A 71380-nucleotide genomic window follows, 5' to 3' on the forward strand; every position below is an offset into this window, starting at 1 on the left:
TCACGGGTGGACTGGATTAACTTGAACTTTTATCTCAAGTGAACCAGGATAAAATACTTGTGTGCTCTACTTCATATTCTTTAGCACCTAGTTCTTATCTTTAAGTTTGTCAAAACTTAAAAAGGGGAAAACTTTTGTTTAAAATCTCTATTCAAACCCCCCCCCCCTTTCTAGTGTTTTTCGCACCTTCAATTGGCATCAGAGCTCCAGTTCTGATTTATACACTTAACAGTGATCAGTGATCCAGAACCTAATGTGAAAAACAACGATGACCCAAGCCAATACTTCCGCTGACAATAACAACAACAACCAACTCAGAGCACCAGTCTTTGATGGTGAAAAGTTTGAGTACTGGAAAGATAGAATCGAAAGTTATTTCCTTGGCACTGACCCAGATCTCTGGGATATGGTCATGGAAGGCTATACTGATCCAGTAGATGCTTCAGGAGTGAAGATCCCCTGTATTGAAATGACTGACGCTCAGAAGAAGCGTTTCAAGGATCATCACAAGGCGAAGTCCATGCTGTTTAGTTCAATATCATATATTGAATATGAGAAGATCTCTGACAAAGAAATAGCAAAATCCATCTATGACTCTTTGGTCATGACGCACGAAGGAAATGAAGAAGTCAAGGAGACTAAGGCTCTTGCTCTCATAAAACAATATGAGCAGTTTAAGATGGAATCTGGTGAAACCATTGAGGAGATGTACTCAAGGTTTCAAACTCTGATTGCTGGAATCAGAGTTCTAAACAAGAGCTACTCTACTGGTGATCATGTCAAAAAGATCATCAGAAGTTTGCCTAAGGAGTGGATGGCTTTTGTCACTGCACTGAAACATTCCAGGAATCTGAACTCCTTGAAGCTAGAAGAGCTTGTGAGTCATCTCAGAAGTCATGAGATTGAACTCAAAGAGCACAAGCCTCAAAGGAAAGACAAATCTATTGCTCTTAAGTCAAAATTTGACAAGGCGAAAGCCTATCAGGCAGAAGAGAAATATTCCTCTGAAGAATTATCAGATGCTTCTGGTGATGAAGAGCTATCTCTTCTCACAAAGAGATTGAGCAAGCTCTGGAAGAACAGACAAAGAAATGGCAAAGGACTGAAGAAAAGTAAAGGAAGATTTGAATCTTCATCTGGTCAGAAGAAGTCATCTGGGAAGGAAGTCACCTGCTTCGAGTGCAAGGAATCTGGGCACTACAAGAGTGACTGTCCCAAGCTAAAGAAGGACAAGAGACCAAGAAATGTCTCAAGAAGAAAGCTCTTGTGACCTTTGATGCGACTGACTCTGATGAAGCTGAGTTAGAAGAAGATGAAGCTGTGGAAGCTCTGATGGCTACCACTAGCAGAGATGCTGAAGCACAGGATGATATGATAGCATCAAAAGAAGACTCAGACTCTGAGAATGACGATGAAGTATTCTCTAATTTTTCTCTATCTGAACTAAGAACTGCATTATCTGAAATAATGAAGAAACATGATGTGCTTTTAAATAAACATAAAGAGCTTAAAAGAAAATATGCTGTTAAAACCAGTACATCAGAAGTTCATGAGAAGTCAGTCTCTGGACTCATTGAAGAGAACTCATCTCTTAAAAATGACAACTCTGTTCTTCGTGCTAAAAATGCCATGCTAGAAGATCAACTTGCATCATCTGATGTTAAGCATGAAACCTTATATGAGAAAGCGTTTCAAAGGTTCCTAGCCAAAGGCATAGACAGAAGTGTTATGGCTTCAATGATCTATGGAATAACAGAAATGAGAACAGTGGCCTTGGCTACTCCCAACCTATGAGAGATGAGCCATCTGAGCTCAAACGCGAATCTTTGCATAAGCATTTTGTTCCCGCCGGTACTGTCATTCCAGAAAAGGTTACTGTAAGACCCAGGATTTTAGAATTAAAATTAATTAATTAATTTCCACCTCACGCATAAGATTCTGTTTAAGCGTGAGTGGAACTCGACTTATGTTTGATGTTTGGATTAGCGTTATGAAGAAGAAAGTTCAGGAAATGGTTAAGAATAGTTATATAGTCGCTATAGGTTATAGCACGAGCTTTATTCACTTCCGCCTTAGGGCAAAAACATTAGAAAATGGCTAATCTGCTCTTAAAGCACTGTAGAAACGATATTCAAAAATATTCAGAGGAATATAAGAATTTCTCTTATTCCTTTCCTTGACAAGCGTTTCGATACGAAACCCTGGAATGTACGAACGTCCGATTCTAGTTCTCGGAGGTTTGCCGAAACTGAATCCCTGATAGCTCAAGAACCTTTAAATAAAAGGTCGATGGAGACTTTTTCCATTCGAAGCTTCAAACGAAGATTCCATCCGCGTTTCCTGATTTCTTTCGACGTTTCCAACCTTTCTTCGGAAGGAAGTTTCTTCATCCGACGTCAAACGCAAAAAGTAGTTTTGCGGCATATTTCAACCCATACTACGTTCAAGCTATTTTCTCACTTAAATGAACCAGGAACAAGTATCGACATTTTATAGAGAGATACTTAACTCTGATGCATAATATGACAACTTCATATTTGTTCTGATCGGCTCACAAATATTCTTTAGCTCAGTTTTTACTCATTTCTTTGTCCATGGATCATTTTAATTTGCTCAAAGTGATCCAAACTAATATTTCATTATTTCATAGAGTCTCTCATAATTTTTGGTATAGTAATATATCAACTCTATATTTTTCTCTTAACTTTGTGAGCTAAATTCTTCAGTGTCTAAATCAATTCGTACCGGTTTTATAAATATCTTCCCTATATATCTAATAATCCATCCTCATCCTCTGTGACTCACGTTCACTCCCTCCTTTTCTTTCATTGTCACGTTTCTTTCTTTCTCTTGCAGTAGACCATAATTTTTCTTTCTTATTCTTCTTCTTCTCTATTTCTATATATATATATCTCACCACTTGTTGCAACTCACGTTCTCTCTCTCAGAAGCATCACCACCAGACTTCAATATTTATTCATTTCCTTTCTTTTCATTTCTTTTGCTGCAGCTCACCAATTCTTTCCACTTATTCTTCCTCTCTTTTCTTTCCCCTGGGCAGCATAAAAAAACGCACATCATGGTCCCTTTTCCTCCCTCACGTGATTCCTCTCTTGTGCAGCACCATCATCTTCATCTTCCAATTTTATGGTAAAACTTCTTCTCTTTTCTTTGATCATCTTTTTAGTCAATTAAATTTACCCTTTTAGTTTCCACACCTAGTATCTTCATTAAAGTTATGACTATGGAAAGGATCTAGTGAACCATGGTTTTTATTTCCAAAAAGGTTGAGTTCTTGTCTTTGTAAAATTTTCAATTAGAGCTTTTTCCAAAGTGCTTTTACAAATGTTATTCCCCATCACCGGATCTATGGATTTCCCCGATTAGTTTTCTAAAAAGTTGTTTTTTTGAGTTAAGTGATTTTGAGATTTTAATGATTTTAATTTAAGCCTTGATTATTTATTTTTTAAATGTAAAAGAAATGGCTTTGGAAGTGATTTTAGGAAAAAGGAAAATTTATACATGGTTATGTAGATGTGGCCGAGCCTATGGCATGTGTTTTGGGTTTGGAAAATCAATTCTGAAACTTGTTTTTGTTTAGTGAAAATCATAAGTTAAGTTTATGGACTAAAAGTTTAGTGTGGGAAAACTTTAGGATTAAAGCACAAGAGGCTGAGAAGTTTTGGGTTAAACCGGAGTTTTAAAAGTCTTGGGGTTTGTTTGATAAATTTATAAAAGATTGAGGGTTGAAAAAGAACTTACTTTTATGTGAGGACCTTTTCGTGATTATGTGCTTATCAAGGGACTAGGGTTGACTTATTTAAAAATTGAGGAGTTGTTTGCGAAATGTGTTTTTTTAAGGACCTTTCTTTAAAACTCACAAATATTTTATCTTTGGACTTTAGTCCTTGAAACATAAAGTTTGGGCATTTAGCCTAAGTGAGCTAGAAAGATTGGCTAAGTTTGTTCTGGAACTTTAGATGTGACTTTAGAGGCTAAGGTTTAGTATGTGAACTTGTGAAGGGTACGAAGGACGAAAGCGCCTTGCGACGAAGCTAAAGAATAGAAGGAAGCGAGCCGACGCGGAAAACAAAGATGTGATAGGATTGGAGTTGCAGTTTAAGAAGAAAATTGGCTAAGGTAAGGGTAACTCAGTTTTAGAGTGTCTTTGAGTCTTGCCTGCTTTTATCGGACTGCATGCGTTTGAGATGAAGATGTTTATATTGATTGGCAGATGATTATGATTATTATGCTGAATTTGGATAATGTTTTCTGAAGGCTTCTGCCGAGTGAACTTATTGAGACGTGTGTCTCCGTTTTCTGAGAGGCTTCGGCCGTTTACTGGTTTCTGTCGTTACTGCTTCCTAGTGGATGGAACATGTGGTTACTTTGGATTGGTCCTTGGTTGGGCTTTGTTGTTGTCTGACTTGGCATATAGGGCTTGAGTCAAGTGGCGATGAGGAGGTGTGTCCTATCATTGTCCCATCTTGCGAGATGCTAAGTGGCGATCAGGAGGTGTGTCCTATGATTGTCCCGTCTTGTGTGACGTTAAGTGGCGATTAGGAGGCGTGTCCTATGATTGTCCCGTCATGTATGACGTTATAAGTGGCGATGAGGAGGTGTGTCCTATCATTGTCCCGTCTTGAGAGACGATATTGATCGATCCATTTTGTTAGCGACATATAGTTGAATTATAGGGAACTAACACCCGACCCTATGTTGGATTTTCGTATTGGGTTACTGATATCTGATTTGATGTTACATTGTTGAGGTTATTATTATCTGAGTTCGATATATGTTTAAGTTGTTGATATATGAGTTGAGTTATGTTGCTAGTTATTTACCATGCCAGGTAATTAAATTCGAACAACATGATTTTCTCTTTTATACATGGTAATTGCATGGAGTTAACCCTTTCTATTTGCTACTGAAGGTGTGAAAAACGACTAGAAGGGGGGGTTGAATAGCGTTTTCAATATAAAAACTTTCCCCTTAAGTTTTAAAGTAAATCTTTTCGGTTTCTCTAAGATAGATGGTGCAGCGGATAAAGATAGAGAGAAGAGAGAAGCACACAAGTATTTTATCCTGGTTCACTTGATAAATCCCTCAAGCTAATCCAGTCCACCCGTTAAGGTGATTTCTTCCTTCTTAGAATGAAGGCAATCCACTAATCAGATAATTGTTACAACTGCACTTGAAACCTACAAGTGACTAACAATACACTGACTTAGCTCACACTAAGATTCACTCTCTTAGTCTTCTCTAGGATCCGATCAACCTTGATCTCCTAAAGGAATCACCACTAAGATTCACTCTCTTAGTCTTCTCTAGGATCCGATCAACCTTGATCTCCTAAAGGAATCACCACTAAGATTCACTCTCTTAGTCTTCTTAAGGATACTGACCTACCCGGTCCCTTAAGGAAAATCAAACAACTGTTTGAGGTTGGTGTTTACAAAGGTTTGCTTCTAAATAAGCTGAGTGTAAACTAAATAAGAACAGATGAAGAAAGTAGAGGCTTGAATCTTTTCTTGTATTGCAGCTCTGGGTTTCTCTCACTCTTCTCGCTCTCTTTTTCTTTCTTCTTTTCTTCAGCCTTTTATAGTCCAAGGTGCAAAGGATATTTCTGTTGAGAGAATATGACCGTTGGAGGGCATTTCTGGAACTTCCAGAACCTGCAGTGGCTGAACTTTGGTAGGTAGGCATTTCAGAATAGTACACTGCTCTTGTACTTCTCGATAGAGACATTTGCCTTTAACCATTGACTTCTGATCAGAGTTATGCTTCGTGTTGGAACTTGTGAAGCTTGGTGATCAGAGTCAGAGGGAAGCTTGGATCCTCTGACCTTCGTAACTTCTGCTTCTGGACCTTCAGAGCTTCTGAACCTTCAGAGCCTCTGGTCCCTCAGAGCTTCTGGTCTTCAGATCTTCTGATCCTCTGATCTTCTGATCCTCTGATCTTCAGATCCTCTGATCTTCAGATCCTCTGATCTTCAGAGCTTCTGATCCTCTGATCTTCTGATCTTCAGAACTTCTGTTCTTCAGATCTTCTGATCCTCTGATCTTCTGATCTTCAGAACTTCTGACGAATATATCTTCTGGTGTCAGAATCAGAACCTGTTTGTCAAAACACTCAAGACAAACATTAGAGTATCATAGTTGTTCATCCACAAATAAATACTTGTTATCATCAAAACATAGAGTTGTACCACATGACCAAATCTTGATCTTACAATCTCCCCCTTTTTGATGATGACAAAACCATGTATTTTGATGAACAACTCTAAACAAATAAACTGAATACACTCAGAGTATAAGGTATCAGAGTTAAAACTTATCCTGATGTGTATAGTTTATCTTGCTCCTTCTGAATCCAAGACTCGTGCTTGATTCTGAGCTAAGCTCCCCCTGAATCTAATACTTAATATCAACGTTAGTAATATCTAGATTCTGAGCTTAATAAAATAGGAGTTGTCAAGATACTATAAGTTCTCCCCCTTTTTGTCATAAGCAAAAAGAATGAAGGTGGAGGGAAAAAAAATAGTAAGAGCATAAGACGAAATACTCCCCCTCAGAAGGAATACCAAGGGATTCTTGGCTTCTGATTAGCATATCTTCTGATGAGAGTAGAAGTGTGGTTCTGGTGACATCTCCGTTCTGGACAAAATTTCATCTTCAGATACTTCAGAATGAGAAGCTAGGAACCTACTCTTCTTCTGATGACGCAAGTCAGAAGTTGTAGTAGCATCTTCTGATGTTGTTGCTTCTGGTTCGACAAGTTCTGAGTCTTTGTTTCTTTCTGAAACGGTCATGCTCATCTCTGCAAGCTTTTTCAGCTAGCTTTGACTTGATCAAATCTTACTCCACTGATGCCTCCAAGATTAACTTCACCTTCAGGTTCAAGTTTTGGATCTTGGGACATATGCCTTTCTCCCATCATGTGTTGCTTGCATCCACTGTCCAGGTTCCATGGTTGGAGTTTCGATGGACCTATTGAAGATATCTGCAACATATATAATCTTATCCCTAGGTACCCACTTTCTGGGTCCTTTCTTGTTAGTTAGCCCAGAAGCTCTGACAACTTTGGGTCTTTCAACAGGATAATATAAAGGAATTTGAGCATGATATTTTGACATAGAGAAAGTTCCTTTCTTAAGAGATGATGCAGCAACTTCAGAAGATTTAGAATAGAAAATGCTATATATTCCATTTCTGCTTACGCCATAGATCATTGAAGCCATTAAGCTTCTGTCTACGCTTTTAGCCAGGAATCTTTGAAAAGACTTTTCATACTTAGATTCATTTCTACAATCAGAGGCATCACAAGCAACTATATCTTCTAACTTAGCAATCTGGTTCTTAAGCACAGAGTTAGAATTTACCAAAGCATGATTATCATTTTTCAAAACAGAAATAATTTTCTCATGTTCAGACGAAGTTTCAGAGGCAGCAGAGAAATTCTTTTTCAACCTTTTATGCTTAGTCAAGAGAGAGTTATATTTATCCATAATTTCAGACAAAGCATCTTTAAGTTCAGAAGTTGAGAAAGAATCAAATACCTCATTTTCATCGTCAGAGTCTGGATCTCCTTCTGATTCTGAGTCAGAGTCAACAGCTTCCTTTGACTCTGCTCCTTTGTCTTTGACAATAGCTATGAGTCCTTGACTTTCACCATCAGAGTCAACATCCTCTGACTCTGATTCGTCAAAAGTCACCATCAGACTCTTCTTGGTCTTGAAATGCTTCTTTGACCTTTCGTCCTTTGATGAACCTTTGTATTTGCTCTGCCTGTGCTTCCAGATGCAGTTGAACTTTCTGGATATCAGAGTCAGCTCATCTTCATCAGAATCTTCTTCAGAGGCTTCTTCTGCTTCTGCTTGGATAGCCTTAGCCTTTTCAGATTTGGATTTCAAGGCTATAGACTTCTTCTTCTGATTCTGATGTTCAGCACGCTTTAGTTCATGACACTTCAGTATGCTGATGAGTTCTTCTAAACTCATATGCTCAACATCTCTTGTAAGCTCTATTGAAGTCACTAAAGGCATCCAGCTTTCAGGAAGACTTCTGATGACCCTTATGACATGATCTTTTGTAGTGTAGCTTTTGTTGAGAGGTCTTATTCCAGCTACGAGCAACTGAAATCTGGAAAACATATCTTCAATGGATTCGTCAGTTTCCATTTGGAAGGATTCATACTGCTTGATTAGAGACAACGCCTTTGTCTCTTTCACTTTCTTGTTTCCTTCATGAGACATCTGCAAGGATTCAAAGATGCCCTTGGCGGAATCACGATCAGTAATTTTCTCATATTCTTCATATGAAATGGCACTTTGCAGAATAGATCTTGATCTGTGATGATCTCTGAATTCCTTCTTTTGATCTTCACTCATCTTCTTCCTTGGGATCTTTACACCATGTTCATCGACAGGAGGGGTGTAGCCATCAACAACAAAATCCCAAAGATCAGGATCAAAGCCAAGAAAGAAGCTTTTGATTCTGTCTTTCCAGAAATCAAATCTCTGACCATCAAAGATAGGTGGTCTTGCACTGTATTGATATTTGCTTGTAGTAGTGGTGGAATCCATGAGTTTTTCACACTGGCCCGGATCTACTGAACACTGTTAAGTGTGGTAATCAGAACTTGCGCTCTGATACCAATTGAAGGTGTGAAAAACGACTAGAAGGGGGGGTTGAATAGCGTTTTCAATATAAAAACTTTCCCCTTAAGTTTTAAAGTAAATCTTTTCGGTTTCTCTAAGATAGATGGTGCAGCGGATAAAGATAGAGAGAAGAGAGAAGCACACAAGTATTTTATCCTGGTTCACTTGATAAATCCCTCAAGCTAATCCAGTCCACCCGTTAAGGTGATTTCTTCCTTCTTAGAATGAAGGCAATCCACTAATCAGATAATTGTTACAACTGCACTTGAAACCTACAAGTGACTAACAATACACTGACTTAGCTCACACTAAGATTCACTCTCTTAGTCTTCTCTAGGATCCGATCAACCTTGATCTCCTAAAGGAATCACCACTAAGATTCACTCTCTTAGTCTTCTCTAGGATCCGATCAACCTTGATCTCCTAAAGGAATCACCACTAAGATTCACTCTCTTAGTCTTCTTAAGGATACTGACCTACCCGGTCCCTTAAGGAAAATCAAACAACTGTTTGAGGTTGGTGTTTACAAAGGTTTGCTTCTAAATAAGCTGAGTGTAAACTAAATAAGAACAGATGAAGAAAGTAGAGGCTTGAATCTTTTCTTGTATTGCAGCTCTGGGTTTCTCTCACTCTTCTCGCTCTCTTTTTCTTTCTTCTTTTCTTCAGCCTTTTATAGTCCAAGGTGCAAAGGATATTTCTGTTGAGAGAATATGACCGTTGGAGGGCATTTCTGGAACTTCCAGAACCTGCAGTGGCTGAACTTTGGTAGGTAGGCATTTCAGAATAGTACACTGCTCTTGTACTTCTCGATAGAGACATTTGCCTTTAACCATTGACTTCTGATCAGAGTTATGCTTCGTGTTGGAACTTGTGAAGCTTGGTGATCAGAGTCAGAGGGAAGCTTGGATCCTCTGACCTTCGTAACTTCTGCTTCTGGACCTTCAGAGCTTCTGAACCTTCAGAGCCTCTGGTCCCTCAGAGCTTCTGGTCTTCAGATCTTCTGATCCTCTGATCTTCTGATCCTCTGATCTTCAGATCCTCTGATCTTCAGATCCTCTGATCCTCAGATCCTCTGATCTTCAGAGCTTCTGATCCTCTGATCTTCTGATCTTCAGAACTTCTGTTCTTCAGATCTTCTGATCCTCTGATCTTCTGATCTTCAGAACTTCTGACGAATATATCTTCTGGTGTCAGAATCAGAACCTGTTTGTCAAAACACTCAAGACAAACATTAGAGTATCATAGTTGTTCATCCACAAATAAATACTTGTTATCATCAAAACATAGAGTTGTACCACATGACCAAATCTTGATCTTACAGCTACTTGTTGTTTGGGCGCTTAACGCTATTAGGCGATGGAGAATATTCGAAGGAGCTTAACCTTGGTGCAAGTAGAGATGAGGACTTGAAGGACAGTGGAGTACTCGACGAGTAGAGTCGGGTTTAAGGCTAGAGCCTTGGGTTAGAGAGCTTACCGTTATTGGTTTAAGCTCGCATAAAGATTTTAGGAATTTATACTTGAGGTTTCGGGTAGGTTCCGATGCATTGCTTTCTTGCGGTTCCCCGGTGTGGAGATCGTAGGGAGTAGGTCGGATTAGGATGTCGTGGCATAACAGATTCCTTGTTGAATCTGATTTCTTTCGTTAGATTTGTAGATGTGTTCTTTCGTTCATACATTCGGGAACTTGCCTTGGTAAAGGCTTGATGTAGATTTTATTTGTTGTTGGGTGTAGGATTTACATGTTTTGAAAACAATTCAAAAGGAAAAAAAAATTACTCGCTTTATAAATTCATTCGGAAAATATTGCATTTTTAATTTAATAGGTTACTAAAGTGACACCCGAAATTCGGGGCGTTACAGTTACACTCAAGGTGGTGAAACCAAAGGGAAAATTTAAACTTGACATGTCTAAATATTATAATCAAGTTCCCTTGTACTATCCTCCTGTTGCACCCAAAGTTCCGAGAACTTCTGGGAAAACTAACAAGAAAGGACCCAAGATATGGGTACCTAAGACAAAAATTATTCCTGTTGCAGATATCTTATGCAGCTCAGTTAAGACACCTGTCATGATACCTGGACAGTGGATGCTCGCGACACATGACGGGCATAAAGTCTATATTCCAAAAACTGATGCCGCTTAAGTCAGGAGGAGACGTTGGCTTTGGAGGAAACCAGAAGGAAAAGATCATTGGAAAAGGTTCCATAGGAGATGGAAAAACTCCAGTTATTAATGATGTACTTCTGGTGGAAGGATTATTGCATAACTTGCTCTCCATAAGCCAAATAGCTGACAAAGGTTATGATGTGATCTTCAATCAAACCTGCGGTAAAGCTGTCAGTCAAACAAATGGATCTGTTCTGTTTTCTGGGAAGAAAAGAAATGACATCTACAAAATCAAATCTTCTGAACTGCTATCTCAGAAGGTCAAGTGTCTCATGTCCATTAATAATGAGCAATGGGTTTGGCACAGACGCTGTGAGACCCAAGTTTTTAAGTTTGGAATAAACCGAATAAACTTCCTTTTCACGATTAATTTGATGTAACGTGAAGGAAAACCTGAACAAGTGTTTATTGAATGGAATAAATTTGTAAAGGAGAAAGTTCAGGAAAAGATAAGGATTGTAACAAAGTCGATAAAAGTTATAGCACGATTAGTATTCGCTTAAACCTAGGTCAAAAACGCTAGTAAATAGCTAATTTACTCTTTAAGGCACGATGGAAACTAATTCCAAAAATCTTCAGAGAAATGTTAGAACTTCTCTTATTCGTCTATAAACGAGCGTTTCGATATGAAACCCTGGAATGTACGAACGACAAATTCCAATACTCGGAAGTTTGCCGAAACCGAAACCCTGATAGTTCAGAAACCCTAAAATCAACGGACGATGAAGACTTTTTCCATTCAGAACTTCAAACGAAGATTCCACACGCGTACGCCTATTTCCCCCGACATTTCTAATCTTTCTTCAGAACGAAGTTTTCTCATCCGACATCAACTGCAAAAAGTAGTTTTTCGGGTAAAATCGATTTACACCGACTTTTGATCGTTTGATTTAATTCCAAGAAATCTGCTTTGAGTTCTGGAATTCTGTCGCCAGAACCTATCTTAGAATTCTCCGAGGAATACGTAGGAAAAATCGGAATCGCGAAATTTTCATTTTTCCGCATTTTCCAAAACCTATAAATAGCCAAGAAATGAAAATTTTTCAAAAACTTGCCATTTTCTTTCCTTGAACCCGCGAACATAGGAGAAGGAGGGGGAGAAAGTGATTTTCGCCGATTCTTGCCCGTTTGCTGCACCGTTCGTCGCTAATCGAAGACTTCGAGGTATAGATACCATATCTCTCTTCTGATCGTCAATTCTGTCGACTTTCTCTATGTCTTTCTGTGCTCAAAGTTTTGAGCTTTTTGTAAAACTGTCCAAATAGCTTGATTTTAGTGTCTAAACATCTTCCCTACGTACCCAAGAGTACTTCTAGCAGATTACATTTTGCCGTATGTCGCCGAAATGCTGCCGGAAACAATTTCTATGAGAAATACCCATTTTTAAGCAAAGTTGCAACCTTTAAGCTGAAAATTCACGACTTAGCTTAGCGCTAGTAGGATTAGTCGTCATAAACGTCGTTGTTGACGTCCCCATCCAATTTGTTTTTCGAAAATCCAGTTTTGAAATTCTGAGCTGAAAATAATGACCAAAATACACCTGCGACAGTTTTCGATCCGAAAATTTTTCTGAGCTTAGAATCGCCTTAGTTACGGCTAATGATAACCTAGGAACCAAGTTTGATCGAAGAAAAATCGGCCCACCTAATTGTGCATAGTGGCCGAGAGCTCCTCATCAAGGGGAGGAAAATTTCGTTTTTCGAAAACTTGTCTTAACGCGTTAGATTGACGTACTTCGGAGTTTGTAATGTTTCGTGTAACCCTAGTACGTATTGTTTGCTGAGTTTCTGACTCATTGTGATTGAATTCTGTGATTTTGCTCTAAGGTTTGTTTGTTGAAACCTTGGGCTTCACTGAGCAAGCTTGTGAGCGAGACCTGCACTGCGAGACTAGAACAACTCGAGGTTAGGGCAACTTACTTACTAGCTATTTGTATTGTAGGCGTCGATAACTTCGACTTGAATATTGCTTGATATTGAATATTGCTTGGATATTGTTTATCACTTGAAATTGGAAAATGTTTTCTGGAGGCTTCGGTCGAGTGAACTTATATGAGACGTGTGTCTCCGTTTTCTGAGAGGCTTCGGCCGTTTACTGGTTTCTGTCTTATCGCTTTCTAGTGGATATGACAAGGTTATGTTTACAGCACTGCCATATTGATTCATCGCTCGATGGAGCTTGATGTATTTGCGTTATGATTAGATTGTGCTAATTATATTCGTGCATTTTGATGCCACTTTTGGAGTGTAGAATACACTTACTTTCGTCATGACAAGGACGGGTTTGTTTTGGGAACGGTTGTTAGGTCGGACCAAGGTTCGAACCTTCATTGTTTTAGGGGAGCTAGTGTTCTCGGGGAGTTGTTTGGGTTTGATGGGAACTTTGAACTTATAGAGTTTTGGACCGAAAATAATCATAATCTGTTTTATGTAAATAAATCCATAATATATTTATTAACATGGTAATGCTTTTAATTAATGACGATGATTCAACGGGAAAGACTTAGGGATGAAAGTGAGTTTGGAAAACGGGAATGGGTCGGTGATCCTAGCTTTGGGAACCTTGTTTTGAAAGGTGTTGGAAATGAAAACTGAACTTTGGAATTAACGACATAATTGACTAATTCACGATGGAACATTTTACCTAATAAGGGAACTATTTTTTTAAGGGGACTCATTTTATGGAAAAGAATTTGAAGACGGGCTTTAGCCAAGGGTCTGGGCGTTAGTAAGGTACCTAGTAGAGTACTCTTGGCACAACAGGAAGTGACGGTCAGCCGTGTAGAGTTGTATCGTTCTTGTTGATGTCTGGCGTAGCAAGCAGGATGGTTAAACTCGTAGGGTCACAACCGACTTGACTATAGCCTAGGTTTCTCATTGTAGAAGCCTTTGGTCAATGAACCAATTTTTACCCGTGAGGACGAATCGTTGTTTTGCAAATCATATTGCACTCATGTATACACGCGATGAAGTGCCAAGTGGAGTACTTCGGTATAGCAGGAAGCAACGATCAGCCGTGTAGAGTTGAATCGGTCCTGACTATACCTGGCACAGCAGGAAGTAACGATCATCCGTGTAGAGTTGTATCGCTCCTGTTGATGTCCGGCATAGCAAGCAGAAATGGTCGAACCGTGCAGAGTTGGATCGTCTTGACTATAGCCAAAGGTGATAAGCGACGCCCGAGCAGAAATGGTTAAACACGAGGCCAGTGTTACGACCGTCTCGAGGTGTCCAGCCTTTAAGTGGCAATACCGTTGGTTTGTTCCGTCGCCAAGCAGAGTGACATTATTCGGATTTGTGTCAGCATATTCGGCATTGGCACACTATGCATCTTATTATGATTTACGTTGTATGACATATCATGCACTCTAACTATAGTTGTTGAGATCTGAAGATTTGATGTTGATAAACATCGTTATGTGTTTTGATGATTGAATTGTGTAAGAGATTCGATAACATGCTATGTATATACCTTAGGGTAGGCAATACATAACTTATATGTATATATACAACATATATATATACCCCTTTATCGCATGTTGATTGTATATCTATTGTATTCTGTAAGTTGACCCTAGCGCCTTGGCTTTGTTTGTATGTTTGTGTTTGGCCGGTCGGCCTGCTGCCAGGCGTCCGTCAGCCGGTTCGTGGTGATTCGTTGTTCGGGAAAGACCCGGAGCGAAACGACTATTACTGAAGCTTTCGACGAGGACCCGGACTTCATGCCTGATCGAGGGAGGGTCGATGATAGTAGTGTGGGATATGGGTGGTTAGAGTCTTTTGAGTTGGTTGTTACTGTAATAGCTCTGATTCGTCATTCATATTTTGGGGCAGGGTAGGTCTCCAACATGTTACTTTCGTGTGGTTCTCCGTAGTTGGGAATCACATGGAGTAGTCGGTTGTAGAGGTCTGGAGGGGGCCATCTGGGGCTGACTATTCCCTTCTGTCACTTGTATAATATTTCGAACTAATTATGCTTTCTGAAAACTTGTAAACCTTGTCGTCACTTGAGGATACTCGTGACGATGCTTTTAGTTACAGCAGGACTGTAATCGTATTGTATATTAGTTTATGTTTATCGCATTTTGGGGTTGAGTCTCTAGTTTAAAATGTTCTTTATTCTAAAAGAAAACGGAAAAAAAAAATATACCTGCATTTTCCGCTTTATTTTATTTTCAAGTTACTAAGTGACACCCGGAAATCGGGGTGTTACATTGTGGTATCAGAGCTTGTCGAGTCTTTCGGGAGTCTTTGGGGAATAGGTCTTCTGTGCTAAGTTGTGTGACTCTGCAAAGAGTAAAACCTTGATTGTCTGTCTGCTAAGCTATTTTCGCTTTAATTGATTGAAGTTGCTACCTAATCATATTGTATAGCTATGCATAGTACTACCTTATGATTGGTACTGACTGTGTGCTAAACGAATACTGAACATGGTGAACGCGAACCAACTTGCTGAGATGGTGGCCACTTTGGTCCAAGCAATGACTGTACAGACGAATGACAATGCACATAGGCGTGCTACTGAGGATGCACGCGAGCTACACTGGCTTCAGAGAGAAGCAGCCCTGGACCAGAACAGGGGATTGAATGATTTTAGAAGGCAGGATCCACCCAAGTTCACAGGTGGGACTGACCCGGAAAATGCGGATCTATGGATCCAAGAGATTGAGAAGATTTTCGAAGTACTACAGACTAGTGAAGGGGCCAAGGTGGGCTTGGCAACTTATCTACTGCTGGGCGATGCTGAGTACTGGTGGAGGGGCGCCAGAGGGATGATGGAGGCAAACCATTTTGAGGTGAACTGGAATTCTTTCCGTGCTGCTTTTCTGGAGAAGTATTTTCCTGATAGTGCTCGTGACGAGCGTGAGTCACAGTTTCTGACTCTTCGCCAAGGGAGCATGACTATTCCGGAATATGCTGCTAAGTTGGAATCTTTGGCCAAACACTTCCGATTTTTCCGTGATCAGGTTGATGAACCCTATATGTGCAAGCGCTTTGTGTGGGGACTGAGAGATGACATTGAGGACTCAGTGAGACCGTTAGGGATTGTGCGGTTTCAGGCTTTGGTTGAGAAGGCTACAGAGGTAGAATTGATGAAGAACAAGAGGTTGAACAGAGATGTAGTTGGGGGACCGATGAGGTCGGGTTCCCATAATTGTTAGGGAAAAGGAAAGTTTCAGATGAAGAAGCCTTATCAGCGTCCTACGGGGGAAGGGTTTACCCCAGGACCATACAGGCCTATGATTGCTGCTGCGGGAGGAGCAGGAAGCCAAGCTGGGAGCCGTGAGATAACATGTTTCAATTGCGGGGAGATTGGGCACTACTCCACGAAATGCCCGAAGGGGAAGCCGAGGTGTTTCAAGTGTGATCTACCAGGACATCTGGCCAACAACTGCAAGACACCCAAGGTTGAGCCATTTGTTAACACCGTAAGGGGGGAAGCGCCCTGCTGCTAAAGGAAGGGTTTATATCATGGACGGTTAAGGAGCTGAGGGGTTAACCAGAGGAGAGCACAATAACGATGGTAACCTTCTAACTATTCTTTCTCATTCTAGTATAACATGCTCTGCATTACTCTCGTAGAGTGTGCAACACGCCTAACTTGCTTTTATTGTCTGAGTTTTAACCTTATAGTTAATACAACTACTAAGACTTTATTTGACTGTTACTCGTGTTTAAACTATAGAAGTTACACGAGGTTTAGAATGACACGCTAAGCCTAGAAAGTAGTCTCGCACCGATGCGTTTATAAGGAAGCTAGAAGCTGAAGAATGAATCTTAGAGAAATTCCTTATGGGCAGTATACGTGTTATGTTGAGGGTGTGTGGTTCCGTAGCGAAATCGTCAGGGACTTGATATCTGGATATTTGTGGTTACTGGATGTTAGGAACTCATTGACTGTTCCAGTGGGTTTTTCTAAATTTCCACCTTCGATGTATTAGGTCTGATCAACTTAATATTGAGGGGGTGATATTCGGAATCACAGCTGGTCATAGCTTTGATAGAAGGATGTGTAAGATGAATTTGAATTGATCGAGGATTAGTCGGATTTGAGAGGAAAGTTCGTGTTAAGTAATTGATTTTCTTTAGGAAGGAGTTGTAGCTTTAAGAAATGAATATTCATTTAAGAAGTGTTGGAGAGTGAAAGGATATTGGTGGTCCAAACTTAGTGGAGGTTTGGATTTTAAGCCAATCGATTTGATCACGAACGCGGGAGACATGAAGTCTTGTCAGGTTTTGATCGAGAGATGAAGTATTGGATTGAATGGAGGATGATCTAGTTACAGAAATAAAGTGTTAGTATTAAGATAAATACTTGAGGTTGTTATATGTGGACAAATTCCTTAGAGTTTAGGAGTGAATGGAACTTTGTTAAGGATTTTAGTAAGTGTAAATTGGTTTGAGTAAGGAAAGTTTTAAGGAAGGAAACGACAATGAAGGACTGTTAGATATTAAGATGATGATTAGCTTATCAGTTGTTTGTGAATTGATGTTAAGGGAATAATTTTAGTGATGCGCAAAGTATTTAGACTCAAGTCGAGTTTTAACTTGAATGGAGACTAAGTAGAAGATCGATTTCATGATGCGAATAAGGATAGTTACGAAGTTGGAAGTGATGTTAATAGACTAGTAGATTCCAAGGAAATAATTCGTCTAGGAGTTACCAAGCGATCGAGTTGAGTTTTGGATCATGAGTGAACATCACGAGGACAAGTTGAGCATTCACTCCAGAACATGGAGATGTACCGAGTTTCTAATCAGAATTTTGGACGAACAAAAGCAAAGGAGTAAGTGGTTAAGGTTGTGCGAATGCACGGAATGCCAACAAATATTATTTCCAACGTAGACTAAATGCAAGTGGTCAAGTTGGACAACATAGAGCTGAAAGATGATATGTCTTTTGAGACGCCGTCGGTCAACATTAAGGCTAGAAAGTGAAACAATCGAGAGGAAAGCAGAGTGCTTTAGTGAAAGTTATTTGGAACAAAGACACAGACGATGCTATATGGGAGTGAGAGGAAAAAGATCAAGGAATAATATCCGGAGCTTTTTGCTGAACCTTAAGTTTCGAGGACGAAACTTTCTTTTTGGAGGGTAGTAATGTGAGACCCAAGTTTTTAAGTTTGGATTAAACCGAATAAACTTCCTTTTCACGATTAATTTGATGTAACGTGAAGGAAAACCTGAACAAGTGTTTATTGAATGGAATAAATTTGTGAAGGAGAAAGTTCAGGAAAAGATAAGGATTGTAACAAAGTCGATAAAAGTTATAGCACGATTAGTATTCGCTTAAACCTAGGTCAAGAACGCTAGTAAATAGCTAATTTACTCTTTAAGGCACGATGGAAACTAATTCCAAAAATCTTCAGAGAAATGTTAGAACTTCTCTTATTCGTCTATAAACGAGCGTTTCGATACGAAACCTTGGAATGTACGAACGACAAATTCCAATACTCGGAAGTTTGCCGAAACCGAAACCCTGATAGTTCAGAAACCCTAAAATCAACGGACGATGAAGACTTTTTCCATTCGGAGCTTCAAACGAAGATTCCACACGCTTACGCCTATTTCCCCCGACATTTCTAATCTTTCTTCAGAACGAAGTTTTCTCATCCGACATCAACTGTAAAAAGTAGTTTTTCGGGTAAAATCGATTTACACCGACTTTTGATCGTTTGATTTAATTCCAAGAAATCTGCTTTGAGTTCTGGAATTCTGTCGCCATAACCTATCTTAGAATTCTCCGAGGAATACGTAGGAAAAATCGGAATCGCGAAATTTTCATTTTTCCGCATTTTCCAAAACCTATAAATAGCCAAGAAATGAAAATTTTTCAAAAACTTGCCATTTTCTTTCCTTGAACCCGCGAGCATAGGAGAAGGAGGGGGAGAAAGTGATTTTCGCCGATTCTTGCCCGTTTGCTGCACCGTTCGTCGCTAATCGAAGACTTCGAGGTATAGATATCATATCTCTCTTCTGATCGTCAATTCTGTCGACTTTCTCTATGTCTTTCTGTGCTCAAAGTTTTGAGCTTTTAGTAAAACTGTCCAAATAGCTTGATTTTAGTGTCTAAACATCTTCCCTACGTACCAAAGAGTACTTCTAGCGGATTAGATTTTGCCGTATGTCGCCGAAATGCTGCCGGAATCAATTTCTATGAGAAATACCCATTTTTAAGCAAAGTTGCAACCTTTAAGCTGAAATTCACGACTTAGCTTAGCGCTAGTAGGATTAGTCGTCATAAACGTCGTTGTTGACGTCCCCATCCAATTTGTTTTTCGAAAATCCAGTTTTGAAATTCTGACATTGCACGCTTTGCAAGCCACCTCCATCCTCTTCGGATTACATGGGGAAGTACCGCCCCTGTTTCCTCCATTTTCCTTGATTTCTCTCTTTTACGACTGTTCCGACGTCACATATATCCCGCATTCCAGCCGAGATCGACGTCATCCTGACCAGAAGATCTGCTTTCCACGATCTGCGGCTTCTTCTCATGGCTTCTCCGGTGCTGGCTTTCACGTCAACCCTTCAACCATTTCGTGGGTAAGCATCCTAACAGTACTCCATTGATCTTGACCTCACTGTAGCTTAGCACATCTCTTACGTTTCTTCCTAATTTCGTCCTTTATTTGAATTTTTTATCTGATATTTTTTATTAAATTGGGGGATTTGGTGCTTGCTTTGCCATGGTTAGGTTGGGTTCATTAGTTATTCATGCATCTCTCATTTTCACTTTGATTTGAAGTTGGGATTAGGTTTTTAGGTCTAGGGTAATAGGCACAACCTCTTCTCCTTTGAGTTTTTGATCAGATCCATTTGCCTATAAATTCTCACACAACCCTTGCTGCACCACAATTCACTCCACTGCAGTTCACACAATCCTCATTCGAACCTCACAAAATCCATATATACAGGAATATTAAATTTCATCTTTTTTATCTGTGTTCATCCAATGGGTCTATACCGTTTTTGTTGTTCTGTAGGGTGAGAAGATTGAAGCAAATGTGTGACAATCAATGATACCAAAATTTAAGGCTGAGCTTCGTCAAGGGAAGGTCTACAAAATCACCTATTTTGCTGTTGTGACAATACTGGAAGCTTCAGAGCTTCTTCACATGAGTTTAAGATCCTTTTCACTGGGAGGACAATGGTAGTGCCTGAATGAGAATGGTATTAATAAGTTCATGGAGATTGAAGTAACAGCTGATGATGACGGAGGAAAAAGGTCTGAGATAGAGGTGGATAATTTTCCTATAAATAATGTTTCTGAATTCAGATGATGAGTTTGGGGCTTAAGACATTGTTTATAAACTAGAAGAAGATGTAGATGCAGATGCTTAGCAATCTGTTAAGCAGCTAAGGTTATCCATGTTGAAGATTGTGTTATAGACATCATCTCCTAAGCGTATTTTGTATTAATATATTATTATATCTATTTGTAAGTCGTTTGATGTATGAATTGGTATATCTCACGGTGCTCCTAACACTATCTATATATTAGATGGCTTTCATGCTCCTTCATCATCATCTTTTGTGATTCATTACTTTTTCATCTTTGAATTTAGGTGATAGAAATGAGCTCATGTTATAAGTTGTAACTTATGTTCTTCATGCTGGTCTAAATAGTTGGATTTGGAAATCTGCTCTCAAATGTTGGGGTGTGATATGCTTGCTTAGAGTTTAAGAGGGTCAGAGGGGTGGGCTTCACTACCTATTCTTCTTTTACATTGTTTCTAATTTTTCACTGCATTTGATCTTTTATAGGCTATTTAGTTAAGTGATTTTGTCCTTCATTTTCCCTTTTTATTGTTCTTCTAAGTTATTTCTTTTTTATAATGTTAAATATATTGTGTTTTTATTGTGACTAAACTATTGTATTATATCCTTATATGTTCATTTATTTTAGATGATGTTGTTTGATTCTGTAGGGAACTAGAATCCATATTTCAGTTTGGAAATCACTGGCCAAGAAATTCATACGAGCTCTAAGGGACTCCGTTTACGTTCTATGGGCTTTGGAAACCCTCCGCCTCCTGCAGTAGCTTCCTAGAACATGTAAGAGTTCTTTAATTCCCCTATTTTTCTATCTTCTCAAACTTCTGGTAGTACCTATTAGTACGTATATGAAACTATTGATGTGTTATTGCTTCTCATCCTGATATTGTGAATACAATTAGGAATTAGAGTTCATAAATATAGCTTCAACAAATTGTAAATTTTCAAACTACATAGATTCAATGATCTATTGCTACATCAATGAAAGGTTGCATAATTTTGACACTTACCAAAATAATGTTTCTATGGGGCAGCTGATGTGGTTAATTTTTCCAGTTTATTTGGTTTTTTATTAGTATCTTATATGGTTTCACTTAATTTCTCTATGCAGCTGAAAACTTCAACAAGTTTTGTGATGGCAGGAAACTATTGCTATGAAACTCAATGTTCAACTGCTGTAATTTTTCATTGTATGAGAAACTGAGCAAATTTGGTTTGCCTCTATAATCTTTATGATTCTAAGTGTGATTCTTTTTTTCATTCATGCAGTGTTGTTTTGGAGTGATCAACAGAACGACACCTTGCAGTCGATCCTGGTGAGTACCAAAACTATGCTTATGATTTTTCCTCTTTTTTCAACTGAGCTCTCATCTGATGAATATTGTTATGATTTTTCAAGGTCTATTAGTGAGGACTCTCTTAGAAGGTTTGTACAGTTTGCAAGTGAAAGTCACTTGCAAATTATTGGCAGATTTAGACACATACAAAGGAATTATTTGCTGTTTATTTTTATATTTTTGTTGGTTTTACGACTGGACCATGTTTATCATTTAGTTCCAAACCTTTCAGTTTCTCACTTAAGCTATTTTTTCCTTCAAGGTTAATAGCTTTCTGATGTCTATCTTTGGTATTGTTGGTAAGTTAGAGAGGCATGGGCAATAACTTACTAATCTCCTTTCCTACTTCCTGAAGAGAATAGAGGCCAAGCCCACCCTCCATCCACACAACATGGACAAGCTGTGCCTCTGCCGGAAAATAGAGGCTGGACCTGGTCGTAAAGTATGAGGTAGCCTAATTTCCTGCTTGGCGGAGCTTATCTCCAAGGACCTGAATTGATTTTAAATTTCAGAAGTCACATGAAAAGAATTCAACAACAGATTAAGAGTGCATGAAACAGAAATGTAACAAAAAGAAAGAGTGCACGAAACAAAAACAAGTAGAGCAGCATTTGGATATTCAGAAGCTAATATCATATGCGTATCAAAATAAATCAGTCATCTCTGTGATGGTTGATATATTAATTCTTGACATACAGTCGTTTATCTTTTGATTTGCAGATATTTACGTAATTTGATCTACATTACATGCTTTGTACAAGTCCTATGTATCATCTTGGAAAGTTTTGGTGTACACACATCTTAGCGTAAGATCCATATTCTGCTCATAAATAAGAAATGAGCTAATGGGATTTGTTTGGGCAGTAGGCGTGGAAGTGTGTTTTTAAGTTATGATTCTGATTATTCATGTTGCTGGTTTAAATATTGTTGTGGATGTTTGCTTGCTGGATCAGGTGTTTGAGTAGGGGTTAAGCACTATCTGTTTTGAGTGTTGTTTTGGTTCTGGTTTTACTGCTGATGTTTTTGTGGGGTTCTGGAGCAATGACAGCAAAGAATTGGAGCTGTTTGGGATCTGGTTTTCGTTGCTCTGCTGTACAATTCTGGTGTGTGTTTTGACAGCAAAGAATGTGTAGCTTATGGTGGTTTGGGGTTTTAGAAATTGCATGCTGAATTATCTTTTTTTCCTGCTCTTTTACTGGTTCTGTAGTCCAATTTCATGGGAGGATTGTTCTCATGTTTTGATTTCTATTATTAATAAGATTTGTGTTTACGAAAAATATATATATTGATTGCCTTCAGATATGATTTCTCTGCATCTTTATATTGTTTTTCTGATTTATATTTTTTGGAGATGTTTTGGTTTTCGTCATATCATTACAGGCTACAAAGAAATCATCCTTTGTTTCACTTGCTGTCTTATATTTGGCTTTAATTATCATGGATTAGTGCTATAAGAACAATAGGTTTTCCTTAGGTGTGTGCCATGAAAATTTTCAAATCCATATGGCCTAGGTTAAAAGTGTTTAGTTTAGTTTTGGGAAGTGCCCTTTGTTAGTTGCAATGCAAATGGACTTGAGAGCGGTCATGCACTCTTAGTCTGACACGCATCATCTTTTTCCCCCTGATTTTGGTCATAGGAGGATGGCTGATCCCCTGTATATATCCTCATCTAGGGGAAAAACTAATGTTAACTTTAATTATTGATGTAGGTATTCAATTGGTCTTGGAGCAACTATACTTGATTTTGATCACTTCCTTTTGAGTTACTTTGCTATTCAGTACAATTTGACTGTTTTGAATTTAAAGTCAGTGACACTTAAGTGGAAATTGTTTAATTCAATTTATACATGACATGATTAGCATGCAAAAGCAGCAAAACACATTTAATTTATATCTTTTTTTTCTGATTCTGTTTGGATAACTTTTTTCTTTCCATTTTATGCAAGATTAGTTCAACGATATAGTTGACACATTGGATTTATATGCTTCAAATGCTCATTTTTCAGTTTTTAGTATTTCAAATCATGTCTTATTGTTTTTCTGATTTTTTCTTTCTTTCTTTTTTCGTAAGTGCTATTAGGCAGGGTCCTTTTTGCTTAATCTCATATCAGGTGTAGGAAAAACGAATGCATAGTTTTCAGGTGTAGGGTCTCTCTAACAAGAGCTCTTGATTGGCTTTTTAAATATTATGCATCAGAGGGACATGTAGCTTAGGATTTCCCTAAATTGTATTTGGAATGTGTTATAATAAGGATCATGTACATAATCTACATATCAATACAGGCTGACGTTCTCTATTTTGTTTTTGATGTTTTTAATGAGGATAGTTAGCAATTATCACAAGCAAAATGGCTGATATTATTTTAATTGGAACTAAGTGATAAGATAAAAGAATCATTTTGATGCATTCAGTGAAATTTCAATCTAATAGGACCCCTTAACATTTTAAAATAAGTATATATATATATATATATATATATATATATATATTTCACCAAATACTCTTCTGGTACCATCAGATCTGTTTTACTGCAGTGCTGGAGATATATAGAAAAAAATGGCATTATGATGAACTGTAGTGCTGAATTTAGCTTTTCTCTTTGAGTAATGAATTATTATAATGACTCAAAGCATGATAAATGATGAGAAGAGAAGGAGATCACCTTATCTAAACTCTATGAGCAGGAAAAAATAAAAGATTTCATGATTGGTAAGATTTTAAAATCCGCATTCTGAAGATTTTGTTATCTTTCTATTTCATGGTAGCTAGCTGTTACTAATTCATGTATGTGTATTCGGTTCTGATTCTTACATATTATATTCATACCAATTCAACTATATTCTTCATATGCTCCTCCCAAGAAAATTCAAGTATTTTCTTTTGGAGCAAACTCTGCAAAACACAGAAAGTGAAGGCAAACAAGGGAAGCGTAAGCAGAAATAGTGAAGGTAAACAAGGGAAGTGTAAGCAGAAATAGCACCCCTCACCAAATTTTTGTGCTGAGATTTTACTTGAGTAAACTTACATGTTAGCCCACTTTTTTTACCATCCATTTCAAAGTTAATCAACAAGCTAAAAAACATCCTTTTTTAGAGGGATAAAAATGGCCAACGTTATAAGGTAGTATGTGCTATTGGGCGGGATCTTTTTGCCTAATCTCATATCAGTATATCACCATACCATATTGTTTATCTTTGTCTTTTCTTTTTGCTACAAAGTGCACGAAATAGGCGTGTAATTGCATTGTTTCTAAATTAATGAGTCAGTTCAACGTCTCTGCCATTTTTTCTTCTTCTAAAGTATAACACATGTAATAATTTCATCAATTCAAGCTATTAAAAATGTAAAAGTTTGTCATTTTTTCTGCTTCTAAAGTATAACACCTGTAAGAATTTCATCAGTTCAAGCTATTAAAAATGTAAAAATTGGACCATGGCCTTATAATTCTGAAACATTTGCAAAGATTTTTTATTTTAAATTTAAGCTATGATATGTTTATAGTTCTTTCAAATGCATTGCAAAATAATTTTTTTACTAATCTATTTATTTTATTAGTCTCACGGTATCGGCTGTGGAGATACCTTGGTCAAGACAAAAAAAAAAGACGAGAAAATATCTTATAGAAGATATATTCCTGTACATATTGAGAGAGGTGTTGATTCTTTTTTTTTTTGAAATAAGAGAGGTGTTGATTCTCAACACTATATATATATGTGTGTGTGTGTGTGTGTGTGTGTGTATTATAGATGTGTGTGTGTGTGAGAGAGAGAGAGAGAAATGTCACATATGTGGATAATAAATTGTTCCTCATGCGAATGACTTCCCCTGCCCTTTATTTTATCTTGAGTAGACTTCATATATTGGATTCACAATTGGGTTCGGTCCCTCCCAATATCTCATGCATAACGAAAGATTTATAACGACCAGATTTGCTTTCAAGGGGATTTGTTTTCCGTAAATTTATGATTCAAAATTGTGAACACTTCCTTGAAGACAAAGACCATGTGGCTAAACTGCGAAGCGTTGGTTAATTAATTTGTTGAATTTATCAAATCCAAAATCTATAAAAATTATTAAGGGCCCGTTTGGTGCGACATATAGTATAAGGCTTGATAGTATAAGACCTGATAGTATTAGGCCTGATAGTATAAGCCCTGATAACTTTCTTATACTATCCAGCGTTTGGCTATACTCTGTATAATTTACCATATCGTTTAAGTTAATGCAATTTTATGTTTAATGAAGTATTGAATAATGATATATAATAAAAATCAAATATGGATGTGATTATAATGGTGGTGGCGGTGGTGATGGAAGTGGTGGTAGGTTGGTGGTGGTGGTGGCAATGGTGGTAGGTTGGTGTTGGTGGCGGTGGTGGTGACAGTGGAGATAGGTTGGTTGTGGTGGTGGCAGCGATGGTGGTTGTGGTGGTGGCGATGATAGGGTGGTGGGGGTGGTGGTAAGGCGATGGCGGCTACGGTGGAGGCACTGGTGGTGGTGGTGGTGATAGGGTGGTGGTTGTGGTGTCGGTGGTGGCAATAGAGTGGTGACGACGACTATGGTGGTTGTGGTGTCGGTGGTGGCGGTGGTGGTGGCAGCGATGGTGGTTGTGGTGTTGGCGATGATAGGGTGGTGGTGGGGGTAAGGCGGCGGCGGCGACGGTGGAGGGTGGAGGCAATGGTGGTGGTGGTGGCAATAGGGTGGTGGTTGTGGTGTCGGTGGTGGCAATAGAGTGGTGGCGACGATTATGGTGGTGGTGGCGATAGGGTTGTGGTGGCGGCGATTATGGTGGTGGTGGCGATAGGGCGGTGGTGGTGGTGGTGGCGGCAACACCTGTGGTGACGGTAAGGAGGTGGTGGCGGCGGCGACGGTGATCGGGTGGTGTCGGCAACACCAGTGGCGGTGGTGGTGCCAATGGTGATGTAAGTTGGCAACAATGGAGGGTGGTGGTGATGGTGACTTATACGTCCCAACCTTATCATGCTTTATCCATCATTCACATGATGGATTAAATAATACGTCATTTTAACGTATAAGGGGACTTTGATGGATAAGCTTATACAATACAATGTCATCACCAAACAATGGATAAACTCATAATGTATTGTATAAGCTTATACTATCATGCCTAATACGGCGTGCCAAACGAGCCCTAAGTCTTTGATATGTATTATCTATAAAGTAAAGGTACAATGTCATTTGTAATAAATAGAATATGTCATCAGTGACAGCGATAGATAAAAATAACTGTTAATTTATTTAATATGACATCAATGATTATATAACTCATGTGTTTATTACATGATTATTGTAACGAATTGTTAATATAATTCCCGTGCATCGCACGAGTAACGGGCTATATCCTAGTTATAATTGATTCTGGGACTACGCTGACTTTTCTTGAGACAAGTTTGCATGAGCGTTTTGGACTTGCTGTGATAGAAGCTTATGGTGATGATCGTGAACCAATACCAAATCCACCTAAGCCATTGTGGTTGTGTTATCTTGATGGGACAACGAAGGACCTCCCTGTTATTACGTTCAACTTTTTCGGAGCTAACAAAAAATTACACTTAAATAAATTCAATGTATTTTCAAAGTTCAACGGTTTGCTCTGTCTTATGGTAGCGCCTACCAAAGGTTACTCTGTCCTTGGGAACATAGCACAAGTGAACTTTAAGGTATTGTATGATCTACAAGAGAGAACAACGTATTTTAAACCTACAGATTGTAGCCGTGAGCATTGACGGATCCATAAATCTTATGTTGTGGGGTATGCACATATAAATTTTAAATAAAAACATAACATATAAAAGTTTGAATAAACATCATAATTATTTTCATTATGAGTTTTCATATTTTGAAAACATTGCACAAATTTTTCATTCTCAACACTAATCTAGTTAAAATCGGATTATTTTTAAATTGTGTCCTTTTTTTTATCCCAATCAATGAAATTGTGACACATTAAATCCTAACAAAGGTACTTGTCGCCTAAGCAGTTCTCCCACGTGTACTTTGAGCAGAAGATCCCTCGCGTACATACGTAACTCACCTTCACTCGCTCGTCATCACGAACCATGGGTCGTATCTCCTCCTCCGCTACCTCAGTCTTGCCTCGTGGAAAGTTCGAAGTCATCTCCGGGTTATCCTTCCAATGGGGCTAACACACTGACAACAAATAGCACACGGAGAGGGTCACTTCCGACTCTCACACAAATTCACACAAGAATGCATAGAAGCATAAATCATATTCGTCACATCACAAGTCCTCAGTTTAAGTTAGTCATTTAACCTAAAGGCTCAGTTAGTCTAAACGCGTCTCACATCACACAACCACCTTTCCATCTTGGATCCAGTCTCGAACATCCGCAGATGAATAATCACATAGGAACACACAGTTGACCCACAATCCAGATTCTCCAAAACTGTTTCCCCCATCGCGGCGCTGAATAGTCTTTTCCCCATCGCGGGCAGAAACATCATGATGCAGGACTCTCCAACACTGTTTCCCCCATCGCGGCGCAGAAACAATACTTCCCCCATCTTGAGCGGAAATGCCATGATGCAGGATCATCCAAGATTAGAATAACTCTCTCGCGTGCAAGTATATCGTTTGTCTCTAACGACACCATCGTTCTCATGGTCCATAGCCTACTCTTAGAACTATTTCCCATAAATCACATCACACTACTTGCAAGCGATTAATCACCTCCTAATCTCATGTCACTAAGTTAAGCAACAATAATCACGATCTCATAAGCATCATGCAAGAATCATATGCATACAAGTCTCATAGAGAATATAGGATTTCACTTTTCACATGTCATCATGCTAATCAACAATCACTTAAGCATATATTACTTAAGAAAGTAGGGTTTCGTGAGCCTAGCATCATGATGATCACCAAACCATTGAGCATTCAAAGACTTAGAAGGTGACTATTTTACCACCATAGTGTAGTTTTGAAACATATTTACCATGACAGTGTATATTTTTTTTTATTTACCAAACTAGTCTAAATTGCCACTCTAAGTAGCGATTCATATATATTTTTTGTTTTTTTTAAGAAGTCGCCACTGTTAGTGGCGACACTTTAAATTATTAATATTTTTTTTTAGAAATCGCCACTAGTAGTGGCGACACCTTATTTTTTATTTTTTTGACTTTCTATATTAGTGACGGAAAAAATCCGTCACAAAATCCTGATATATGATTTAAAAGAATTAGTGACAGAACATGGATTGAAAAACTATCCGTCACAAAAAAGATATTTCATCGCTAACCCTTTTGCGACGGTAGAATCCCTTCTCAAATTTCCGTCGCTAATTTATTTAATATTGTTCTCTTGGATTTTGGGACGTAATATCCTTTGCGACGGAAAATTTCTTTCTCCATATTCTGTCACTAATTGCTTTCAATTAAGGCTTTTGTGACGGATTTATTTCCATCACTAAAATAGAAAGTCAAAAAAAAATTAGGTGTCGCCACTAGTACTGGCGATTTCTTAAAAATATAATAATAATTTAAAGTGTCGCCACGGTAAGTGGCGATTTCTTAAAAAAAAACAAAAAAATATATGTATCGCCACTCTAAGTGGCGATTTACACTAGTTTGGTAAATAAAAAAAAGGTACACTATAATGGTAAATATGTTCCAAAACTACACTATGGTGGTAAAAAAGTCTTAGAAGGTTTCAAGAAAATTTGGGTTTGGGTGTCACCATCATGCTTTTCTTCACAAAACTCCCACATCATGAATAGATTAAGTCACGCATACACCACACATCATAGCATCATATCACATCATTCACATACATCATGTTCTTAATGAAATAAATCATAAAACATGGCAACACACACCTCACTTCATAAAACATGCTTCATAGAAGAAATCGTAAAACATGGTAACACTCATAGCACTTTATCAACATATTTCGTAGAAGAAATCATTAAACAAGGTAACCCTCATATCACTTCATTCAATCAACAAGAAAACATATTATCACACATAGTCACATATTCTCATGCATAGGAAGGAAATAAGAATCTATTCCTAAGAAGTGTTGCTCTCACCTTAGCTTTATTCGAAAGATGAAAGAAAATAGTGGATGGTTATAGTTTCTTAGTGTCACGAATCCTTCTATCTAGCCCTTGATGAGTCACGAATCTCTTCTCGTTCTTAATCCTTAGTCACGCACACTTTTTCTCTCTAAGCTCGTGGTGTTTAAAATCCTTATTTTGGTGAATGGTGAGAATGATAACTTAGGTTTTTGCCTCTCTTGAGTTATCTATTTATACTAAATCACTAAGTCGATGACCGAACCGAGTTTTAAAACACTGGGAGATAGCAATAGTGTTGACTAAGGTGCAATATGCCTTAGATTTTGCCCCCGTGCATGAGGCATTATTAGCCACAGAAATAGAATATGCTATAAATAAGCCTTATTAGTAACATGCTGAAATGGTAATATATATTTACAATTTATTTTTAGTTTTTATGCTATAACAATGCTTTTTATGTTGGTGCTTGCTACGATACCACAACACTTGTGGGATTTGGGTTTGGCACCCCACCCTTTAGGCTACGCGCCCCAGCATTTTTTTTTATTCCAAAATTACCCATCGGTAAATGATTTGCCGATGTCAAAATACCAATCGGTAAATCATTTACCGTTATTGTTCCTCAGTATGAACACCTTTATCTCATTATCCAGAACACGAAGAACAATATCGGTTAATCATTAACCGATTCTTATATTGATATCGGTATATCATTTACCGATTGGTAATCTGACAGTTTGATCACCTTTTCACCATTACTCCTCCCTCCACCAACCCCTCCACCATTACTCCTCCCTCCAACAACCCCCCACCAGCCCCCCATAACTCGCCCAAACTACCTTATTCTACCATTACTTCACTCCTCCCTCACATTTCACCTTCCCACCACCACCACCATCTCCACATTTCCACCACCACCACCACCAATACCACCACCACCAAGGGAAAGCTTTTAACTTCTGGTAAGTGTTGTTAGCTTTGGTACTTTATTTATAGTTAGTTTAAGTAGTTAGTTGTTAGTTTAAGTAGTTAGTTTAGTTAGTTAAGTTGGTAATTTAGGCTGCTGAATCGTGAACTGAATCGGTAAATGAATTGCCGTTAATGTATCGGATTATGATTTACCGTTATAGTACCGGAATTTTATTTACCGTTATAGGGTCGGTTATTGATTTACCGGTTTTGTTCCAGGGATGACAGAGTCCTTTTTCTTTGGTGAATCACAATTGATACATGCTGCTGGATTGGAAAATGATAATCCAGAGGAGCAACCATCACTAGCTGAACCTCCGATTATATCTATAGATGTCTCTCATTTGTATCATACTGATCAGGTACTCATTGCACAAATTTTTGCATGCTTTGTTTGCTTTGTTTATGCCTTGTTTTATGCCTTATGTCTTGTTTATCCTGAAACAGCGTTTCCCTTTGAAAGATGATCTTATGAAATGGGTTCGCGACATTTCTATGGCAAATAATTTTGTTTTGGTGACAACAAAGTCTGATAGTGGTGCGAAGGGAAGAAAAGAATATGTCATTCTGGGGTGTGAGAAGCATGGTGCGTATATTCCCTACAGAGAACCGGATCTTGTTGAAGGAACGTCAACACAAAAGACAGGTTGTCCTTTTAGGCTAAAAGGACGACGTACGAAAGATGATAAAGGTTGGTGGTTGAAGGTGATGGACGGTAGACACATCCATCTCGCAGCTGAGTCACTAGTTGGCCACAATTACGCTGGTCAACTGAATAGTGAGGCGAAGGAGGACGTGATAAATCAGGCTAAGACTTGGGTTCCACCTAGAAAGATGTTGGTGTCCTTGAAGGAAAAAGATCCTTCAGACTTGACTACCATCCAACAAATTTATGGTGTTTGCAAGCGGTTCAGACAATCCGTTCGTGGGTCACTGACAGAGATACAATACTTGCTGAAGAAGTTGGACGGTGAGAAGTATGTTCACTTCGAACGAAATGAACCCGGATCGGAAGTGATTAGAGATATATTTTGGGCTCATCCGAATGCCGTCAAACTTTTCAACACATTCCCATATGTAGTGATCATGGATTGCACATACAAGACCAGCAAATACAAACTACCCTTGCTCGAGATTGTTGGCCTGACCTCCACGGATAAAACATACTCAATAGCATTCTATTACATTGGCAGTGAGACCACAGAGGACTACATTTGGGCATTGGAGTGTATGAAGTCTCTGATTTCCGACCAATCCAGGTTGCCTAGAGTGATCGTGACGGACAGAGATCTTGCCTTATTGAGTGTTGCTTCACAAAGCCTTCCCACCACCACCCATTTACTATGCTTGTGGCACATCAACAAGTGTGTTTTGGCAAAGTGCAAAGAGTATGTTGGCACGGATGATTTTGCTCAAGAGGTTATGGACAAGTGGGCCGAATTGGTAGATGCTCCAACAGTTCCAGAATTTGAAGCTCATTGGATTGAATTGTTTAACATGTGCAAGCATAAACACAAGTTGAAATTTGTCACTTATTGTTCTACTACATGGTTGGTCCACAAGCAGAAATTTGCCAAGGCATGGACAAATCATGTGATGCATTTTGGAACAACAACAAGTAACAGGTACAAAAATTATGTTATGACTTGTTATATGTATTTCATTTCATAGATTATTACAGTATTAATTCTTACATGTGCGTTGTTGGTTTGCAGGGCTGAAGGTGCACATGCCAGCTTGAAGTTGATGTTGCGGAACAGTAAGGGTGACCTGGCCACATCATGGGATGCGTCGCATAGTTTGACCACCAATCGCCACACTGAGATAGTAGCATCGTTTGAGCGCAGTATGAATAAAATTGATCACCTTTTCAAGACCCCTTTCTACACAAATATTAGGGGATTTGTGTCAATCAAATGCCTGAAACTCATTGATGCTGAACTGACAAGAATGCGAGCCTGCGGCGGCAGATGCGATTGCTTATTGAGAGAGACTCATGGACTACCTTGCGGTTGTCAACTTGCATGTTACCGGTCAACCACTCTCCTCTCAACTACTTCCAATTATTTATATTTGTGATTCAATGTAACATGTTTGTGAACTTGCAGATTATGAGAGGATTCCGTACGAGGCCATTCATCCATTCTGAAAGAGCCTAAGTTGGGAGCATGTACCTGTTGCAGATACTGGCAGCTCAGATATTTGCGGACTAAACCATGGAGAGATGCACCCAGAAGTTGAGGCACTGACACGTTACTTCCATTCTTTGGATACTGGAGGGCAGAGTATGGTAAGGAGGAAGCTTCAAGCGATATATTGTCCTGAAAGGAGTACACCATGTACTCCTGAGCTTCGGATAAAGTCCAACCGCACTCCTAAGTTGAAGGAGAGCAAACAACCCAAGGGTCGAGCAATAGGATCCTTGACTCGTGATCCTTCAGCGTTTGAACTTACTGACAAGAAGATTAAAGAGGAAAAGAAGTCTTCACAACCAGCAAAGAGGAAGAAGCGTGTGAAGAAGTCTGATACAAGCCATTTCATGTGTAACTTTCCAGCCTTTCTCTATCCATATATTGGCACAATTACAGATGTTGAGGATGATGGTAACTGTGGCTATAGATCCATTGCTGCATTAATGGGGCATTCCGCCGGTCAGGACGGTTGGCCTTGGGTTAGGGCTACATTGATGCAAGAACTTGAGACCAATGTGTTAATGTATAATAGGATGTGGGGCACAGATGTTGTTTATGGCTTACATAATCGTCTCACTCTTCCTATTGGTGACCCGGCCACCCCTGACAAATGGTTTCAACTGCCAGAGATGGGATACCTTGTTGCCACAAAGTACCAATTGGTTCTCGTATCCTTATCCTCTATGGGTTGTAACACATACTTTCCACTGATAGGAGCCGGCCCACGAGATGAGCATTCTGTTATAGCTATTGGACATGTGATAAATCACTGGGTACAGGTATATTTTGACCAAATACACTAATATTTTAGTTGCCTACTAGCTTGTCGATTAATTTTTGTATGTGGAAGTTATCTAATTTTATGGTTATTCTCTAAAATGCAGCTCCAATTAACTCCTGGACATCCTATGCCGACTATTGCTCCCCAGTGGGATTGGCACGCTGATCTTGCCTCCAAATACTGGCGCAACCTATATGGTCCACGTTTAGGCATGTATGATGCACAATTCCAAGCTTGGCTTGGTGCTTTTAGTGGTCATGCGGACTATGTGGACATCACCACAGATTGAATGTTCTTGTATTGTGTAATATTAATTTGTAAACTCTCTGTAATTTGGTAGAATGTGGCCCTTATCACAGGTTGTTGTTAATGATGAAAACCTAGACATCATCGTAGATTGGCAGGTTCATGCGTGTACTTTTGGTAATGTTAATTTGATGTACTTTTGGTAATGTTAATTTGATGTACTCTTGTCATTTTCATTTTCATTACCCTCCACCACCAACCCTGACATTACTCTCAACCACCAGCCCCAACCACTCTTCTACCATCCACCAGTACACCTTAAATGTTTTGACCGCACTCCTGAGCTATAAATCTATGTTGTGTCTTGCCTCTTCTTCTCACTCTTCATTCCTCATCTTCCTGTCTATTGTGTCTTGACTCTTCTTCTTACTCCTCATTCTACACAATGGAACAAGACCCAAATCCATTCCTCCGCCATTGCAAAGGTCAAAGCAACAACTCTGGCAGCTCTCGTCCTCTCATTCCTGGCCCGGCTGGCGCCATCCAGGCTGCCATGTATGCCCGTAGATCCACCCCGAACACACCACTCATTCCGACCCAGGAAATCGTGAGGCGTGTGCTAGATCATGGATCAACCGAAACCGATCCTGATTTCAACTCACATGCTTGGCTATCAGCCCTGCAAGAGTGGGGAATAGCCACTCCGCTGGGCTCTCTGACAGCGAACGTTGAGAGGGTGGAGAATGTTGTTGCTGTTATCAAATCTTGCACTCCCAATGGGTTTGGAGATGCGAAAGTTACCCTCAAGGTATGTCTTGTCCTTGCTTTTGTAAGGCCTTGTTTTTGGTCCCCCTTGACTAACCGTTCTAATTTACTTCTCAAACGATTTAAAAAATTTAGGACCCCACGGGTGCTGTTGATGCTAGCATCCACCGCAAGGCATTTACTCACAGTGAATTTGCGAATGACATAACTGTTGGATCTGTTCTCGTTCTCCAAAAGGTCTGAAACCTAAACATGAAACTTGCTTCATTTTTTGGACAGTTAAGCATGGTTTAATTAAAGTATACATTTCACTTGCAGGTTGATGTGTTTGCACCTAGAGGAACTGTTTGTTATCTTAATATAACATTGCCCAACCTAGTGAAGGTATTCCCAAAAGATTGCGGACCTCATGACTTCATCGATATCACAGAGGAATAATTTTGTTTTCGGTGTTGCTTATGTTTAATTTGGTTGTGTAACCGTTTAACTTATTGTCATGGATTACTACATGCTTTGAATTATTTATATGTTGTCGTTGTTTCTGTTTTTTTCATTATAAGAGTCATAATATTAAGACTAAAAATATAACACATGTAAATAAAACGAGGCAAGAGTCATAACATAACATAAAAAGTCCTAACATATACATAATAATGGATCCCACATAACAAGTGTAATAAAATCACTCTCCCCGACCCCTCCCCCTGCGACCTCTGGGTCCACGAGCTCGACCTCCACGAACACCCTCTCCAGGATCACCCTCTCCACGAGCTCTGCCTCCACGAGCTCCGCCTCCACGGGGTCTGCCTCCACGAGCTCTGCCTCCACGAGCTCTGCCTCCCGCAGCTGCGGCTCCTCGAATAGCAGAAAAGGCAACTCCCTGGGTACCAACGAAGGAACTCCGTCGAAAGAGATCGAGCGCCCTCTCCGTGAGGATCCGGGGCTGTGTCCCTGGAGCAAGAGCACCTGGCACCTCCAGGGACTGCTCCAACAACTCCACACCCCTACGTATGGCAGACTGCATAAAAATAATATACAAAAATAATTTCATTAACAAAAATCACAATTGAATGAATAAAAATAATATACAAGTTTAGAATCCAAACTTACCACGGCACTAAGCTCCTCCCTCCTATCATCAGGGATGATGAACACATGTGACACTCTGCTATACCACCTCATGTAACCCTCCACCGCCTCTCCCGGATATGTAGCAGGTATCCCCTGAGGGCGGAGGTGCGGCTCAAACTCAGCATAGGCAGCATCTATGGTCTCAGCAAGGGACCCCGTCGTCTGGATCTCAGAGGGGTGTCGAGGGATGTCCTGTATGAAGCCAAACTGGCGCATAACCCGCTCTGGTAGATGTCGGCTCACAGACCGGCCGTAAGGTGTCCTGATGTAGCCGGAATAGAGGGCCCTGGGATCCCGCGGTCGAACATCTCGATGGTCCTCAAAAGGGGTCCATGTGATATCATCCACTGTAAGCTCATCGAGCATGACTCGTCTCTCATCGAGTCCGGAATGCGCGATCCGAGACGTGGACCACCGCTGCGCCCTAGGCTGGTCCTGTGTGTAGCCGGGGACCTCCGTCCTGATAATGACGTTGCTGGATATGTACTCATACGCCCATGACAGCACGAGGGAGGTGAACCCACCGATATGCGTTGTCTTCCTGCGGGAAGCACGACTCAGCTGTTCGTACAACGAAGCCAGCGCAATCGCACCCCACGCGTACTCCGACACGCGACCGAGGTCCTCAAGCATCCCGATCCAGTAGACAGTAGTGTGGTAACCACCACTCTTGCTGGCAAAGAGGGTGGCACCAAGCTGGTTCACCAGCCAGATCCTAGCAGCATCCTCATAGCGTCCCCCTACAATGAAATGAATTAAGTTAACAGTTATTAATAATACTCTAAAAATAAATACAACTTAATAAAGTAATTATTAAGACATACCATCCATAACAGACGTGTACATGGTCTTCAGAGTAATGAACCGAATGTTCTGGCCACCCGCCGCCTCAAACTCAGCCAGATAAGCAGCAACAGATCCTCCCAGGAGCTGGGCGCAGAGCGCTGCAACCTCGTCTCGCTCCCCTCTGCCCGGAGTGTAGAACCTCGACCCTGTGGGAAGATGGAGAATAGCTGACACATCGTCCAGGGTGATAGTCATCTCCCCGAACGGCATGTGGAAGCTACTCGTCTCCTCATGCCATCTCTCAACAAGGGCCAGTATGACAGCTGGGTCTGTCTCCGGTAACCCGCACCAAGGCAGGTGATACAAACCCGTCTGCTGCAGCAACTGTCGCACATGTGTGTGGGCCTCTGAATCGCCATCACAGGGGAGGTTCCATACCTTCCCCCCAACAGTGGCCACCCTCAATGTCCGACGGTCCACGTACCGCGGGTCTGTGCGAAGAAGTGCCTGCCACGTCCAAGGAGCCTTGTGGTCAGGATAATGCGCAAGAAGCGACAGATCCTCAGGCCCCCCGGGAAATGGTGCCACCCTCTGGATGAGGTCGTCATCCGCACCGCCCTCTAGCACCTCATCTGGCACAACATCAGCAGCATCAATCTCCTCCTGCAGAATAAGAGGCTCCTCCTCCTCACCACTAAGCTCAGAAGAAGAAGAAGACTCCTCGCCACTAGGCTCAGAAGAAGATGTCTCCTGACGAGGTAACTCAGCCATCGGAGACAACGGAGTAGGGTCCAGCTCAGCAGCATCCCTAGTAGCAGACGGAGCGGGGGTAGCTGACGGAGCCCCGACCGGAGTAGCAGATGGAGCCGGGGTAGCTAACGGAGCCTCGACCGGAGTAGCAGATGGGGATGGAGACGGAGCTGAAGCCTCTACCGCCTGAGTGGCTGCAATATGGTCGCCGCGCCTGGTAGAAGCATGCAAGCGCTCGTGTCGATCCGCTGGATCCTCACTAGTAGAAGCATGTCGTGACCTCTTCCTCCCGCCCTTCATTCTCGCTATCTGTGCAAAACAAACAAATTTAACAATACTTGTCATAATAAGTAAACCATTTTCACATATGAGCATATCATTTGAGTCATTTTTTTACTTAATCAGGAAATTTCCAATCAATCGTTTAGCAACTAACCATAGGAAAAGGAAAATATAGAGAATTAGTTGTTAGTTTGCATGTGAATGTGATTAAATTAAATTTCTAGCTGTGTTAAGGTCAAGCAACCATCATCACAAGCAAACAAAAACAATAAACAACTTTCCTAATTACAACACATGAAGCATATGATTTGAGCGCTTAATCTTTTCCAATAAACAATAAACAATAAACAACTTTCCTAATCACAACACATCAAATCTATCTTGATCTTTTCCAATTCTCAACAAATCAGCAAAGTAATCCTGGAAGCTAAATACATGCCATGGTTAAATATTGGAAATAAATTTTGGAAGTCTGCACTGTCATACTGTCATATCGGAAATTCATTTTCCATTACCATATCGGAAAATCATTTTCCATTATCATATCGGAAATTGATTTTCCGATATTACAGTGAACCCAGAAACAGACTCAAATGCACCCCACTCGTGCCCGTACTCATTTCATGGAATTTCAGGCAACAAAACACAACAAAACCTACCTCTAATCATCAATCAACTACCCTAGTGTTCAACCATTGACCTAATTCAAACTTGAAATGTGAAAATCATTGAAATCAAAATTTACCTTTTGAATGTAATGGAATGGGTCTTTGTGGGAGCTTTGATGATGATTAGAACCGACCTTTGAGATGATTGAAGTGGTGGAACCGAGCTTTGAGAGAGATTGAAGAGGGTGTGATTTGGGGAGGGAAATTTGGGTTTTGAAAATAATGGGTTTCAAAACCCAAACTGTCGAGTTTATATGTCACGATCGGCAAATGATTACCCGTTATAGTGTCGGGTAATCATTTACCGTTATTAATCCTGGTTTATATGTAATTTCGCCCCTTTAGGTGGGGCGTGGGGCCTAATGGGTGGGGTGTTAAACCCAAATCCCAACATTTGTGTGGGTATGATACACGAAAAAGTTGTGGACCAATCACATCCTCCGTATTTAAAAAGAAAAAAATGAAAATATAAATTATTTTTGTTGTGGACCAATCACATCCTTCATGTATGATACATTGTGGGTATCATAGAAACCAAAATGTTATGTGCCTTTTCGTTTCCTTCAATTGAGTGGCACCACAGATGTTGTCGCTAAGGTTTTGGTTCTCTTCTTTTGAAACTCACAACTCTCTTTCATGTTCTTCGCGGTGCCTCTTGTTTCTGACACCTTCTCTGAGCAATAGCTCCAGAAACAGAAATCTCGGTTGCTTTTCTGTGAATCCCATTAAGCAAAATGGTGTTTTTTCTGTGTCCAGTAACCGCTTTCAATCTTCTTCTTCTTCTTCTTCCATTCCCAAAGATTCTCCATTTTCAGGTACCCATTAGCTTCAAAATGTTGCCTATGTAACACTGACACAAACCCATTTGCACAATCTTCTACAAATGCCATTGCCATTTTTTTCAGGATTGGAGGATGCTTTTGTCAGCTACCTGTTTGGGAAGAAGAGGGCAACGGACGTTGCTCACATGTATGTGCTCACTGAACTCGTTTCTTTTGAGATGCTTCTGTTTTTCAAAATTTCTGTTTGCTTTTGTATTTTTCATGTTAGTAATTTTTGTCTAGGAATCTGGTTTTTGAACCTCTGTTGTTGAATGTCTTGCTTATTGATTCTCCACAAAATTGCACTCATGTTTAAGGGGCAGATAAAGTCCCAAACTTTTTTACACATTGACTGAAATGCTAATTAAAATTTGTTTTGTCAGCTATATTATTAGTCACAAATAATTACATGGATCATATATTTTTTAAAAAGTAACATATGCGGACGATTTAAGAGAATGCAAGGCTAGAAATTTCCATTGTATGATTGGTTAATTATGTGAGAGTTAGGCTTGGAATTGATCTCCTACTGCACTTGTATCAAGGCAAGAAAGCTGAGCAATTAAGTACTCTCTACCTTGGGACGATTTCTGTTGTGTATATATTCGGCTGCAATGCTTATAAAGTAGCTTTGATTGAGTTAGAACTGAACATTTTCCTTGTTTGTTATAGAAGTACAGAACTTTATTTCGCATGCCACTCGTCTGCTGTGTACAACTGACACAGATTGTTACTTCTACTAGTTATTTTTCTCATAGTTGTCTGTAGTCTGTACACTTTGTGATGGTAATTCTTTGGCCTTGATATGAACTGTATTTCTTGTTCCTACAAGGGTATGGAAACAGGTTGTCCAGAAAGGAGACACAGTTATTGATGCCACATGTGGCAATGGTTTTGACACCTTAGCAATGCTCAATTTGGTTGCTGATGATTCTCATAATGGCTATGTGTATGCATTGGACATTCAGAAAGATGCTTTAAATAATACTTCCTTGTTGCTGGAAGAATCAATTAATGCCGACAAGGTGAGGATTAGAAATGAGTACAGATTTCAATTTTGAATTGGTAAAGAATAGTAGAGTCTCTTTGGTTTGAGGATGTTCTGTTTTTATTTCCTGCTATTCCTAATAATTACAAAATTGTCACCTTGTTTTCACTTCATTTCTTGCTTTCTCAGTTTCCTTTACAAGTCTTTGAAAACAAGAGATACAGTGAATATATGATAGAAATTCTGTATTATTAGTAAAATGGGGAAATGAAAACAGAAAATATTTTCTCAGACTAAACAAGCCCTTATATATGAATATTTTGAGAATGATATTATGTCCTTGTTATATAGGCAGAGACAAATATATTCAGATAATGTTTGATCCTGCTATAAACGATTGAGTCTTAATTTTAATTTTTTCACCAGTATATATTATTTAGATAATGTTACTTAGTATTAAAACTGGTCTTGAGCCTTTGATTTTTGGTGCTGTTAATTTGACAACAAATAAGAATTTTCTTGCCACCAACAATAATTTTAAACTATGTGCAGAAACAACTTGTCAAGCTCTTCAATACGTGCCATAGTAAAATGGAGGAAATCGTTCCAAGGAATGCCTTAGTTAGGTACTAAACTTTCCCATCCCTTTACTTATTTCATCCATCTGTTTCTATTTTGTGTTTAGGAGCTAATGGTTATAACTTTATAAATAGCTGATGTAGCTAAATTTATAGCTCTCACTGAAATCTTGACTTGTACATTGTTCATTGAATAGATTTCTTGAACATAAAGCCATAATTTCTGCCTTAATTCCACCTAATATATATAATCTTCTTTTCTTTGTAATTGAGATTACTGGCTCACTCAATGCCTTCTCGTTTTATCTTCCATTTATGTATCATTTTTACATAAACGCTTATTTATGAGTTATGACAGTTACTAATTTACTATTGATGCAATTTCTTGAACATTTAAGTCTGACCTTTAGCTTGATTTTCTGCGTACTCCTAGACTTGTTGCTTTCAACTTAGGTTATCTTCCAGGCAGTGACAAAGAAATAATAACAAGATCGGAAACAACATTACTCGCACTGGAAGCTGCTGAGAGAATTCTATTACCCAGAGGACTTATTAGCATTGTGGTATACGTTGGGCACCCCGGTGGACGGTAATATTTCTGATTCTCTAGATTGTGTTAAGAATGCATCTTTGTATTGCCAAGTATCCTGATTTTCCATCAATGTTTTAAATAAATCTGAATCTGAACTTGTATTATTTTGATATAGAATGTACAGATATAATTACTGGAAATGTAGTATCAAGATCCCTGGATTCAGGGATGTAACCGAGGAAACTATCAAAGGCTATTAGAGGATAATAGGAAGGAACAATAAAGGGAGAGAATAGTGATAGTTTTGATTGCAATCAACACTCTTCCTCAAATTGGAGCATGTGTATAAGATGCATCCAACTTGTTACATATGATGTATGCTATTATACTAAGACCCGGTATAGATTTAATCAACATTTTTCTATTTGATCCTTGGAATTCAGAAAAGAAGTCCTGATGCTTCAGAGAATCTTTATTGTTACAATCAACTTCTGCATGTTAACTATTTTCATGAAAGATTGGGTTTGAAGAGAAATAAAGAGCCTATTGGTTATCACTCACAAGTTCCCTAGGAGATTCCACAACACTTGAATTCCTAAACCAAATATTTTTGCCCCAAAGTTCACATATATTATTAGTCGACGTCGTAGCATGACAATTTACTTCTACGCTGGATCTAGCAACAAAATTTTGCTTCTTGTCTTCCTCAAGATCAAGATACCTCATATAAGCACAATACCTGAAGTTGATCTCTTGTCACTAGCATCACCTGTCAAATTTACATTTGCATATTCAATAATATTAGTATGTGCTAGGATCCAAGAGAATCCTCCACATTTACAGGTTTATTCTAGAAGGGGGCGTGGGCGTAGAGGGGAGGGAGTTAATTGATTGGGTTATCTTTTAGAGTATCTTTCATTTTAGGAGTTGATATTTTATTTTGATAGAGTATCTATTCTTTTAGGAGTTGATATGTTATATTAAGAATCTATCTTTAGAGTTTGATTTATATAAATAGGAGAAGAGTCATTAGGAGTTTTCATATCTGGGAATTATTGAATTGTAAGGGAATTGCCCTTCTGGAGAAGGTTAAGCTTCTTGGTTCTTTTAATAAATTCCAGATTTGATTCAATAAAATTACTTCCATGCCCCTATTTGTGTGTGTTTGGCTGTTAGGGATATCACTCTCTTACAGTATGACCCTTGTCCAAGCACTTTACTGAGCAAACATTTGATGTGTCTCAAAATTCGAACAACCACATTCCAATGACTATCACACAATGAGTTGAGAAACTAGCTTACAACATCAATAGGAAAAATAATTTTTAGTCTAGTTGGCATGAGATGACTTAACTTACTAACTTATCTTCTAATATCCGCTTGGCCAGAGTTAAAAGAGGCTATCACTTCTGGAGACCTTCTGGATCTCTTAAATTCTCAGTCTCATTCTAGTGTTCTTGTGCAGTAACTATTGTATCATGGCAGGTTGGAGCCATCATGTCTTGGCCTATAGGGTTCCTTTTCATGATGTTCTTGTCAAATAAATTGAAAACATATTTCAACTACCCAGTTGAGCATTGACAGTTAGGAATGTAGCATGTTTTGGATTTGGAACATTGACAGTTTGGATTAAAATAAAATATATGCAGTATGACTGTATGACAAACTGTGAAATTATTAAAATATCAACTGTAAATTATAATTGTGCATTTTTTCTAGTAAGTTCACCTATCGCATAAGAGGATACAAATCCGTTTTGGTAAATGCCATATTTGCAACACAACATACTAGTATCTTAAAATTGACGAATTTATTCTTATTGCTACATTTTTTAATTAATCCATTTTTGACATGAAGCTACATGCTTGGTTCAATTGTAATATAATCACATGCTTTTCATCCAACAATGTTTTGCCTTCTGTACAGGGAAGAATTGGAGGCTGTTGAAACTTTTGCTGCTAGATTGTCTGTTGAGACTTGGATCTGCTGCAAGCTACAGATGTTAAACCGGCCCTCTGCTCCCATACCAATTTTCTTATTCCGAAGATAATGTAAATACCTATGATTTTTATTGGGTGTCTAAATCACTCCAAATAAATATGGGCTAAAATAAAATCACTCTAGGCTTATGTTGCCCAATAATATGTTGACACATGTTATGAGCTGAAATTTCCTAATACACGTGTCAAAATATTATTTGGTTACCAAAGACTAGAATGATTTTACTCCATTGTACTTAGGGTGATTTAGGCAAGTCTTTTTTTTTTATAAATATATTAATTAACATTCCTTATCTTTATAAAATAATAAGGAACCTGTTTTGCAATTTATAAAACCTTAAATAGACGTGAAAACCAGCAATACACTCAACTATTTGGGGGTATACCCTGTGCCACATTGACTGACCATATTAGAAATTACATACTAGAAAGCCATGGTCTTGATTCTCTTGAAGCACAATTCTAACTTTATTTCACTTTATTGGACTTCAAGTTCAAAGGACAAACACATGAGGTTCTTACAAAATGGCAGTGCTTCATCCTTTATTAATTAATGTTGGCCTTGCTTCCTGTTTCTATAACCGCATGATAGTGATACGGTTGTTTGTTATTTTATTTGTTCAATGAATTATGTGAATATGATATCAATATTGGCATTCTAGCTTCAAAAAAAAGAAATATTGGCATTTTACATTGTAATCATTGATTCTTTTTCCTTTCCTTATTGTTTTGTTGATGAAGTCAATTCAATTCAGCTTACTACTATGTTTTATTTAATGACTACTATTATTATTATTATTATTAAATGGAGGCCCCCATACTCAATCTTATACAAATAGCCCGGGAACCATACTTGGCCGATCATCGCGTTAGTCGAATCCAACTCGACACAGATTCGAGCAAAACGTCCTTGTTCAGCATTCAGTGTGTTAACATCCACCTTAATAGGTTTTCCAACCACCGAGGCAATCGAGATCAGAAATCTCTTGTCATAGAAAGCCAGGTTCAGCCTTCGAATACAGTTCCATGCCAGAGTTCTGGTTACCTTCGACGCTGGGGACATAAATTCAGGACTCCAAGTCGAGACCGCCAAGCAGTGATCAAAAGTCATCTAAGGTCCTCCTCCAATAACCTTCGCCCGGTCAGCTTCATTGTCAAATTTAACCATAAAGAAACCATTGTCGACATCCCGCAGGTCAAAATCCCCAGAGAGATTCCAAACATACGCCAATCTAGACTTCATAGTCTTGTAGCCTAGTCACTTTCCTAGTAAAGACACCACCAACGCCTCCTTCCATGATGAATACATCACCTCTAGAACATGTGATTCCACAAAAACCTTGGGCTCTCCTCTAGAACATGTGATTCCACAAAAACCTTGGGCAACCGCTTGTTAACATCCTCATACTCAACCCGCATCAAGCCTTTCTCGATCAGATTCGTGCAGTCCTTTGGTGGAGGGGCTTTCTCTCTCTCCCCCCCCCCCCCCACATGAGTTTTTCTCGAAAAGACGGCGGCTGGTTGTCCCCCTGGTCCGTTGGATCGTTACACCCTTGGTCGGCGTCCCCAGTTTTCGGGCTGAACTCCAAGCCCTCCATGGAAGTCATTTCGTTTCCTTTAAAAAGTTAAATTGATTAAAAAGAAATTTAAATTTATATTAAAAGTAATAATCAGAATAAAAAAATTGTAAAGGTTTTACATTTTAATTTCGAAAAAAAGGTTAAACATTTAAATTCAAAAATTAATTGAACATAAATAATTTAATTTGACTTAGGCTAATTACACTCTCAAAGCTGAGTGTGAAAATCACTCTCCATTGAGAAAAGAGAAAGAGTAATAGATATAGCCTCATTGAGAGAGTAGAGCTCACTATAACCTCACTATCCAAAGTTAAGACTTTGATTTATATGATACAAATTACAAAGTAGATTATTTAATACAATATCTCAATAAAAATATTATTCCATTATATTTAATATTAAATTTTAGGCTTATTAGCACTTTGGGTCCCCCAGGTTTCAAAAATGTGCAAACGGAGTCCCCTAAGTTTAAAAATACCATTCTGCTACCCCGACGTTTATCTCCGTTAACAGATTTGGTCCCTCACCATAATTCCGTCAAAAAACTAACAGTTTTAGCTGACATGGAATTTTTTTAATTGAGCTGGCATCGGATTAGGAGAGATGATAAAATTTCACATATGCAATTAATAATTAAAATAAAATAAAGTTATTAACTAAAAATAAACACTACAATTCATATTTCTTCATCTTCATCTTTACATCCTCATATCCCAACCCAGATTTCTTTCATCTAACCCACCCAGATAAAAAACAAAGGAGAATCAAATCATGTATACTGAATGGGTATTGTGTTACATTGAATTCAATGGGCCACAACTGCAACCTCCAATAACAAAGCAAAACGCATTTTCTTTCTTCTCCTTCTCTCTGTCTCTAGCAGTTACATTGAATGCTTAATTAACCAATCTGTTAACAACCTAATCCCACACTTAAATCTCAACTCAAGCAACGATAATCACCATACAAACACCAAACACCACTGCATAAACCCATACAACCCAGATCTGAGAAAAAGAAGAAACAAGAAGGATTGAAGATCTGGGTTCTGAATTCGAAACCCAAACCCAAATACCACTGCCACCACTTGCCCAAATTCCTTAGTCCCAATTTCAGAAACAAAATCAAAATCCCATACAACCTATCCCTCGTATGTTGCCGCTGGTCCCGCCTCCGACTCTGCCCTCATCGCCACCTTCTTTGCCACCCTCCTCGACGGTGTCTGGAACCCCACCCTCTTCCTCCCCTGATACGAACCAGATCTGGGTTCTTGATTTTCAGTTCGATGCTTTTGCTGGAGGGACTAGCTTAGTGAAATGGTCGTGGCAAATTTCTGTTATGGAGAAGAAGAGGATTGGTTAGGGTTGGTGATTTAGGAGAGAAAAGATGAAGAGGGAGAAGAAGAACACGATGGAGTTGGAGAAACAAGGATAAGATAGAGGCACGTGATGTTCCTCTCTCCGAATACCCCTTCTCTCGAGAACTGGATTTCCCACTCCAAGATTTAGATTTGCCACCCCACTTAAAGTGGGAAATTACTAAAATATCCCTCCGTGTTATTTTATGGGAGATAAAAATTCGAAATGTTTCGGTAGTTTAAGTTCTGAAACTAATCGATTTTATAATTCCCAATTCCAAACTATTCAATTTCATTTCAATTCCAAACCAGTTCCCCCCATCGTCTCTCTCTTCGACATCCTCTCCCTCTTCGACTTTCCGACCTTGAAAGGAGGCGATTCCGGCGAATTCCATTCGATCTCTTCAACTTTCATCATCAGCGGGGAGGTTTCTCATCATCTTCGTCAGAAAGGTTTCGGAACATAAAGTTCCAAAACCTTTCGGTTCATAAATTCCCAATAGCTTTCGGTACATAAATTTCCGAAACATTACAAATAAGGGGTGGCAAATCTACATTCTGTATTGCGCTTCATTCATCTCTGCACATATGTTTCGGAACTTATAGTTCCAAGAGGTTTCAAAACTTAAAATGCCGAATGGCTTTGGAACATAAACTGCCGAAACTATATAATTAAACCAGTGGCAGTGGCATTTTGCAGGCAGATGGCAGTGGCTTCGGAAATTTATCTTACGAACATAACATATTTCGGAATATTATGTTCCGAAGGGTACTCCTGGCATTTTTTTAAAAATGCTGGGTGGCAAATCTAATACTTGGGGTGGGAAATCCAAATCTCCCTTCTCTCTCCTAATCTCATGCCATGTCATTTAAAAAAAAAACCAACTCAAACAAAAACGTTAACTTTTGGACGGAATTATGGTGAGGGACCAAAACTGTTAACGGAGACAAACATCGAGGTAGCATAATGCTATTTTTAAACGTAGGGGACTTCGTTTGCACATTTTTGAAATCTGGGGGACCAAAAGTGCTAATAAGCCTAAATTTTATATTTGAACTATATTAAATATTACATGTTTTTACTTTTTAATATGATTTTTCAGTTTAAAAAAATGATTTTTCAACAAAAATATTGAATATAGCATAAAATTAAATATCCATGACGTCAAATAAAATGAGAAATAAGCCTTGTAAACTAAAACCACTAAAACCATTAAGTAGTACTCCCTCCGTTTCTAAATAACTGACACTATTTATAGCTAAATTTTGTTTCTAATTATCAGTCACTTTACAAAGTTTAAGAGAGCATTAATTATACTTTATCAATTGTACCCTTCATTTATTGGTGGTATGTAACTTGAAAAGTTAGAATTAATAAGAGAGATAAAGATTATAATAGGAAGTTACATAGTAATTTTAATAAAACAAAAACATTAATTGCTATTTCTTAATACTTGTGCAACAACCTTAAAATGTCAGTTATATAAGAACGGAGGGAGTACTATAAAAGAAAGTAATTTACAAAAGAGTTTAATGGATATACACTGTCAGTGTTTTACACTGATATCCAATCACAGCATGCCACGTAAGAGGAATACACTGACATCCAATCACAGCATGCCACGTAAGATGAATAATAACTTTCACCTAAAGTTTTAATTAAAACAAGAATATATTTATTTATGTGGCGGAATTCGATTGAGTGACGACTGTGTAAACAAAGTTTACACTGACAGTGCACACACATTAAATTATTTACAAAAGAGTTTATTGGATATGCACTGACAGTATAAAACGTACGTAGTTTGCTCAAATATGATGATATATTCTTAATTTGTCAATTTTAATTTCCATTACATTTTTTCCAATATATAGTCTGACAAAATGTTAGACTTATAAAATATAAACAATTTCATTCTTATAACGAATATTATTTATAGTAAGAAGAAAACTATATAATGCAATTGATTTCACAAAATGAATTATTTAATTTCCTCTCATAAACTTTCTAAAACATTACGATCATAATCTGGAAAATCTTTCAATTCAAATCAATTATTTTCATCAAAGTCTTATATCAAAATTTGCGAAATTAATTGAAAATTTATAATTATTTATTGCGTGTTTGACTCTGTAGTGAGAAATCTCATAATCATTTATACATAAAAGTTAGAAAGTGTAATTTATATATCATTTATACATATATAAACAACACCTTTCAAGTTTCAACATCCGTTTCCTCCTTAGAATTTCTCTCTTTGACTTTTGAGATATGGAGGTACTTGTGCTTGCACTTTTGATCATTGGGTTGATGTCTCCTTCAACTGAAGCCAAACCACTTATTGGCTTTAGCATTGATCTAATTCACAGGGACTCACCTTTGTCCCCTTTATATAACCCTTCAATGAATCAATCAGAGGCCCTTAGAAAAGCTGCTATGCGCTCAATTGCCCGATACAACACCTTATTTCACCATGTGACTGGAGAAGGAATAAAATCTCAAACTACTATCATTCCAGACCAAGGAGAGTACCTTATGAAATTCTCTGTTGGAAACCCACCCTTGGGGCAATTTGGCATTATAGACACAGGTAGTGACATGATTTGGATACAATGTGAGCCTTGTAATGATTGTTACAAACAAAACTCACCCATCTTTAATCCAACAAGCTCTTCCACTTACAAAATAGAAGCTTGTGGTACGAAGACTTGTGACTTGGTCCGATTTAATGCTTGTGGAGCATCAGGCGCGTGCAGGTATTCGATCTATTACTCAGACAATTCTTCGACTGTTGGAGAGTTGGCTAGTGATACAATTTCATTTGGTCCCTATCGTGAAGTGGTTTCTCCAAATACTTTCTTCGGGTGTGGACATGATAACACTGGGATATTCAGACCTGCAGGGACAGGGTTAGTTGGTCTTGGACAAGGACATTTGTCTTTGATTTCGCAACTAGGTGATCGAATTGGTCACAAATTCTCCTATTGTCTAGTTTCTCGTTTTTCAAAATTCACAAGTAAGCTCAAGTTTGGGTGGGAAGCAACTTTATCTAGAAATGGAATTGTTTCTGTGCCTTTGGTGGACAGATATCCAAGACACTTATACCACGTGAGTATTAAAGAAATTTACATTGGCAAGCTTGGAGTGTCACCTACAGGGACTACAGGTAATCGATCGATAATCGAAAAACTAATTCCAAACTTTTGTGGGAATCTTGATTTGCAAACTAACTATCCACTTTTTCTCCAATTTAACTTTTGGTTCTTTAACTACATGAGATATATTTAATTTGGTCATTATAAATTGCATCCAATTCTCATTATTAACTTTGCTTATGTTTTCATTTGGTAGTTGGTCCTACGTATAGCTATAGAAGAGAAGTTGTGATATACTTTCCGCAATCAACATAAAACTGGCCTATATTTTCAATATATTAAACACTCACTTATTGGGATATTAAATTTTCGTTGCTTTTTTTGTCGTTGTCTCATCACTAAGTTGATTTTTGAAATGAGTTAGAGGAGCTCAAATTCTAACTAATATCAAAGTGTTATTAGACTACCCATATCTGCGAATGTTATATGTTTTAACTAAATATAAAACTCGTGCGTTGCACGAGTGTTTTTACAATTTTATCAACATTATATAAAATTTATTATAATTTAAATAAAAATATTATGTATATATTAAATATTTTTTACTTATAAATTATAATAAAATAAAAATAATTGTGTTAAAATATTTCATTATGAGTATTAGAGTTTTCTTTGTTTAAATAATGAATACTATTCAAATTTAATAATTTGCATTGAAATAACTTTAACAATTTAAAGATGAATTTATTTAAACATACAATAAATTATAAAGTGCATTTCAAATATTTTAAATCAATTAATAAGTTTTAATATCACCAAATAAATTATATCAACATTTTCTTATACTTTTTATCAACAATTAATTAACTTTAACTTTGATAATTACAATAAATTTTAATTTTAATATTCCAAAATATTATTTAGTAAATTGATTATTTTTTAATTTTAGCCTTAATTATTTTTCTCTGTTATACTTAAGTTGATCTTTTTTACTAATATATAATAGATCAAAATTTATAATTCAAGAAATTTCTGAAAAAAATAGACACATGTCATACTTTTTTGACATCCACGTCATACTTAATAATGTTAATTTTATAAATATTTTTATAAATGATTTATTAATAAATTATTGCGGCACTTTTTTATTTTAAAACTATTTTCTAATTTTTTATTAATAAAATTAATTAATTTTAATTATAAATAATGTTTCCATATAAAAATATTATTTAATAAAAGTTTATTCTAAATATCATTTTATGTATACTCTATACACTTTTTAATGTATATAAAAAGATTATTCTAAAAGACTTAAATAATTATAATATATTAGTTTTTTATGTATGTAAAATTATTTTATAAAATAACACAAAACAACATTATAATCTATATTAACAACACATGTAACTATTAAAAAATTCTAAGTATACATTTACGAAAAGTATTTAATCATTGACTATTTCTGATATTTCATATATTTATTTTATATAAAATATATTACTCTATATGAATTTAATTTTCTTCTCAACTTGAGGTCAATAATTAATATTTTAACTACATATGTTTAAATTTTTTTATCACATTATATTTAGCTTTTACTTAAATGTATAGGAAATTTTATAATTAATATATAAATAATTATAAAAATGAAGATAAATATGTTTATAAATGTATTATTTAATGTTGGTAGTTGAATAGTTTTTGACATTACAATTTATTCAGTTTTAATTTTATTACTTAATATATTTATTGCAAATGAAATTCTTTATTCTTCATGTATTTTAATGTAGAGGTAGGAATGACTTGATGTATTTAGTGCAAAAAACTCAAGTCTCCTTTACATATATATATAGATATAGATATATATCATTGACTAAAAAAATATCAGTTGTAAATAAATAATGGATTCAGATCCATAATCCTCATTTGATGTCTCATTTATTGTTTTCCCAATGAAATTGTGTCATGTTAATAAAAAAAAGTATGTGAATGACAATAATCAACTAGACGGGTGGTTTTAAAATGACACGTTTTTCTTTTGAGAGACATGGAAATGGATATCAAATGGAATATGAGAATTTGGATTTGATATGATATTTTTATTTATATATTAGTTTTTGGTAAGTTGGAATGTACAATATTTGTTTTTAAAATATTGTTTAGTCTAAAGTTAAGTTTGATCACGAATTCTTAAATATTTTTATAATTGTTGTTGTTGTCTGTTATCACATATTTGTACAAAAATATTCATATTGAATAGCACAATTTTACAGATATGATAGTGGATTCTGGGACTACATTGAGTTTTCTTGAGACAAGTTTGTATGAGAGTTTTGAAACTACTCTGATAGAAGCGTATGGTGATGATCGTGTACCAATAAGTAATCCACCCAAGCCACTTACATTGTGTTACCTTGATGGAACAACGAAGGACCTCCCTGATATTACGTTCAACTTTTTCGGGGCTAACAAAGGATTGCGGTTAAGTACATTTAATGTATTTTCAAAGTTCAGCGGTTTGTTGTGCCTTATGGTGGCCCCTACCAAAGGTTACTCTGTCTTAGGAAACATAGCACAAATGGACTTTAAGGTATTGTATGATCTAAAAGAGAGAACAGTTTCTTTTGAACCGGCGGACTGTATCCATGAGTAGCAAGATAGGATCTTCACTCTCTACCGTGTTTATATATGCTTAAGGTGATAATAGAAAAAATTCAAATATAATAATATTAGTGATCAAGTGTGAGATTATTTTGTGTCCTAGCTAGCTACTTTCTTGAGAAAAATTAAAAAAATTGGTGATTACTACTACTACATAAACACATGCATGCGATTGCAGTTCTATGCCAGTGGTAAAAGTAGTTGAAGCACGGTGTTCCAATGCATCGTAGTGGAAATATTACTACAGTTGCACATGAGTCTGGAGAATCAAACACTATTTTTGAAAACAGTTCTCATTTTTAGTTTTTAAAACTAAAAAATCAAAAGCTAAAATATGTTTTTAGTTTCTGTTTTTAGTTTTCAGATATTAGTTTTTTAAATGTTGGAAAATATGTCATTGAAATTGTTTTAAAAATTGTTTCTGAAAATTATTTTAAAAACTAAAAACTAAAACTGCAATCAAACAAACCCTAGATCATACAGTTACAACAACGTTGTAAGCATTATTGTACTAGAGTTGTGTATGAAAACTTATATAGAGCACATAATACAACAGTCCACAATATTAGCTCAATTTTTTCTCTTTTTCTTTTGTTGTTTTTCAAGGAGCCTCAATGTTAGGTTCGTATTTTTTTTTTGTTCTTCTACAACGATATTATTACAAACTTTATATTTTTTCATGTGAGATGAACAAGACCAGATCTATAGCTCCCAATGAGAGAGTCCTAAACCTAGTTAATTATTTCATTATAAAGATGAAGATGCATAATACAATAAGTCACCCCCTTTTTATAAAATTTTCTAGCCTTCAATACATTGAGTCTTGATCTTAAATGGCCCATGCAAATATAACCCGCCCAACATGACGTAAATAATACTTAAATCGCTAACATAGTGTGATAAATACATAAATGGTGTATGACCACCCATATATAGAAGAGATTGCTCATAGGATGAAGACTCACTTTGTCTTAATTTTTAGATAGCGAGGTCACTCACCAGGTAATGGGATAGCTCTCTAGGTAGTGCTAGAGTCGCCCAAGAGTACTAAGACAGTGCATCTAGAAGGAATAAGTGAGGTAATCATTTTGGATGAACTAGAGTTCGCTAATAGGTTGAGGATCATGATTTTGAGTTCGAAGTTTTTAAGGTAAGACGAATGTTTGCTGTTATATGGTTTATAATTGTTTGACGAGTTATTATCACATATAGTTTGGCGAGTAGTTTTCAAGTATCACGTAGTGAGCCACTGACAATTTTTTTCTAAGAATTTGGAAAGGGTAGATGATGAGCAAGGAATTGCACCGTAGTATTTTATTAAGAGCTTCATGATTTTAGTTCATGAGGGAGAATTAAGGAATATAACGTTTGCTGGTATTTGATTATTTATGCAACTTGCAAGTATCATCACAAATTTCCTAGTTCTCTTGAGTTAAAAGCACTTGTAGCCTCAATAACTAATTAGGTTGGGTGTCTAGAAGACTTATGTACTATAAGTGTGACGTCAGTGGATTTCAATTGGGTGTACCCGCCAAAAAGAGATGATGAAATAAAAATATTTCAATTATTGAAAAAACTAATGATTGTTTTTGGAACGCCCCGATTTCTCGAGTGTCACTTTAGTAACATTTTTCTAAAATGCGAGTAAATTTTGACCGAAATAAAAACTTTCTTGACAGTAATGTAAATGATATAAATAAATACTGAATAAACCTCATTTTATTAATAGTGGAAAACTGGTTGAGTACATCATGTATTTGATCAAAAGGGAAACTAATGCTTTCGACCTTGCTCGAGCTCATCTACACCTGATGGCTTCAAGTAGGCGTCGAGCCCTAGAAACAAACTCGACCTCACACCCCAATACAGACGCATCTCACACCCAACCCGACTCAGATGATCCCTCTAGCCACGAACGCCTCGTCCACAGCCTCCTGAATCAGCGTGTCTGTACTCCTGGCGTCCTAGCAGCCTGTCGAACATCTCCTCCACACGAGCCTCCTCAACAACTGGTGTGGTGGCGGCTAGCTCCGGCTCAAGCGACATTGGAGAATAGAAGGGGGAGTCTGGCCCCGATGCATACCTTGGCGATGACAGGGTATACTCGGGCGACTGTGACAAATCCTCTGAAGGGTATAACTTCATCGAAGGCTCCAGAGGGGTCTCCTCAGCATATGACTCTTGTGTGTTTGGCAAACATGTTAAATTGCCTTTTGATTCATCCATGAATGTTACTTTGATGCCTTTTGATATTTTACATAGTGATCTTTGGACATCACCTATTTTAAGTTCTTCTAGTCATCATTATTATGTTTTAGTCTAGCTCCACCTGACCCACAACCCGTACCACCTGGCAGCCCACATCATCCTTTGACTGACTCTTCCACCTCCACGACCTCTCTTTATCTTTCTCCACCTTCAAGTCATCTCGATACCTCTCAGCTGCCACCTACACCACCAGCCCAGCATGCCCCTTCTACTCGGACCATGGCCACCCGTAGCATGACAGGTATTTACAAACCCCGAAAGATTTTTAACATTTCTGTTACCATTGATGATCCGTCCATTTCTCCACTTCCTAAAAACCCTAAGCTAGCCTTGTCCGGCTCTAATTGGAAATCTTCAATGCAGTCTAAAATTAATGCTCTTATTAGAAATGCTACGTGCGATTTGGTTCCCTGACCTTGTGATATTAATGTTATTTGTTGCATGTAGATTTTTCCGAATAAAAAGAAATCTAATGATTGTTTTGAGCGTTATAAAGCTCGTCTTGTAGGTGATGGAAGGTCTCAACCACCCTCATCAGAACCCCTCACATCATCAAGGAATTCAACTCCGCTGGCCAAACCCCTGACCCTACCGGACTCTATCGCATCGTCGTCCTCATCCATACAACACCCAAACCTGAAACCCACATCGTCTCGCGTTCTCCTTCGCCATAACCACTTCTATCAGGCCACGCCTCCAGAAATACAGTGGGATGTAATCCGAGTGCGTGCATCATTTCAAGAGTAGCGGTTGTAACGAATGAACGATTCATGCTGGCAGATGGATCATTAGTGTTTAAATGTGATTGACTCATGTAGAACAATGAGTGATTTAACCCAAACTTTATCTATGATCATTTACACAATGCTTAAACTTCTCAAAGCCAATGAACTTCCAAGAGTAATAATTTGGATGGCCTCGGAGGAATATTGCACGATCTCTCTTCACTATCCCTTGTAAGCTCACTCAGCTTCTTCTCAGTAAGTTGATCATCTTCTAGCTCTTTCTCTCCCCCAATAAGGGGGTTTAGTTTGAAGGGATCTCCAAAGATTTTCGTGGAAGTGAGATTGGAAATGTTGCATTCTAAAATTTGGTACAAGTTTTGAAAAATATATTCCCAAATATGTTGCATTCCAAGGCATATAAATTACTCATTATTTGTGTGAATGTGCTTCTATATAGGATAGAGATCGATTCCATGAAAGAGCTCCTCAACTATATCCTTAGTTAATTTCTAAATAAACCAATCCAAACATAAATTAAAACTAACGTTTTCATTTCATATACCGCAGTAAATAAATACAGATTTTAATTTATCCATTATCTTTTAACAAAATAATATCCATTATGAGAACCTACGGAAAATCCATAGTAGTATATATGTCAGAAATTATTTCAGTCCCTAATTGAGGGTAAAAAAATCTTACAAATAATTAACTAATAGTGCACTCAGTGAAAGTAAGAAGTAAAAAAGAAAACAAAAAAGATAAAGAGAGAAAAGCAGCACAATATTATTCTCCGTAACTGCCTCCAACCTCCCCGTAAAATTCTGAACCCACAATTCACAAACTAGCACGAGGCAGCGAGAGGACAAAGTCAGTTTATGTAGTTCCATACCTTTTGCTTCTCAATATTCACTATCTATTTAGTCTTCCACAGTCTCATTCACAACACACACACACTCTCTCTCTTTTTGCTCAGGTACTCTATCTATCTATCTCTTTCTTCTAAGATATTCTACCTACACAAAGATTCTTGTGTTGTGTCCTCTCTGAGTCCATGCACATAACTAAATTCCATGTCATTAATTCTGTCTTACTTATAACTTTCTACCTGATTCTTTGCACTTTAGTTAACCATTATTATTGCACTCTATGCATGTCTAAAAAGTAGAGATTCACATTTATTACTTCATGAAGTTGGTTTGTTACCAAACCATATTTAACACCTTTTTTGTCTTAATTACTACTTTTTGCAGGTTAATTCTGTATTGGCTTCTAGTCCTATACTCTATTGTTATTGTTACCATGATGGCTGCTGCACTAAGCACATACTACAACAACTGGGACACTCTTCAGACACCCAATTTTGAAATCAGCAGCAGTTTCCTTGAAGAACCAACACCTGAAGAACTAGCACTAGTAGCACCACACTACTTCCCACACCACTTTGCCTATTCAGATGAAACTTTCTTCAACCTTCCAAACAATTCATATTTAACTGATTACCCAACCAACAATTTTCTCTATCCAGAGATTAACAATCCTTCTCAACTCCTTCCTTTCACTTCATTTCATGACCAACAACCCTTCATTTCACTCAATGAGATTTTCCCTACTGAACATCAAGACCTTCCATGCCCAAAACGCCAGAAATTCGAACAAGAGGCTATGCATATGCCATGCAATTATGTTGTGCCTAACTATTGCTTCCAAACAGAGGATCAATTCTCTGCTCTGCTGCAACATGAGGTAATTCTTCCACCTGAACATAGTGGTACTAATTTCGTTGTGGGAAGTAACTTTGAGAAGAAGGTAAAGGAGGAGAGAACAGTTTCGGCGCAGAGCGTCGCGGCGAGAGAAAGGAGAAGGAAAATCACTGAGAAGACTCAAGAGCTTGGCAAGTTGGTTCCTGGTGGGCCTAAGATGAACACTGCTGAGATGCTGCATGCTGCTTCCAAATATGTCAAGTTCCTTCAAGCACAAGTTCAAATGCTTCAACTCATCAACACACTAGAGGTAATTACTAACTGTCACATATAATTCTTAAACATTGTTAACAACATGTTGTTATTGATCGTCCCTACAATTTCATGTAAATGAATTTGTTTACTTTTTTTTGCTACATGGAAATTTGTTCTTAATTTCTGTTTATTATGCTGCACTTAGAAATGTACTTTAAGTGCCTGAATAATTGTTTGCTCAATATTAGCTGTAATTAATGGGGGTGATTATTAGAGTATTTAGGATCATGTCTTCAGAGCGCATGCTCCTCAGTAAATACAAAAATTGGAGTTATCATTGTAGATTCTGTTAGTTATACATGTAATTTTTGTTTTTCTAGAAGTATGGAACTTAAGACCAACTTTCATTTGTGTAGATTTTTGTGTTTTTCTCTTTGTTAGTCACATACTACAATTCATGCCTTTTTCTGAATTTCTAGAAGAAACACAGATTGTGAGAGGATGTGAGAGACAGAGGGAGAAAGATAGACATTTAAGAGTGATTTTACTTTTAATTATTAATTATTAATCAGAGAGATATTTAGGAGTTGTTACGGTTAATTACATGGTCTACAACAATACGAGAAACTTTCGGAGCAAGAATTACATTAAAAAACCAAAAAAGAGGAAAATGGCTGGTTATGCAACCGTTTTTTTTATAGATATTTCCTGTTTTATTTTTTATAAAAAAATTGCTGTTTCTACTTTTCGGCTATAAAATTAGTTCCTGAATCTTATTGGAGACCACTTGAAAGAATATGAAAACAGAAAAAGATTAGCATACATCCCCATGAAATTTACATACCCGGAAAGGGAAGAAGAGAAAATATGAAAATGAGTGGATTAGAGAAATAGCAGGACCCGTTAAGTATTTAGTCGAAGATTCTATATATTTTTTGTGAATTGTGAATGATTTGTTAGGTGAAATCTACTCACTTAATATGATCGATTTTAGAGTTTTGAGCTATGGCACACGATATATTTGTGGGGATAAAAGGTGGATAAGAGATATATGAGAATGTAAAAAAAATTATGCATTATCCACTAAACCTAAAATTTAATTACTTATATTTTGCTATTTGTTGCAGGAAGATGATAAGGGAGCACCTCCAAGTGAAGATCAACTACACACACTAGTTGTTTCTCCCTATGTTCAAGAGAAGCTTTACTCGGAGGAAAGGTGTTTAGTTCCAAATGAGTTTGTGACTACTTTGACAAATCATGGTGATATTCGATCAACACCTTCCATCCTTAAAGATCTTAACCAGCTGATTGGGACAGAGATTGACAAGAAAGTAAAGCAAGATTAAATTTTTGTAAACTGTTCATATTGATCAGTTTTTGTTAGCGAAGTTTTTTTGGTGCTGCTTTAATTCATTTTATTTTTATTTTGTTCCGTAAATATTGCCCTCTTCTCTCGAGAGCCTTAGATTCATTTTGTAGTTCAATTTTCATGAACGAAGAACTTCTATTTTTTTGTCAATGTCCCTAGGATCCTTCAGTACTAATGCTTTTTTTTTTTAAGTCACCTTCAGTACTAATGTTGCAACAAATTAATATTGGACAAATATTAACAAGTAGTATTAAAAATAAATAATTTATTTAAAAACACATTTTATACTATATTCTTTTTTTTTATGGCAACGACTTGCATTCATTAAGTAATAAAAGTAAAACGAAGGTACATCAGAATTCGAGAGTGCGAAAATCTCAGAAGGATATAGCTCAACCCAATGTTCTAATAATTAATAAACACCACCTTCTACATATTTTCCAAGTGAAAAAAAAAACGATTTCTACACAAAAATAAAAAGAATAATCACACCAAAAAAAATATTTACTTATTAATTTGTTAAGGTACTCATTTGTACCCCAAATTGCAGCACAACAAAAAACGAATGAATTATTAGTATATCGGAAGGGTAAATTGCATCATTTAGGATGATCTTTGGACCTTCTCCTCCCAAACCCATATTTTCCTAGCTCTTTAATTTGTTATGATTTTTTCTATGACAAACTTTTATAATTTGTAATTTAACCGTTTATACTATAAATAATAAATTGAAGGATTTGAAGCCCTCACATTGGAGCAATTCCTTTTCATTTTTTTGTCGATAGAAACTCCCTTATTTTTAACAGAAACGAGGAAAAAGTGGTATCCAAATGGACTTGGCCACTACTCTTGCAACAGAAACTCATAAGCACGTGAATCTTATGCAGGAAAAAATTCCTTTGCAATTCTACTATTCTTAGACCATCACTATCCAAGAAACTCATTAGAGTTTCTAATTTAAATTTTGGTAATGTCACGTCATTTAAACCACTTTAATCAACTCTACTCATTTTTTACTCTAATCCAGCAACTCTTTAAAAGTTTCTTAAATGGACCCCATAATATACCCCACTACTTTCTAGAAAATCCAGTTATCTATTTATTTGTTTTTTATTTGTTTTTTAATCATTAAATTTGGTAGAGAAACTTTGAGCAAAGTTTCTCTAAAAAGCAACTTTGGAGCAAAGTTGTTTGCCACGTGGAGAAACTTCATTTTCTACAACGGTTAAGAAACTTTATCTCAAATGACATATCACAGATACTCTTAGGAGCTAAGCATAATAATCCGAAACATCATATCTCATTCATTCTCCCATCAAGAAGTAAGGACGTCATAAAACAACTTATTCTCTCGGTTCCACAAAAATTATTGTTTAAGATTGTAGCACAAAGGGTAAGATAATTATTGACAGGATATTCTCTTATTTAATTTTATTAGTACCATGTGCAGCTCTTAAATTATTAAATTGTACTTCATTAAATAGGTGCCACCTAATATGCACCACTTTTTAGTGGTGCAACCTTGCACCACTATACCAATTGTCCATTTTACCCCTGTTAAAAAAATTATTTTAGAAAAAGAAAAAAATATTGGTATTACCGGGTGGATTTTGATGGGATTAATTTTTTGAACAGGGGTAAAATGGACAATTAATATAGTGGTGCAAAGTTACACCACTAAAAAGTGGTGCATATTAGGTGGACCCCATTAAATAAGGTAGTTGATAGAGAAAAGTTGTTGTTGATTAATATGAAAAATGATAAGTAAGAAAATTTATTAAATGAGAATATAGGTGAAAAAATGAAAAAAAAATGCATTGACTTTTTAAAATAACAAACATTTTGAAATATTGAAAGAGTGTCAAAATCAACAATCTTTCTCGAACGGAAGGAGTATTTCAATGACTTTTCAACAAAGAACATGTATTCAAATTTTGGGTACAACGGTGTGAAAAAACTTAGGCGCTTGCAAAAACCCAGGGTAAAAAGAATAGAAAAAGGCTTAATATGTTAGAAAAAACTATAATAACCAAGGCTTAGGCAAGTTAACCCCACATGATGTGTATGTTCCTGACTCGAACAGAAATGTCTCCAATGGAGGATACCCGCAAGCAACAAAAAACCAACCTTCCCTATCTACCAACGCAGAATTACTATGGGATTTATACATGATCCAAACACAAATTAAGTGCGGCGGCACGGCACACACTTAATGTTAGATCTTTTCCTTTTATGATTATTAATTTTTTTATCATTACACTAACTAAAACAGGCACCTCATGTATCCTTGTAGATCCTATCATTAATTTTTATTAGCCACAGGACAGGATTTAATATTAACAACATTTGACACAACACAATTCCAATTCAATCACAATTAGACCAAAACAAGTAAAGAAGCAGAGCAAAAAAATTCTGGTGTGCTCATAATGTTTGACAACTGGATATAACACCTTGTCTTGCAAATGTTTTTTGGGGCATGATAATCTAGCTTGATTCCGTTTGTGTAGTTTCAACAGGTGTATCAGATTGTGCTCCCCATTCAGTCCAAGATCCATCATAAACTGCAACATCAGACTTTCCAAGACGATGAAGACCCTGTAAAAGGACATTATAATCAAATGTCGAAAAGAGTTTTCTCCCTCTATCACCCAGACCCGTAATTTCCAATTTTCCATGTTATTATAGCATGTTTGGAAACTTCTTCTTCCTCATAATCAATTCTGAAACTTAGAAGATACTCACAAGCTTCTCCCCGGAATTGATTCTGGCTTTTGAATGAATAGTAGAAAGATTTCCAAACATGCACTAAGTTAACTAATCACATGGTTTTGCACTTTTGCTGCTTCACAATGAGCATTATACTTCTCATTAGAAGATTAAACTAAATTTAGTGCACTGGAATTTTGAATAGAACAAGAACTTAAGTCCTAACATGCACCGAAGAAAACATGGCCTAGAATTTTTAATTTTGAAACTTAAAGAAATTAAAAGAACAATAATCATATCAGCCTAATTTTTTTAACCTCCAATTTGAGATGTTGAAATGGGACTGAATATGTTCTAATATAAGATGGTTTATGGAAAAAAGGGATGAAAGAATAGGAATTGGAAAAGCCCCCATTGCCTTGTTAACCGGGAGGGAGGGAGAAAAAGAAAAGGAAAATGCTAATCCCTTTGACTGTTTATCAAGCTATCTTAGGGTTTTGGAAGAAAATTAGAAAAGGTAGGGAAGGACAATTTTTTTTTATTTCAAATTAAGAGAACTACATATTTATGATAATAAATAAAGGACAAGGACATTAAGTTTATACTAATCTATCATTTTTACATCTTTAATTGTAAATAATTATCAAATTGAAAACATATATTTAAGAATTTTGCTTTTCCCTCACCCTCCAAAAGAACATGGAAGGAAAGTAACATTTGTGAATATACCCTCTACAAGCCACTTTTTGCCTTTCATACCCTTTGAGAAATAGGCATTATTAGATCCAAAAAAAAGTAACTTTTCCCACATACTCTTTCCCAAAGAAAAAATACCAATAGATTCATTCAAATTGAGAGAGAGAGAGAGAGAGGGTACCAATGCAAGAATGCAAGCAGTTACGCCAGTTCCACATGAAGTCACGACTGGGCTTTCCAAAGAGATGCCTGCATATCAATAGGAATGAAAGTATGATATCCAGAACAAATAAATACAACTGACTCCAGCATTATATATATCCATCACGAGATGCTCACACCTTCTTGTTCAAATCGCTTCTTAAGCTCAGCAGCTGGTAACAATGTCTGCGAACCATCTAATAACTGCAGGTAAAAGACATTTGACATTGATAAAATAGTCAAAAGAAAGAAAATGTATCAGTAAAAATCAAATTTTTAAATGTCAAATGGAACAATATACCAGTAAAATCAAAAGAAAGATAAAGACAGTTGGCATTGAGAAAACAGTCAAAAGAAAGATATAGAGAGAAAGATACATCAATAAAATCAAATCCTTAATTAAATGTAACAATATACCAATAAGATCTTAACAATATTAGCCAGTATGATAGAACTAGATCAGAATTGAAGTAAGAATCTGATCTTTATCGATTAAGAAGCCATAGCCAAATGAAAGACAATACAAAAGTTGTAAATCTGGACTAGCTAGCAAAAGACAATGATATAAGTAGGAAATATAATTTGCTTCTCTGGGTAATCATGAAAATATAGGCATGACCATGTGATATACCTGGCTAAAAGGAATGCACTTGCTTCCAGGTACATGACCACTTCTGATTCCCTTTCGGGGCTCTGGTGCAGCTCCATCAAACCTGTATAAGGATAAAATCACCATAAATCCATGAATAACATAAAAACAAAACCTTCAAGTTAAAAAATAAATAAATTATCTTACAATTCACAAGTCGAAAAATACTAAGTTAATGGAAAAAAAGCAAGTTGTTAACAAAAACTACCAACATACAGCAATAGCAACCACCTGAGGCTTATGCCACTAGCTGGGGTATAGAAAATATCAATTAGAGAGAGAGAGAGAACCACAATCAGATCTTGCACAATGGTCAAGATTAAAAGACGACAGAAATATCACATGACTATCACGTCACCATTCCTCAGATTTAAGAAAGCATCGGCAGTATACTCAGCCCAATTTTCAGTCACAGTTCCATAGCAAAACACAACTTCAGTCTGCTCAGGCCTTCAGCAACCACAGCTCATGTTGGCCCATACAAGCACACCATCTACACCTAAGAGGTTATCGTGTGACTATCTGTATTTTACCAACATAGCATTATCTTATGGCTGTCCTTTGCAGCAAATTGATCTCAACAATTCATTTCTTTACGGGATTATGGAATAAGAGGTTAACATGTCACAATCGCCTAGCTTTGAGCATCATGACAAATTCTTGGTTTGCGAGCTCTTTATAGTCTTTCACCTCAAACAAGCATCTTGGACCTAGTTTGAGAGACTCAGGTCCACTTTAATAAAGTTTGGCTTTGTTTCTAGCCGTTGTGACCCCTCTATACATTTGCCAACATTGATGACATCATAGCGGTTGTTGTGTCCAAAATCAAACAAAAGCTTAGTCATCATGGAGAAAAAGTGAAAAACCCCTTTTTTACAACCTTTTTTATATTCTTGTGATTTATCCTCTGTTTTTGACATTAAGAATATTATAAGGTTTGAAACCCTTCTTCATCGATGATTCACACAAAAATACTTAGAACTTTAGTTTCAAGCTCTGGCCCCAAACCCATTGCTTGACAATGTTACTTTCTGCCAAGCTCAACGTTTACCAGCTCTACCACTGCTTGCCAGCATCCTCTGCTGGCGTGTATCCTTCACACCATTCATGCAGGTCTCTATTGAGTCTGTTCACTCTCTTAACAGTTCATGTCCTGTCACCTGTGTGACTATGTCTCAGCTGCAGGTCTCTGTTTTTATTTTTATAAGGGAAGTTGGGTAGACAGCCCTTCATTTTCATGTACTTCATTAATCACAGACCTCTGTTCCTATGTTTTTTTCTAATTTCACAGCCCTCTGTTTTCTATTAATTCCATCATCTTCAGTTTTTTTCCCTTTGAATCCCATCAATTGATTTAGGAGTTAGTGTTGTACCTCTTTGACTTCTTTTGTTATATTGCATTGTTGGTTATGCCTTATATTACAGTATGAATATATCTTTAACTAAATGAACTTTTTGAATTTTGAGCATTTATATTGTATAGTATAAATTAGCTGTCTTATAACCATGATCTTTAGCATAGCCGCCATTCCACTATAGCATTTATAGGATTCATCACTACTTTGCATGTGATAATGTGAAAATATACAAGCAACTAAGAGAAAATGTAAAGTACCTGGGCTTTGATCGAGCATCTAGCTGTTGGTGAGTTTTTTCCTCAATATTTTTCTTTACCTTAAAGGAGAAAGAAACGACACAACAAATAAGGAAATATTTAACTTGCAATATATTTTGTAGGTGCCCAAATCAGACTTCTTCTTGTTCTAGTTAATTTAATAAAATGATAGATCAAGAATTTCATGAAACTAAAATAACGCCAAAAAATACCAGGAACCATAATTCAGAAATTCATTCAACTTTTCTTATAATGATTACAACATGAATTGGGTAGTTCTCAAGTAGATTTATATGCACTTACGATTACGAAGTTTCAATTTAATCTATACTATTTTCTTATTACACAAAGAAGCCAAGGATATGATATGTTAGAATATAAAAAGATATCTTATAATATATTCATCATATCTTAGAGTAATTTAAGGTAAGTTAGATTATTTTTTAGGATCATTTTCTTTATTCCCTTTTTATATTGATTTGTTTCCTTAATTAGGATTATATGTCTTGATTAGTTACCCAAATAAGGGCAAGTGCTGTCTCTTGTAAGATCAGACTCAATATACTATATCAATACAATTTTATCCCTTGTATTTCTTTTTTTCCACTTTCTATACTATCCTCTTATGACATGTTCAGTCATTATTCCAAGTTCCCCAAAAGACATGTCAAGTCATTATTCCAAGTTCCCCAAAATTTTGAACTATGTTATTGGGCTAAAAAGCATTTTTGACCCCTGATGTTTCAAGTTTGTGCAAATTCTGCCCCTACTTTATTTTTGTCGACGTTTCTACCCCTCATGTTTTCAAACAGTGCACCGTCTACCCCTCCGTCAGTCAGGCCTTCTCATGAGAGGTTCCTAAGTGGATTGGAGAGATGAAGAGGAGTATATGAAGTTGATGATGATCAAGAAAATGATATAAATTAAATTTGCTTGATGTATATATCAATTATGTATGTAACTGAACTGGTTAAATGCATGTTTAAATGTTTTGCTACTTACAGGTCTTGAGTTTGAATCCCCACGCCTCCTTTTTCCAATTTCACTTGTAATTTCCACGTGGCAGGTCCAAAAAATATTTAAAAAAAAAAACCAAATCAGCTCATTCCGTTAGTTTTTTAACGTTTGACTGACGGAGGGGTAGACAGTGCACTGTTTGAAAACATGAGGGGTAGAAACATCGACAAAAATAGAGTACGGGCATAATTTGCACAAACTTGAAACATCAAGGGCTAAAAGTGCTTTTTAGCCTTATAGTAATATCACTCTCTCCCCAAAAAGGAATGTGGTCAATCCTTGTTATCCTGATTTTTTTAGGTACTCTAATTTTTGTTTGTATCTAGGTTTTTTAATACAGTCAACTCTGTTCCAGCTGCTATTAGTGTTGACCGACCATGTGTCATTGTCACGAATTTCAGTCAATTTTTGTTATCTATTTTAGTTTTAGGGCATTAGTGTGTTGTGCCAATAAAAAAACAGTTGTTACCAAAGTACGGTATATGTATTAAGACCATAGTCATTGAAAACTAGCATCCATATAGAGCTTTACCAGATATATCAAGATTGACCTATATATCATGTTTAACCTACATATTTTTCAAAATGTAACAAATTTAACGGGTTTATGTGATCTTGTGACTATTTTCATTCCTTTAAATAGTCTGAGTTTATGTTTTCATGAATCAATTATTGATAACATGGAGACAAGCAACGCTAGCTAACAGTAGATATTAAAATGTTAGAAGAACGAAAGGCCACGAAATCAGGAAAATTGGCTTTTCATAAAATTGCGTTCGAGTTTCATGCTACTCAATGGTCTTTCTCAAATTGCAGCTGCTACTTCAAACATAGCCCCATCCGTGGCCGTATTATTTCATGCTCTAGCAAGAAACCTTTTGATACTTATAAAACTACCAATATTGCCAATGTAATTTAATCAAGTTCTCAAAACATTCAAGTAGGATCAACAGCCACATTTCTAAAATGGAACTACTCCTATTGCAAAACATTTACTTCTATCAGAGAAATCTATACAAGCATATTCTGAATTTGCATTTGAAATGGCACTAATAATAACACAAACCTGATCAAGGGTCCAAACAAGATGTGGCTGAAATTTAGTCTGAAACGTAATTGGGCCAACCTGGTAACAAAGTTTACATAAAGCAATGCATTAAATCAAATTCAACACATTTAAACCAAGAAAAGAAAGTAAGAAGTTAGAAGAAATCATTTTAAAAAAAGAGAGATGGACAGATTCCAAACTCACTGCTTGTCCCTGATATACTTTCTCTATTGCCTCACTTGCAGCACTGGCTTTAAGAATAGCATCACTAGAAGCACTAGATTCAACATCATAACCTGATGCACGCCATCTTGGCAGGCCACCATCCAATACCCAAACTCTGTCATGCCCAAACACTCGGAACATCCTTTTGATCAGTGAAAGAGGAAACAGGTATTAGTTAAACTACATAACAAACCCCATGATTCCACAAATCATTTATTATATCTATTCTGTGTTTATAGTATATCATGGCTTACCACCAAACACGAGCTGCGCTAAATAATCCTTTTCCATCATAAACAACCACGTCATCTTTGTTCTGGATGCCAAGGGCTGAAACAGCAGCAGCAAAAGCTTCCTCTGATGGCAACATGTGTGGCAACTGATTAATGAATATAAGTCAGCATTCAGTTTTTAGTTATAATGGGAAAATGAATTGCATTGAGAGACAAAAGATATCGTAAACATCATAGGGAAAAACCAAATCCTAATATTCTAATACAGCAAATTGGACTACTCACATAACAAGACTCCTAACACATGAATAATCCTAATATTCTAATACAGCAAATTCTTTAAAATTATAACTACAATAGATTCATAGTCAAAAGTATATAACAAGCGAAAGAAGAGTCCAACTATCAAAATAGTAAATTAGTTTCTAACAAAAGGAAGAAGAAATATCAGCCATCATTCTTCTCAGGACTCCCAGAAAATAAAATACCCTTTTCCACTGTAAGTCTGTTATATAATACCCTCAAGGTGAATGAACAACCAAGTATTTGATTCATTTCTCTTTCTTCGTTCACTTTCTTTTCTTTATATATAGTACTGCAAGATCAATAGATTACTGAATAGATATGTAAACAAGATTCTGATATAAGAACAGCTTCAACATAAAGTTATATACAAAGTATCAAAAAGGATAAAATGAAGAGAGATCAGCTCACATTTGTAGTTCGATCAGCTATTCCATCTACATCAAAGAAAAGGGCCCCAGGAATGTGAGCAACCTGTTGCAAATTGTGTTAAGGAAAATGGTAGATGGAAAATTAAAATCATACGCACATACATTTAAACATATTCAAGTGTCATACAGCATTCAACCGTTCAAAATTTAATGTTCTAACTTCTAAAAATAATATCCCCAACAAAATCATGTTGCTACCTGATATTCTTGAATTGGATTCCTCTGCTCATCTGGCATGTACCAGGATGCATCCAGCACCTGAATAGAGAGACAATGTAAGAGTTAGTATTTAAATAGATGTTCAAATTCAAAATAAAGTAAGCATACTATATGAAGGTGTACCATTCAGACCATGCATGTGTAAATTAGGAATTTTGAAGGATGATAGGAGAAGAAGTGAAAGAGAGGAGAAAGAGAGAGAAAGAGAGAGAAGGGAACTGAGAATTGAGATTAGAGAGATAAAATTCTTGTTACAACTAACATAACATCTCTAACTGCCTAATGGCCTTATTTATACTACTTTGCTGCCAGCTGTTATGACAGCTGTTCTAATTCTTATTTAACAGATGCTAACAAGTGCATCATATTCCTAATTAACAGATGCTAAGTGATGCTAAGTGCATCATATCCCTCCCCTTAAAACTCTCCTTGACCTCAAGGAGAAGCAGTAACATCAAAGAAGGGGAACTGCTGCTTCAGCTTATATAGCAATTCCCAAGTGGCCTCTTCTGCACTTTCCCCTTTCCACTGCACTAAGACTTCAGTAACAGCTCTATGGTGTTTCTGCACAGAGCGCCTCTTCAAAATCTTGAATGGTTCCTTAGGATTATCCATGCTGCCCCAATCTTCCGGAAGAGGATAAAGAGAAACTGTAGCATCTGGGCAAGGTTTCAGCAGGGAAACATGAAAAGTGGGATGAATGCGTGAGGTAGCAGGTAAATTGAGGGTGTAAGCAACCTTGCCTACACGATGTAGTATCTGATATGGGCCAAAGAAACGAGGGGACAGCTTTTGTGAAGCCCTAGAAGTGAGAGAGGATTGCCTATAAGGCTGGAGCTTCAAGAAAACCCAATCTCCAACTTGAAATTCTCTATCAGACCTGTGTTTATCAGCCAAGGTCTTCATGCGAGCTTGAGCTCGAGCCAAGTTACCTTGCAACTTGTTGATCATCTCCTCTCTAGCAACAAAGCTTCTGTCCACAGCATCCACCACAGTGCTTTGAGGGCAGTAAGGTAAATGCAAGGGGGGCGGCTGACCATAAACAACTTCATAAGGGGTAGCTTGGATTGCAGAGTGAAAAGTGGTGTTATACCACCATTCTGCCATAGGCAGCCAAGCAGCCCACTCCTTTGGTCTCTGCCAAGTCATGGCCCTCAAGTAATGTTCCAAGCAACGATTGAGGACCTCACTCTGCCCATCTGATTGAGGATGATAGGCAGTAGACAAGCTCTGAGAAATGCCCAATTGTTGCAGAAATGCTGCCCAGAATTTGCTAGTAAAGAGGGGATCCCTGTCACTCACTATATTTGCTGGGGCTCCATGAAGTTTGTAAACATTGTTGATGAACACCTCAGCCAAAGTGGAAGCTGAGAAAGGATGTGACAAGGCTATGAAATGAGCATACTTACTAAGCCTGTCAATAACCACCCATATGGTGTCCTTGCCATGGGACTTGGGTAGCCCTTCAATGAAGTCCATGGCAATACTTTGCCACACTCCATCAGGTATAGCCAAGGGCTGCAGCAAACCTGGAACAGCATGAGGTTCATACTTGCATCTCAAGCAAGTCTCACACCTTTGAATAAACTCAGCTACACTCTTGCTAAGTCCTTTCCAATAAAATAAGGACTTGATCCTATGAGTAGAAGCCCTTATACCCGAATGCCCCCCTTGATGAGAGGAGTGCAACCATTGCAAAATAACCAATCTGACTTGGTCATTATTGGGAACTACCAATCTGTGTTTCCGGAAAAGGAAACCATCCACCACCCTGTAATGAGGATGCTGGTCAGGAGAAGCATTCACCTCTTGCATAAGATCCTTGAGGGAAGAATCTGCAACATAGGCTTGTTGTATTAGATCCCACAATTCTGAAGAAATGGAAGAGACTGCCAAGTGTAGCAACTCTCCATGATTGGCCCGGGATAAGGAGTCCGCAGCAACATTGTCCTTTCCCTGCTTATACCCTTGCATCTTCAACTGTATTCCATCACATAGGCCTGTACCTTGCATGACTCCACCACCTGCTACAGTAACTTGTAAAGGCTTCAGTAGAGGATGCACGGGTCTAAGGTAGCTCAGGCCTTCCTTGCACAGTTTTTGATCAATGAAGTTGTGTGAGCTTCCAGAATCAATGAGGACATGAATCCTCTTCTTTCCTATCCATGCAATCAACCTCATCAAAGGATATTCAGAGTCCCCATGTATGGCATTCAAGGATAATGTAGGAACAACTGGTTCAGAATCAACAGAACTTGCAGAGTCAACAGCTTCTGGTTCACCTTCCTCAACCTCCATTAAGAAAACTTGGAGCTTCTTCCTTTGCGGACAATCATGCCCTGGAGAAAATTTCTCATGGCAGAAGAAGCACAAATTTTGTGCTCTATGTTCTTCCATCTCTTTAGGAGATAATTTCCTCTGAAATGTGTAATTAGGTTTTCCTAAAATTCCTTTCTGATTGGAATCACCCCCTGGTTTCTTCTCTGGTAACTTCTTCTCAACAAATGAAGAGTTTCCGCGCTTGTCAGACCATGCGCCGGTGCTTCTGACACCCGAAACAGTGCGTTTCTGGAGCAATTCGATGCTCCTCTCCTGCAATTTCGCGATTCGTGTAGCTTCAAGCAACGTCCTTGGTGCAAACATCTTCACACCATTGCTCAACTCAGCACACAATCCACCCAAGTATACTTGCAATTTCTGAGGTTCTGACAAATCTGTGCGCGCAGCCAAGGTATCAAAAGCCTCTTGATAATCTTCTAGAGTTCCAGTTTGAACCAGGCGCTTAAGTTCCTCTAATGGTGAATCGAATTCAGTACCAAAACGCACCTTCACTGCATCGCTGAACTGCATCCAAGAAACTGGACCAGTCGTGCTCTGTTCCAAGGTCTGGAACCACCGGAAAGAACTCTCGTCCATTGCGATGCTAGCAATCGCTACCTTCTCTGCTTCCGGCGTGTTGTCAAGCGTGAAGAATCGTTCGCACTTCACAAGCCACGATTCAGCTTCGTCGCGGTTGAATTTCGGAAAATCCAATCGCGTCAATCGCGTCGGCATGCGGTGCTCGCCGTCGTTCGCGCCTCTCCGCCGCGACGACATCTCCGTCATCTGCAACCCGAGGCCTCGCATCGCCTCCTGGAACCCGTTCAGTTGGAGCTCGAACCTCTGCTCCAGCTCACGCAAATGCCTACTGATGCACGGCTCGATCGTCGCCGTAATCCGCTCCTCCGCCTCACGGATTGAGCTCTGCAACCTCGTCGCTTCCGCCATTGGTCACCGTGAATCGAGTGCTCTGAATACCAATGATAGGAGAAGAAGTGAAAGAGAGGAGAAAGAGAGAGAAAGAGAGAGAAGGGAACTGAGAATTGAGATTAGAGAGATAAAATTCTTGTTACAACTAACATAACATCTCTAACTGCCTAATGGCCTTATTTATACTACTTTGCTGCCAGCTGTTATGACAGCTGTTCTAATTCTTATTTAACAGATGCTAACAAGTGCATCATATTCCTAATTAACAGATGCTAAGTGATGCTAAGTGCATCAAAGGAGTAGAAATGAAAGCGTATTCGATTTATACCTGTTACAGAACATTAATCATATGGCTCCTAAACAGGTTCATTATCACCTAAACAAGAGATTGAGTCGCTTGGGGAAGGGTTTTAAATTGCAGTCCGCAACCACAATTGCTAGCATGATGTAAAGGGTTTTCGAGTCCCCACATCGGCATTGAAACCACAATTGTGGACGCATCAACCTGAACTTGTCTGCAATTCTGCAACGCAGCGGCAACCGCAACCGCAATTTAAAACCTAGGTTTGGGAACTAATTGCAGGAGGTTCAATCTTTGCTAATTTCACCAGATGTCAGTCAGGTACACAAATTCATGCAATGATGATATTATCCAACTTGATATATGGTGATTGAACAAGTATCAGAATCCATACCATATTAGTGATCAAAAGAACAAGGAATTTTAGTTAAACTATAGAGTCAGACAATAACTGTTGTGACTCGTGACAAAGCT

At 37.6% G+C, this 71380-nt stretch overlaps 7 protein-coding genes across 35 annotated transcripts in view; 5 read left to right on the plus strand and 2 right to left on the minus strand.

Annotated features, from left to right (window-relative positions):
* Positions 1–2717: 2717 nt before the first annotated feature.
* LOC130745385 (uncharacterized) lies at positions 2718–22743 on the plus strand. Of its 29 annotated transcripts, none has more exons than XR_009021726.1 (7): positions 2785–3150; positions 4024–4140; positions 20757–20883; positions 21215–21293; positions 21373–21529; positions 21796–21889; positions 22161–22743. XR_009021726.1 is itself a non-coding variant. In XM_057597598.1 (2 exons), exon 2 carries the CDS (start codon positions 15258–15260, stop codon positions 15987–15989), a length of 732 nt encoding a protein of 243 aa, XP_057453581.1. In that variant the 5' UTR covers positions 2734–3150; positions 14457–15257; the 3' UTR covers positions 15990–19794. The 29 variants fall into 29 exon arrangements, 1 of the variants encoding a protein (XP_057453581.1); XR_009021722.1 differs by having other exon boundaries at positions 2792–3150; positions 21373–21419; positions 22161–22739; XR_009021720.1 differs by having other exon boundaries at positions 2792–3150; positions 21373–21419; positions 21503–21529; positions 21703–22181.
* Positions 22744–32004: 9261 nt separating this feature from the next.
* LOC130748427 (uncharacterized) lies at positions 32005–33920 on the plus strand. The gene is made up of 4 exons (XM_057601650.1): positions 32005–32098; positions 32189–32499; positions 32582–33444; positions 33550–33920. Exons 3-4 carry the CDS (start codon positions 32698–32700, stop codon positions 33733–33735), a joined length of 933 nt encoding a protein of 310 aa, XP_057457633.1. The 5' UTR covers positions 32005–32098; positions 32189–32499; positions 32582–32697; the 3' UTR covers positions 33736–33920.
* Positions 33921–35027: 1107 nt separating this feature from the next.
* On the minus strand, positions 35028–36054 carry LOC130748906 (uncharacterized). The gene is made up of 2 exons (XM_057602156.1): positions 35568–36054; positions 35028–35475 (listed from the first exon to the last, which is right to left on the minus strand). The coding sequence occupies exons 1-2, from the start codon at positions 35952–35954 to the stop codon at positions 35140–35142; spliced, it is 723 nt and encodes a 240-aa protein (XP_057458139.1). The 5' UTR covers positions 35955–36054; the 3' UTR covers positions 35028–35139.
* A 2565-nt stretch (positions 36055–38619) lies between these two features.
* LOC130749837 (uncharacterized) lies at positions 38620–43639 on the plus strand. Its single transcript, XM_057603198.1, has 6 exons — positions 38620–38889; positions 38980–39043; positions 39728–39920; positions 40436–40509; positions 40895–41050; positions 42920–43639. Exons 1-6 carry the CDS (start codon positions 38658–38660, stop codon positions 43041–43043), a joined length of 843 nt encoding a protein of 280 aa, XP_057459181.1. The 5' UTR covers positions 38620–38657; the 3' UTR covers positions 43044–43639.
* A 4563-nt stretch (positions 43640–48202) lies between these two features.
* LOC130743690 (aspartic proteinase CDR1-like) lies at positions 48203–51679 on the plus strand. The gene is made up of 2 exons (XM_057595920.1): positions 48203–49097; positions 51300–51679. Exons 1-2 carry the CDS (start codon positions 48203–48205, stop codon positions 51677–51679), a joined length of 1275 nt encoding a protein of 424 aa, XP_057451903.1.
* Positions 51680–55985: 4306 nt separating this feature from the next.
* On the plus strand, positions 55986–57987 carry LOC130743691 (transcription factor bHLH52-like). The gene is made up of 2 exons (XM_057595922.1): positions 55986–56693; positions 57766–57987. Exons 1-2 carry the CDS (start codon positions 55986–55988, stop codon positions 57985–57987), a joined length of 930 nt encoding a protein of 309 aa, XP_057451905.1.
* Positions 57988–60292: 2305 nt separating this feature from the next.
* Positions 60293–71380, minus strand: part of LOC130742501 (thiosulfate/3-mercaptopyruvate sulfurtransferase 2-like) — a 13146-nt gene continuing 2058 nt past the window's right edge. The window contains exons 3-12 of the mRNA XM_057594601.1: positions 67336–67395; positions 67118–67180; positions 66425–66549; positions 66150–66312; positions 65964–66023; positions 63881–63939; positions 62248–62329; positions 61757–61820; positions 61597–61664; positions 60293–60608 (exon numbers count right to left, since the gene is read on the minus strand). Of these exons, the coding sequence (XP_057450584.1) occupies positions 60498–60608; positions 61597–61664; positions 61757–61820; positions 62248–62329; positions 63881–63939; positions 65964–66023; positions 66150–66312; positions 66425–66549; positions 67118–67180; positions 67336–67395 (855 nt within the window). The 3' untranslated portion in view covers positions 60293–60497. The remainder of the gene's footprint in view (positions 60609–61596; positions 61665–61756; positions 61821–62247; positions 62330–63880; positions 63940–65963; positions 66024–66149; positions 66313–66424; positions 66550–67117; positions 67181–67335; positions 67396–71380) is intronic.

Source organism: Lotus japonicus, chromosome 3 (genome assembly GCF_012489685.1).
Source record: "Lotus japonicus ecotype B-129 chromosome 3, LjGifu_v1.2".
Classification (NCBI taxonomy): domain Eukaryota; kingdom Viridiplantae; phylum Streptophyta; class Magnoliopsida; order Fabales; family Fabaceae; genus Lotus; species Lotus japonicus.

Bases quoted from the DNA above. Each gene is read 5' to 3' on its own strand.
- LOC130745385 (XM_057597598.1), top strand. From the start codon at position 15,258: ATGGTGAACGCGAACCAACTTGCTGAGATGGTGGCCACTTTGGTCCAA.
- LOC130748427 (XM_057601650.1), top strand. From the start codon at position 32,698: ATGCACCCAGAAGTTGAGGCACTGACACGTTACTTCCATTCTTTGGAT. The intron at 33,445-33,549 runs GTATATTTTGAC...TCTAAAATGCAG, and splicing joins TGATAAATCACTGGGTACAG to CTCCAATTAACTCCTGGACA.
- LOC130748906 (XM_057602156.1), bottom strand. From the start codon at position 35,954: ATGCTCGATGAGCTTACAGTGGATGATATCACATGGACCCCTTTTGAG. The intron at 35,476-35,567 runs GTAAGTTTGGAT...ATTTTTATGCAG, and splicing joins GGGAGGAGCTTAGTGCCGTG to TCTGCCATACGTAGGGGTGT.
- LOC130749837 (XM_057603198.1), top strand. From the start codon at position 38,658: ATGTTGTCGCTAAGGTTTTGGTTCTCTTCTTTTGAAACTCACAACTCT. The intron at 38,890-38,979 runs GTACCCATTAGC...CATTTTTTTCAG, and splicing joins CAAAGATTCTCCATTTTCAG to GATTGGAGGATGCTTTTGTC. The intron at 39,044-39,727 runs GTATGTGCTCAC...TGTTCCTACAAG, and splicing joins GCAACGGACGTTGCTCACAT to GGTATGGAAACAGGTTGTCC.
- LOC130743690 (XM_057595920.1), top strand. From the start codon at position 48,203: ATGGAGGTACTTGTGCTTGCACTTTTGATCATTGGGTTGATGTCTCCT. The intron at 49,098-51,299 runs GTAATCGATCGA...ACAATTTTACAG, and splicing joins GTCACCTACAGGGACTACAG to ATATGATAGTGGATTCTGGG.
- LOC130743691 (XM_057595922.1), top strand. From the start codon at position 55,986: ATGGCTGCTGCACTAAGCACATACTACAACAACTGGGACACTCTTCAG. The intron at 56,694-57,765 runs GTAATTACTAAC...TATTTGTTGCAG, and splicing joins AACTCATCAACACACTAGAG to GAAGATGATAAGGGAGCACC.